Source organism: Colius striatus, chromosome 8 (genome assembly GCF_028858725.1).
Source record: "Colius striatus isolate bColStr4 chromosome 8, bColStr4.1.hap1, whole genome shotgun sequence".
Classification (NCBI taxonomy): domain Eukaryota; kingdom Metazoa; phylum Chordata; class Aves; order Coliiformes; family Coliidae; genus Colius; species Colius striatus.
In genome coordinates this window covers 6,124,346-6,196,434 of record NC_084766.1, presented here as the reverse complement: position 1 = coordinate 6,196,434, position 72,089 = coordinate 6,124,346, and the positions used below count along the sequence as shown (strand labels likewise).

The window sequence follows — 72,089 nt, the reverse complement described above, 5'->3', positions numbered from 1 at the left end:
CCTCAATGGCATTTCTTATCTTTCCCTGCTCTGAAACTTTTTATACTCCCTGTTCTGCAACATCTTTTCTGATGTTTTTCTGTTCTGCACTTCTTTTCACAGAGCAGCTGTGACTGAAAGATAGCTCTGCAACCTGTCCTCCCTTACAACAGCCAAAAGCCTATAGGGAAAAAAGCAAATCAACAAGAAGTTGATGCTTATTTCAAGTGCTCAAACTAAGCATAGTCCTATAGGATTAACTTAGTACTGGATATTTGCACAATCATGTTCATCTCAAGTTGTATTTCTGAGTGACTATGGGAATACAGTAGTTATTGCACCCCAGGCTTTTATCCATCTGTATTGAGATCACGGTCAGCATTTCACATGTAACAACCACTAAAGTACAATTAATTAATACAAGGGAGATTCAAGTCGATATCCATTCAATTTTAACAAAACCAACTAGACTAACACCAATCACACAGTAATGCATTGTCCCTATTCAATGGCCTGGTCAAACTCTAGTTAAATAGTAAAGCTGAAATCAAGATAATACTAGCTGATGGTATGTGAATGGAGATACTACTTGTTATCACAGCACTCTATCAGTTAAGATAAACTAACCACTTTTGTATTATTTTGGATAAACCTAATATCCCAGTTCAGAGAAGTATATGCCTAAACTCAATGGACACCAATGCTTTAGAAGAGTTTGTGAACTGAGACCTAAGTGAGAGAATGAATGTGTTCATGTCATCTGCTGTTTTCAAAAGTACAATTTCAGCAATTACTTCTTTCCTTTTGATTTCTTCAGAAGGTCATGACCACCATGCAAAAGCAACAAAATTACTGGAAGTGACCAAGAAAAATACTATTATGCACATGTCAAAAAAAAAAACCAACCTAAAACTAAAATCAAACCTGTCTTGGTGGGCCAAAATAGTTAAATCTAAAAATCAATTAAACACCTGTTTGAGCTAATCACTTTTATCTTTAAAGATATCATTACTACAGCACAGAGAAAGTAAGGTTTACAGATGATTTAGCAAACTGAAAACTCGGAACTATCGAATAAACTTTTCTGAAAGAAAATACAGAGGCAATTTCCCGCAAGAATAACATTGAAATGGAGGCAAAAAGAGATTGCAAGCATCTACAAACAAAGAAGGCTTCTTTTTCCAAGCTGACAAAAAAGAGAAGGGACATTTAACTACCTAACTACAAAAAAACCACTCCTTTATCACACAAAGAAATAAATCTAGGTGGGAACATATGGAAAGGTATATTCTGAATCGATGAAGTGTCAATTAAAGCAACTCTCCAAAAGGTCAGAGAACATGAATTTATATTTGAAAAGACAAAAGCTTATTTTTAACATCAGCACAGAATTTTTCCCTTTACACACAGTAAAAGGGCCTTGGACATTTAGTGAAAGATCCTACCATAAACATGGTACGGTAGTATTTTTGGTTCCTAGCACACTCAGTATTGTTTTTATAGCAGTCTGATTAATCACAGAATCTTGAGGGTTGGAAGGGACTTTGAATAATATATAGTTTTTCTGTTAACACTGGAAAAAAAAAATTATGCCTTACTAAGCTTCCTTAATTGTGATCCTCTGCTCTCTAGAAGTTGAAATGGCGTTATAAAATCTCTGCACACAAGACATCACACATGTTATTAATGGTTCTAGTCATTATCCTTGTCTAGGAAAATGCTCATCAACAGAACAAAGATGGTCTGTGATCAAATCACACTAGCAGACCCATTTATAGTGGGCTATTTATACACCCACTTAAGTGATCTTTGGACCAGAACAATCCTGCTAAATTTGTGACATCTAACAGGATCTGTTCATAAAAGATCAGGTCAAGTTTCACTTGATGTCCACAGAAATCCTCTCACTAACTTCTAAAAGAGATTAAATCCAGGAAAGCCAAATCCAAACCCAAGAGATAAAAGCTCCAAATAATTTGCCAATATTCCTGAATGAGATGCTTCCTTGTGTGCTTTGCTATATTCAGCTCTGGAAACAAGAGACCTTGTGTCCTTGGCTGAGAGACTCCTTAAAAATACAGGTTCTAAATGGTGAATTGTACTTGTGACTATCTGCAAGTTCAATTCTAAAATAGACATTAAAAGACTCAGAGGAATTCTTTCTACAAAAGTAATCCACATAGTTTGCATTCAAAGAATCTCTTAATGTTTTTACTAGAGCTAATGCAGTCAGGAGGTTATTTGTCATAACCTGTAGTCATAAAATAAATGAACATTGGTATTTTTTCAGGTTAAAGAGTATAGGTGAGAGTTACAGGAGGCAAGAAAACCTACCAGTTCACAAAAGAGGACACCATGAATGGGTGCAAAAAAGACTCAAAGGGTTTTGCTCCTTCAAATGCCACAAGTTGAATTTTTGCTAGTGCTCACAAGATATGCAACAAATTTCCTGGAAGAATATTCCTGTAACTTCTTGCAAGTATGTTTACTGCTAAGCTTGGGAAGAAACTCTTCAACTTGAATGAAATAATGACAAAGTTTAAATGGCTATATGCATTCTTTATATATATAAGACCAGAGAAAGGATGTGGCACACAGCAACACAGGCTTTGCACAGATGATGCAAACATAAAAAAGGAATGAGCTCCTGGATTCTGACATTTTACACCCCTTTTGCTCTGTTTTTTTGTACATCTTTATGTCTGAGAAATGGGAATAGATCCACATCAGTTTTTGTTATTAAACATTTTTGTCAAAGAAACTTGAACATATTGGAGCAATGGCTGTTAAGGTGAATTGCAGACATCCTTCTTTCAGGAGCTGTTGAACAGGCTGAAGTGTATATTTGCAACAGGGCTGGAAAGGGGAAACTTAGTATGGCAGTTAGCATGTTGGTGCAAAACCAGGAAAAGTTGTCCTGGAAAATAACTCCATTGTACCATGGATTTGTTGAAGTTTGTGTGCAAAAATCACATCAAATTTACCATAATAGCATTGTGCATGATGTAAAGATGAAAAATCAGTCAGCTGTAAACATTTGATGTTTGTTCAAGCTAATTAATCCTCTAATAGCTGCAGTATTCAGATGAGAAGCTCATGAGAATAGATTTGTAATTAGTTTTCTAATACTCTATTTGTGCCAGTTCCATAACATTCTGTTTGGTAACCAGCAAAGAGCACAGGAGGGGAGATGTATCATTACTGGAAGAAAGATAAATTCATTTTAAATGGTGGAAGCAGGATGGTCTGGCTGTATTACATATGAGGATGCTGACTAATGCTCAGGAAGACCCAGGAAGAAAAACAATCAATTTGTAAGCTCCTGGAGCACAACAAAGTGATAAAAAACAGCTGACATGAACTTTATCAAGAACAGGTCATGTCAAACCAGTCTAACTTCCTTCTTTAACAGGATAACTGGCCTAGCAACCAGGATACTGCAGTAGGAGTGACATATCTTAACTATGCTCAAGCTATTTGATCTGTCACAGAGGGCATTCTCAAATGGAACCTAAGAAACTTTCTTCCACAGGGAACCAGCAAGCAGTATACACAATTAGCTGGACAATCATAATGGAGCTATAGTTATCAGTGGCCTGCTACTACCTATATTAGCAAGCTGTCTCCAGTGGGATTACAAGAGGATCTACACTGTATTTTTCCCAGTCTATTCAGTATTTTATTAACATCATCAACAATCATTACATACATAAATTACACATGAGAAACTTAAGAATGTTATCAAAGTGAGACGAGATGTACTTGGGAAGCCAGCATTTAAATTCAAAATGTTCCTGTCAAACTAGAAATTAAAAATAACAGGATGAAGTTCAAGTTAGACACATGCACAATGAGCCCAGAGAAGTGCTAGCAAATGCACTCAGAGGAACTCAGTAAGCAGGAGGGGTAGCAGATGACAATATGAGCCAATAATATACCTCAGTGTGAATGCTAAAAAATCATTTTAAGAGGTGAGAGGAATGTTATATGAAAGGAGTAGTGGTAAGTGTTCCACTCTTGTCAATGCAGTTGTGTTTCCAGCTGGAATACAGTGTCCAAATTTGATCACCAAACTGAAAAAAAAACCAAAGCAAAACAGGAAGCATCCAAAGAAAAGCAAGAGATATGAAAAATATTGGAAAATATCCTACAAGGAAAGACTGCAATTGTTTTGTTCACAACACACAAACAAATCTTTCATTAAAATCTTTTAAGAATCATTTCAAAGCCATGAGCAATGCATACTGTGTACCTTATCTTGGGTGTACTTTAAGTGATATCTCAGGTCACTTCCAGGCCCCATTTCTATGATGCTCTTCCTGAAATATTTCCAACAAGACAAAACAAACCCCACCACTGAAACTCTTCATTGTATAAGACAGATGTAAAAGGAGAAAGCTTTACACAATAGCCTTGAAAATGATACCAACTTCATGAGATAATCCATATAATTCAAGAGTAAAAAATGAAAAACCTACTTCAAGTTTACCTAATCTGACATAAAACTATACTACATTCTTATCATGAAAAGATAATACAGAAAGAAATTAAAATCAAAGAACTTCCTCTCTTGATATGAAGAGAGTATTAATGGTTCCTAGTGTCTCTATATGCTACAGTCACCAGAGAAATGAAAGAAGTGAGAAAAGAATTCTATTCTTAGTTTTAACATCCAGTAATTGCTGAAAAACTCCACTTTCAGGATAATACTTGTCTTTTAAAGCAGCTAAGATGGATTTAGTATCACATAAAGATGACAAGGAAGGACTTAAGATTCAGGAAAACAAAAAAGGTAAAATATTTTAGCACTCTGGTACTGAGCTTAGTGGATGGAATTGCATTAGGCTTGTTAAATGCAGACTAATCAGGCATTTCACAGCAGATAGTACATCTACCTGAACTATAAGAACTGGATCTATGCACCTCACTTTCATAGGGCTACGATTAACTGTGAATAAGCTTTACAAAACTTATTTGCAGTTCAGTGAAAGCTAAGAGGTGCTTGAAATGACTTCACTTGCAAAAGCTATTCAGTATCTCTACTAGAAATCTGCATAAAAAAAGAAGAGTTCTCCCACGTGTACCTATAAAGGAGTGATTAAAGGTCAAACAAAAAGAGACTGTATATGCTTTGAGCTTCTCTGTGAGTTTTGTACCAACAAACCAATTGAGTTGTTCACGGGACTGGATGTCCCTGGCTTTGCCATTAACTCAGAACGGCATGAGATAAAAATCACTGAACAGAGAAGCCACTGTCTTATTTAAAACATAAAGTTAGTGGTACTGTTCATGTTTTTTGAATGCTTCATAGTCTATGAAGGAAGAGCACTAAATTATTGTTATCCTGAAGACAAAGAGCACCTGGAGTCTTTGCATCCTATTTTAAGTAACTCATTCAACATCCTGTAGCCAGTAAACCTAGCTCATCAAAAATAATCTAATAAAGTCCAGCTCCCCACAATAAAGATTAACTGGTTGTTTGTAACATGCTTTAGAGTCCTCCAACAAAAGATGCTGCACGAATGGTTAACACTGATTTCAGAAACAAAAGGCTTTACAGAAAGCCTTTGTTTTGACACATTAAGAAAAAAAAAGTGAATGTACACAAACAGAAACATTACTGAAGTCCCTGAAGATGACAGAGGAGTGGGACAAAAGTAGTCTATGTTTCTCCAAGTGAAGTGTCCCAGTCAGTTGGGTATATGGAATCTGCAAAGCAAAATGTTAGAACATGATGTTTGGCCTGAGTGATCTGTCACTCAGTAAGCACAAGAGTAGATCAGAATTCTTCTAGAGCTTTCAGATGGACTTTCCATGAATTACTAAGCCAGACTGCTGCCAGAGAACAAATTTCACTGTGTCCCTCCATGGAGACACATTCCCCAGTGGCCTGTGTTAGAATCAGATGGCAGGTAAGAACATGGGACATGGCTCTGACATTATCTATTTACATACATTGCCTTGTATGCTGCTGAGCCTCATTTTCAGCTGATGTAATGATTTTAATGGATTAAAAAATAATTCAGCTGAGAATCTTGCACATTGTCACTTTCTTAGACCTGAAAGTTAAAATAAAATGTCATTTCTGATGGTGAGTTTCAAGTTTACTTACGTGAAAGCTGTCATTTAGATATGCTTTAGGTCCTGACAACTTTCCAAGGACTACAGCAGTGGCCAGAACTCCATCATACATCTGGTACATCAGCTCATGTATTAATAATTCAATTGGGTGATGCATTTTTGGTTGTCAGATCACTGGGGCCACCAAAATTATCTGATCAAGTTAAATTTCTGCTGAATACTAATGCTGGCTTTCAAAGCAGTGATCAGAATACACCACTGTCCTAAACCTCATGCTAAAATACCCAGCGTAAACCACAGGGATGTATGAAAACAGATATCTAAAATAATGAGGTGGGAGAGAAACTGCGTTTCTCACCTTTATTTGAGTTCAGCTTCTATTTGCACATGCCACATTTATGCTTGGCTCTCTCCTGAAGTGGAGATGAACATATGACAAGAAGCAGATTTTGTGCTCTGCTAAACAAGTTCAGTGACAGCTAAGGGAGTGTCTGTTCACCTCTGAACTTCACCCTGTTACTAACAGATTAAGGAAAGTACAGGATGGAAGGGCAAGAGGGGTGTATCTGCATGGAGGTGGCACACACTGCTGCAGTGGGCACATCAGTACCTGGCCCAGCGCTAGGCAGACTTTTCCATGTGCTGCTGCAATCGGAAAGACCAATTCTGGGTATTCAAGTGCTCACCATGTCTAACACTTGCATGTCCCACATCATCAATGGAAAGAAAAATACAGTTGAAACGAAGATAAGATAAAAAGAAACAAAGCAAAACAAAATACAAACAAAAAACCCCAAGAAGGTATTACCTTGCTCAGTGAGAAACCCTAAATGCAAAGCACTGCCAACAGGTGTGGCAACTAATGCACAAATTAATTGCTACAACAGAGGAGTGATTTGGAAGTACAAGTCTTAATAATAATCTTCAGCACTCTCTACTGATTTTTTTCTTTTTTTTTCCCCCTTCTGTGTGTTTCTGTGGTGATAACTGTCTCATTTCTGTAATTATCAAGGGTGTCTTTCTTGGTCATGTTTTCCCTATTACAGCAAGCGTGTAGTGCTAATTAGAAGGTTTTCCAATAAATAGAAATACACACTGACAGTTTTTTAAACTGTAAACTAGAATGGAGACAATTCCTCAGCACCAAATCATACACTACCCTGTCACTTACAGACTGTGAGGAAAGGAGGGTAAAGAGACACAGACTTGCTTGAAGAAAAGGCAACTGATGGGATTTTTTTGGGTTTTTTTAAAGATCATATTTCTATATTATTACTTACAACTTGTCCATAAGAACCTTGATCTGTTTATACTTGCCTGTGACAGTATCTATTATAAACATCAAAAAGCCTTTCATTGCGCTAGTTTAAAGGCAAGGTGTTGATTCAAACATTGTCAGATGAGTAGGAATGGGGAACTTCTCAATACCCTGAATCACCTGCACATTATCAATGATCTTACACTACATGATGTTGTTTTCAGAAGCTGGAGACTGTTAAGCACAGCATCAGTTTCCAATGCTTTTCCCATACTTTTAGACAGCCTACAGAGAGGTGTAGTATGCTTATACTTAATATGAGGCTGAAAAGCTTAGTTAGTGGTTGGACTTGATGATCTTAAAGGTCTTTTCCAACCAAACAATTCTATGATTCTATAAACTGTAAGAACCAGGGCTTGCTTCTACCATAATTTTGTGACAAAGGAACACCAAAGCATGCATATGAAAAGTATGCTGAAGCAAATGCTCAAAAAAGCAAGAATGCAGCCAACCAAATGAACTCTGTTGTGTTTTGAAGCCAAGTGCTTTACATTTTCTCTTACCACCTTATCCTGATATATGAGAATCATGCTCTCTGCTCTCTGTCCTGTACATGGCACAGAGCCATAAGATAATAATCTGCCAGCTGAGGCTTTTATAGTGCGTTTTCTGTACAATGCTGTGGAACAGTGACCAAGTTGTGGCTATTTTCTTCTTTTTTTTGGTCTCATTTGTCACAGCAAGCTTTTGTTTTTTCATTCAAGTCAATCTTCCATGGAGTGGCCTTTTGCATCTAGCAGGAAAACAGCATGTCACTGAGAAAAACAACAACTTCGTGATTCATGCTAGAAGCAGAGTTCACTGTCTGCTGGCCTTCAGCCCAGATCCTAAAAATGCCCAGGCTTATTTGTAATGCACCATAATAGCAATATTTTATTAGCAGATAATTTCAAAATCTGAATGACTGTCTGGGTTTTCATGGCTACAAAATGTGTGCAAAGTCCAAGTTTTCTTCACTTTCTTTTCACTGATCTAATGAAGCACATCCTGGCTGCCACACCAGCACCCTTCTCTCCAGGAGTATTCTGACCCCCTCTTTTCTTATTGCCTTTCTTCTTGGAATAAAGCCTGCTTCTCAGACCTTTCACTTTCTTCCAAATTATTGCTTTCAAACATCTTCTATTACAGTTCTCATACTGTGACAAACTATTTTGAGATGAAAAATTCGAGTTGCCTGTAAACAAGAAAAATGCTGAAGAGTCATGTGAGAAATTGTTTGGTGCTTTCCAGGTTGCTGGGTTTTTCCTTTCAGAATTAGGGAGAGCTGTTTTTTTTCCACAGCTTCTGCTTTGGTCACATGTGGTGACTGCCGGAGGCCTCACGGTCTTTGGGGGATCCTCATTCTATTCTGGGACACGTGCTGGTGGACATCAGAAAACCGAAGACTGAAGCAACAAGTAGCTGAAAGCATCAGCTCATACATTGATGGCTCTTGTTGAACAGTCAAGCTACAGAGAACCACCTGAACTTAAAGCACAACATCACCCCTACAATGAGACAAAACAAAACTCCTACCTTTTAATGCAACATTTCAAACAGAGACAAAGGATAGTTCATCATTAATACAAAGTGATTCTCCAGTAATGAAACTTGTTTGATTTTTAGAGTAAATCAATGTGCCAGTGCCAGTATAAATATTTGTGCTAAGAAGAACGATCGAAAATGGAGAGAGGATCCATGAATGGAGATAGGCCACTGAAAATCTGGCTCAAAACTTGAGAATTTGAGCCCATGCCAAGCAAGTTATTTTACCAAGGAAATACCCACTGAACCTACAGCAGAGACAGAAAATGTGCTTGGTCTTAACACCTATCTTCAGACACTTCCAAGGTTACATTGTTTTAATCAGATATATAGCACTAGTATACAGCTAAACTGTCAGTATGCATATATGCCTTACTGTAGGGTAGCAAAACATTGCATTGTTTTGTAAAGGACCAACATTCTGCTATGATCTGTTATAACACTTGGGGAACAAGAGATTGTAGTCTTTGGACCATGGGGCAAACTCTGCCATTGATAGCACACAGCTGTTCCTTACTCAGGTGGCCAAAACATTTACCACCACCCTGAAAGCTCTTCACAAACAGTCTGTCTAGTTATTATTTTTAGCATGGATGTGCTCATATCTGACAGGTCTCACAGAGATGGGATTGTGCAGATTGTGGCCTAAAGTCCATATCTTTTTCACATGATGCACTTCTGAGAAGTATTCTCATTTTGATAAAGACATTTAATACCACCTACATCAGTACAAGAATACCTTCAACGAATTACAGAAGAAACTATGGGAACTATTTAATCCACAGTGTCTTTCCTTAACAACAAAAGAAGAGAGTTCACTGTGAAATCAGTACGGAAAAAAACATTTAATTTCAGTCTGTCTCTTCACACTTTTGAAAAAATTGTATATGTAACTGAACAAGTGTCACACAGGGAGGAACAAGCGATAGCTAAAGCCTTAGGTTAAAATGAACTGCTGAAGAGCAGCTCAGCAGAGAGAGACCTGGGTATCTAAGCTAAATACAAGCCAGCAATGTGCCCTCGTGGCCAAGAAGGCCAATGGCAGCCTGGGATCCATCAAGAAGAGTGCAGCCAGCAGACCAAGAGAGGTTCTTCTCCCGCTCTACTCTGCCCTGGTGAGGCCTCATCTGGAGTACTGTGTCCAGTTCTGGGCTCTTCAGCTCAAGAGGGACAGGGAAGTGCTGGAGAGAGGCCAGTGCAGGGCCACCAAGATGATCAGGTGACTGGAACATCTTTCATATGAGGAAAGGCTGCGGGAACTGGGGCTGTTTAGTCTGGAGAAGAGGAGATTGAGGGGTGATCTTATTAACATTTATAAATATCTAAAGGGTGGGTGTCAGGAGATTGGGACATCCCTTTTTTCTATAGTAGATAGTAACAGGACAAGGGGTGATGGGGTGAAGCTGGAACACAAAAAGTTCCACTTAAATATAAGAAAAAACTATTTCACTGTTGAGGTGAGGGAGCCCTGGCACAGGCTGCCCAGAGGGGTTGTGGAGTCTCCTTCCTTGGAGGTCTTCAAGACCCACCTGGACGTGTTCCTATGTGACCTTATCTAGGTGACCCTGCTTCTGCAGGTGGGTTGGACTAGATGATCTGTAAAGGTCCCTTCCAACCCCTACCATTCTATGATTCTATGAAAATACAGCACCCCAGGGTCACTTTCCAAAGCATCATCAAAAGAAGCAGGATTGCTCCATCTTCTACATGCATAGAAAATAACAGGTGAAGTGAATTTTGTCCAGTACATTTGTCCATTTTCTAAGGGTCTAAATGGTGCAATAATCTCTAAGTCCCACACTCTGGTGTACAGCCTTGGCACACCATTGGGCTAATTCTGCAGTACTACTTCCACACGTAACAAGCACTTCTGACATTGATCTGCACCGCATGCAGGCAGCGACCCAAAGTGGCACAGCCTGAGGTATCTGCATGATTCTCCACTGCACAGTGAGTATGTGCTCTTGAAGACTTGTAAGGAATTATGAATTTTCACTTCCTTTGCTAGCAAGTAACCCACGAACAGTGTGCCAGGAACAGCTAAAGGGAAAATCATCTCTATTTTAAAGGAAAAACTTAAGATTGTATCAGTCATAGTGTCTGTATTTTCCTGATAGATTAAGTCTGTAAATGTATTTTCAAAGTTGAACAACCAAATCTATTTTCCCTACTGTTGTCATGACTATCAAAACTCAAGAAAAGGCAAATACAGAAGCTGGTTTCAAGCATGTTTCCCTTTCTCACTAATCTTCACTACTTGAATAATGTATAGAAATTTAAAATGTAAAGATTCCTGCACATTGAAAACTCATGACTATTCTTTCTCACTTATTTTAACTATTTCAAGTTTACCTTCAAAATAAAAGTTTCTACATTAAAAAAAAAAAAAAAGCTTAGTTGCTGCAATCCCTGCAAATCCTTTCCTAGAGTAATAGAAAAATGGATTGATAACCACTTTTTCCAGGACAAGTTACTACTCATTTCAGACCAAACTGCTTGGCATTTCCTCTCTCATGACTAGCAACTTCTCCCTTTTGGTAAAAAGCAAAGAAAATCAAGTAACAGCTCCCTGTTCTAGGTCACTACTTCCTCAAAGCAGCCACCACACATGGTTCTGCCAGAGAGTTCTGTAACAGTCACTGCAGCAGTCTCCAGTATCTTGGAAATACTGCAGATGCAGCAGGTTGCCAGACAAGACTAACTTCTCCATCAGCACCAGAGACACTGCTGAGGTGACTCTGTAGCCCAGGACTAAGACATGGCAAGTAGCCCCAAAAGGCAGACAACTGAAAAGGTCTCAGCACTATTTTCCATGACTACTCCATCTCTCAGATGCTAGTCAACCTAATGGACTTCCAGGGATCCATGCTATGACAGCTTCCTCCCTGGCAAACAATGTATCTTTTGCAATCCAAGTAGTCCCGGTCCTCAACTGTTTAGAAATAAAAAACTTCTGGATTTACCATCCTCCTCTTCTAAATCTCCATTCTGCTAACAGCAGAATCAATGGCACTGATGAATGATAATAACAAACTAGTACTACACAAGAGGAGACACCAAGATAACTTTTAGCATCAAAATAAAGGGCAAGTCAAAACAAAGGCTCCATGTAGATACAAAAAAATAAAAGCTAAATCCATATTCATATGTTGCAGCAGTCTTGGCATTGCTTAGAGATAATATTTCATCAAAACTAAACTGCAGTAGTGACATTCAGAAATGCACTCTATTGCCAAACACTTGCTGTCAATCTTCACATATCAAAACTGGATGAAAAAAGCATCCCCTTCCCTGCTCTGTGACTCGTAATGACAAAAGAAGAGTACATCTGTGTTCAGAAATAGAAATATTAATTACAGTCTATCCACATAAAATACACCTTTGTTCAATAGTCCTCTTACAGCTTTCTTGAGAAGTACAGTGTTTCTAATTTTAAGCCTGTAGCATCTATGAGGTTTTTACGTTAGGAAAAAACACAACTGTTTGTGTTCAACAGTAAACAGAACTTAGATATTTTAAAACTACACTTGAGGCATTATTTTAATACTATCATAATATCTCAAGAAGAAAGATGCAGCAGAAGACACATCATTGCTGTATTTTCTAATACCAAGTATACATTCTCTAACACAAAGTTCTGCAAAAGTATTCCCCAATATTCAGTTACTTCTTTTACTAGGGTGGTTTATTTGGTCTTTTCGTCCAAACCACTGCATACAAGTAACGAGTGAATGGTGAAAAAAAACCCGAGAACTTTTTACTGTCGCAGTAATTTCCTACTTCTCCAAAAATAAACACACTGTTATGTTTTTAGAATTACCATAGATTCCACTACACAAAATTTTGGGGGGGGTTTCCATTTTATATTGCAGTATCAGTGCTAACAGGAAGCCAATCTCTTTACGAAAAAAGGGAAGCTGTCTGCCAGTAGTTTTTAAGTCACAGACGGGTTTAACCCTATATGGGCACATCCACCTTCCGCCAACATCAAGCCCATTTAGTCTTTTCAAGTGTGATATGTAGTTGTGAGAAGTAGAATAAGAAGTGACAAGAGTGTTGACTGCACCCATGCACATGTCTAACTCATAATGCAGCAACTACAAAAGGTCACATCTTGCTAATGCTGAAGGTCAAGACAAATTCTGCCTGGTAACTGCACACAGATCACATTTAGGCTATGGCATTAAGAGGCTTTCTCTGATTCTCAGGCAAGAATTTTGTCCTCACAAGTAGACAGGAAGAGCAAAATGCAACACCTATGAGTAAGTAGTACTTTTGGTATTAGAGTATTTTAGGCTTTACTAAAACAATTAATCTTTACAAGGAAGCTGCATAAACATAGCTGACTTCCTGATAACCATGTTTACCAATAACACAATCCAAACACAACTGTATGCTCCTGCCATGTTAAGTTCTGATGGCATCTGCAGCTGAGCTTGGAAGGCCTGACAGTGGTCTTTCAATTATTTATACATAAGTAATCTTCATCCTCAAAGTCATTGGGTAAGTTCTCCTGAATCAGGAACATATTTATTGATTTAAAAGAAAATAAACAAAAACCATTTTCACTTCAGTTCCAGGCAAAACCTGCAGCTGTTAGCATGGAAGTGAAGTAGCATTTCTTTGATGTTGTTAACACACAAAACCCTTGTATCATATGAAAGTAACGGAACAATGTACATCCAACTCAAAATCATGTTTTCTGTGGTTCTTGCTTACTTCCTAGACTTCCTTCTGTTTGTATAATGAAAATCAAAGAAATTGGATTTTGCTTTGAAAACAGACAGTTACTTTGATTTAAAATAACCTATAGATTAATTGAGACCATAGGATCCCTTGAATGTTTTTAAAGGTTGGCTTAAACTAAGAGATTGATCAAGCACTAACTGAAAACAAAATTCATTGATGACATTAAACCATTTTGGAAAATTCAGACTTGAACATACAAGCATGTGAAGATTGAATTCTTAATTCCTTACAGCCACTAAGTCATTGGCCCTCTCATAACTAACTGATGTAAAATATTATAAAGTACTTATACACTTAGTCACATAGGGAAATTAGTTTCATGTACTTATTCCACTTGCCTGCCAGGTTCTCCCAATATTTAATTCCAGTGAGTGATTTGAATTTGATAAAGGTATCAGTGTTAAAGAAAAACCATTTCAGAGAACAACAACTAAGGTTACTGCCACCACCGAGGGCAAAACGAGCTTCAGCTGTAACAGACCCTTGTGGCTTGTGCCAATCAGTACATTCACCACTCTATTTTAATTTCATTTAGGTAGGGAAAAAAAATTTTAAAGCTTTGAAACTACAAACACCTGAACCCAGCAAGTTCAGCTTAGTAATGCAGGAAGAGTGAATTTTATCTCTTGAAAAAACAAAAAACAAACAAAAGAACCACCCAAGATCTACTAAGAACATACAAGAGTCAGTTTTGAAGTTGCTCTGCAGTGGATTAGCTCTGCATTTATCATAACTACAATGTGTCTGGGAACAGGTCAAACCTGGATTGTCTTCAGCCTATCTTACTTTAGGTGTCAACAGAATGGTTGCCAGTTTCTCTGTATGCTTTATTTTTATGTCACACATAAGAATTTTGTAGATATTAAACATTTATAGGTAACGATTTCTCCATCATTCTGATGAGATATGATTGTGCTGTCACTTTCCTTTATGGTGCTGTAGTACTTCAAGAAGAAATGAAGATTGATTATCCTTCTTATCACTGTAACTGCTTCTAAGGAATAAAATCCTAAATTCCAAGGCTTTTGTTAAAGAGTTTTCAGCACAGAGTTTAATAAACAGACGGTTTAGCAAGGTACAATTTCTTGATATTTTACTAGATATTGCTTCTTAAAGACTACTGTAAAACTGTTATCGCTGAGGGTTTGGAGTGGTGCGGTTAACGCTTCCAACTCCTTTCCTATTGCCCTTCTCTTGGCACTTAGTATTTAAAATCCTGCCTTTTCTCATTACTTGTTACACCATAATTTGTGCTGTTTTCTCCTTATGACACTCTTCTCTCTAAAACTATCAATGTCAGATTTTATTCTGATACTACAATGGAAAATAACAGTGTGTTCTGAATAGTAATTCACTGCATCCCTCATTTTAAGGGGAAGGAGGCAAGACACATGACAAAAATCATAGAGTGAAATAGCTGGAAGTCCACCCACTGGGAAAGGCTGGATGGCAGAACCACTGTGCAATGCTGCTGTAAAGAAATGCAAAGTAAGTATTATTTAACTTTTTATAATTCTCAACTAAAAGTTTGGGGTTTTTTTTTAATTTGAAAGCACTGGTGTAGGATAATTTGTAGTTAGAGTTTTACATTGTTCACAAATCGGACAGGGCTGCCTTAGACTTGAATAAAAATTAGTTCTGGCATTGGAAGACTCTTTAAGCAGGTGCAAAAGAAAGAATCTTGGAACTATTTGAAGCACAGCTATATTCTAGGAAATGCAAGCAAAGACACTGAACAGTGTCAACAGTTCATTGCAAAATTAAATATCGTTGGTATTTGCTTTCAAAACCCCCTTAACTTGCCACTAACACACCCCATCCTTTTCTTCCAACATTCAGATTAATCTCCGATTAAGGGACTCATTATGTACTCCTCAGTCATCCTCTTCTCAGATCTCATCTAAACACATGCAACATCGCTTGTAAAAACCAAATGCTTCTTATGCATTACTATTGTTTATCTCAGATACTGCACCCCAACCTCTTCCAGATATATTCTGCCAGCATATAATCACGTACCTATCTTGTTACCTTCACTTTCTAAGCTATTTCTCCACATTTCCTCTATGGAAATGCCAGCTCCATTTACATAAAGGTATGTCATAGTCTTTTGTAATTGCCTTTGTGTTTTCTTCCTCTTTGTACTTTCTTCCTCATTTCCCCTGCCAAGTTCTTATTATTTTACTTATCAAGGATATAAATACCATTTGGAAAATCAATTCAAGTTTCCAACCAGAATACATCAGTTATTTTTTCTATATCATTTAACGGAGCTTCTGAAGAACACTTGGTACACTGTGGATGCTAATGTGCAAAAATCAAGTGCAAAGAATAGCCAAATGAAAATCCATCTTTAAAAAAGTCAACAAGTTTAATTCCAGAGTGTTGGTTCCAACCTGTCAGATTTCCATAGAAAACACTGTAAAAAATTTCTAGCTGGATTTGCATTAATTTTATCATGAAAAAAAATAGATAATGAAATGAAGACATCCAAGAGATGTTGCCCTAAAAATCATACCAAACAAAACCCAGAATTTTGGAGACATTTTAGCAGTAATGATGTAAGAAAGCAGTCAGTTAGAAATGCCTACACAAAACCTGCTTCCTTTCCTTTGCAACATCTGAACGCTGCTCTTAACTGGTATGGCAATTCCTATAACCTGTTGTGTAGAGAAACCAGCCATGGTTTTGCTATAAGAGGGACAGGAATGGAAGTTCCCAGTCACTACCCACCACGCAGCACATGACACTTATGAAGTGGAAAGCTGACGCTCATCATTTCCTCTTGTGTACTACCTTTCATAGTACTTTCAGTTTCTCTGGGCTATAATTGTAATGGAAAACATAGGGCTCATCACAGCCTCCAGCACTCATTGCCTGAAGGTAGAAACGAAAGAGAAGTGGTTAAGCAGTTCTCTGCTTGTGTAGCAGCTTATGCAGGGACAAACTCCAGCGTGCAGGGTGCCCCAGCTGTGAGAAGACATGGTCCTGGAGAGCTCGGTAAGTTTTGCACAGCGCTGTGCTCTGTACTATTTGTTCCAATGTGCTGATGGTGTTTTAAGAGTCATATACACCTCTGGGCAAACTACAGTGAGAAAGGCTCTGTGCTAGGTATTGCTACTTTAGTGCCAGCAGAGTTCAGCGATCAGGAGGCACCTAGGCATACATAATAGAGTCAAAGTTAATACTATGTTACAGAGGCAGAGCATTCAAAATTGTGAGGCAGTTTGTAAGTTCACTTGCTATTCTGTGTATTATATCATACTTGGATCACATCTAATTGATCCCATACACAAGGTGGTGGCTTTATCCAATGTTGATGTGGAGAAATGGAAAAGGAGGTTGATATTTCATGTTACTATAGTATATGATTTTTTTTTCCCTTGCATGGAATACCAGAAGAGACAGGAAAAATCTATTTAAACAAATATTCACCAAGAGATGTTTTCAGTACTGTGCAGGCAGGCTTAAAGTTCAGCTTTCCACAGAAATTTGCCACAGAATTTTCCTTTTAGCATCAGCCCATCTCAAACTCAGCTGGTGTTCCCCAGAACATTATTAATAACCTTTCAGATTTTTTGAGTCAAAGATAGGCATTGTATGTCAAAGATTTCAATCTCAGTCCCTTGTTTTTTTTCTAATTAATTTGTTGATTAAACAAACAATGCTGAAATTTCAAGAGTAACAGGGCACATGAATCGCAACAACATACACCTTTGGTTAGCTTATGAACAGTCTAAAAAACCTTTTTTTGTATGATCAAAAAAAGAGGAGGTTTTGATATATTAAAAAGAAAAACCATTAGAAAGTGAGAACTCTTATTTTCAGACATGTGAGAGATACCATCTCCAGAAAATGTGGTTCAGGGGTTTTTCAGTGTAACTTCTGCTAGATCAAAAATACTATTTTGGTACTTTACAAAGAAATTAGTGTTTCTTCTGCAGCAAATAGGATCCAATCTGCACGGAGTTTCTCAGTCTGGTGAACTGAAGCTTTAAGTGGATTGGTGGGGACCTGATGCACATAAGCTGTGCAATCCCTTGAGAAACGATTTTCAAATTAACTAATAAGATATTGCGCTGCTTACAGCTTATGAGAAAGAAACAGTGAGCAGCAACAGCACATAACTACTATGCTGGGGATTTAAAAGCTGGATTTAGCTGTCATGTCCATAATTCTTAGTGCATGGGTTATGTAAAGGAGTAGGTGAGACGAGGGTTTAGTTTCATATTAAGTAAAAAGGCTTGTAATGTAATTGTAGGATTAGTAAAAAGTGAGGCAGCTTTGCTCTGCTATTTACATATCAAGGCAGTTTATGGAAATCCTCACATGCAAAACTTCAATAATTGAAAATGAGATTCAGAAACAACTTACTCTTAAAGGACAAGCATCATAATTTTTGACATTAAAATATTATGCATAGATAAGAAACTGGTAAATTTTCACAAGATACTTTAAAGGTTACATCCCCATGGAAAAAGAATAAAATACAAGAGCTTCTTAACCAGCATTCAGAGTTTTGCCAGTAGTATACTTGCAAGTTTCCAGATATGTGAACATGTAGACTGTCATTTACAAGACTTGTATGCCCAACAATATTTTGACAGTAATTACCATTCACCTTGAGGTGAAAAGTTAAGGATAGACAGAGCAACCAAATTACCTTGAGAATAACCTGGTAGAGGTAGCATTACAGTATGTGGGAGACACTTAAGAACAGAGAAACTATTAAGACAATAAAAATTAACATGGAGGGTCTTGATGAACTTATCTGGGAAGAGAAACTAGAATGATTAGAATTAAGGACAGAAAAATCACAAATTTAGCAATGATATCTACAATCAGAAAATGAGATTATTATCAAAGCAATCTTTAGAAAGGACAGCACTTCAAAAATAGAATGGTACAAAACCTTTAGACTTCACACCAGAATGCATCAGTGAAGACTACTAAGGTGGCAGCTCTGTTTAGCATAAAGAAGTAAGAGTCATAGATTTCAGACTCATAGAAATGTCATGTACTAGTGGAACAAGTGATCTACTTGTATGCAGCTGCAAAAAGGGGCAATTCCAAATAAAAAAACAGAGGACTGAAGTGAAAGTGCTTTGCTTGGAATACATATCAAGCCACTGAGTACTGCTCTCTAATCTGTGAAACCAATTTCAGAACTTCCCCACTGAAACAGAAAAACATATAATCTCTTTCAATACAGATGACATGTTAGGGGAGATGAAAATTTAATGAATACATAAACAGTTCTGTTGAAAATTAAGGTTATTAAAGAGAACTCTTTTATGCTTGGTGTGTAAGTAAGGACCTCTAGTTTCAACCTTTAGCTATGATCACCATGAAGTTGGATTACTGTTTGTCACACAGCCATCCATGCACAAGCCCTTGCAACTTCTGTCCTAAGGAGACAGGGATCAACCTCACTGTCACATTCCATTAGGAGAGAAAAGCTGATAAAATGTACAGGGATTCCAAGGTGACATAGCTTCTTTCATTACATTTGTCACAATATTGATTAGATTAGGTCTGAAGTCCTCCTTTGGCCTGCTACTGACCCACCACATCTCCTGGGAAATTCTGCAGAGTAGGAGACAAAATTGAAAATGACTCGAACAATAGATGTGTGTAGCTCATGGGACTCATAGATGTGACAAGTGCTGGTTCTTACTAACTATGCATCCTAAGCTATTAATCCCAAACTTGAAGACTGAATATTACATTAACTTCTTCACAGTAGTTAGGCTTTAAGAGCTTAAAAGCAGGAAAGTGACACATCAAATATTTTTATTTCTTTCACTGGAGTAAATAAAATGGGCAAAGTGCTGCCTAGTTCATTTCACCCACCAAAAATGTAAAGAGAAAATAAAGAGCAGACAGATTTTATCTCTGTGAAGCCTTATATCAACTGTCTTCTGCAGTATATTTAGTTTTAGATATTATGTTCATGCAGGACAGCTGATGATGTTCCAGCTCAAGAGAACTGAGCAGCTGAGCCATATGGCATTCAGGTAATTGTAGCAGTCAATAGCTAAAGACCCCTATACCTGTTCTTAGGTTTTCAATAGGCTTTACTTATTGGCATTAAACACTGCTAATATAACACATGCCTTTCATTGGCATGGCCTTCGTATGTGACAGATTTGACAGTTCTGAAGGCACAAAGGACTACTCTGAATTGCTAAATATGTTTTTTGATTTAGGCAGAATGGAGACTAGACATTTTTTTCCTTTTTAAGAATAAGGTCATTTTTATCCTCTTTCACACATGGCTACTCTACAAATACCATCAGCAGGCACATCTGAATTACAAGGAGCCTGAGCAATAAGTTCAATAAATGTCACTCCTCTACACCTTCATCTCCTCCCACATATAACACCCACTTCTCTGACAGTACTAAAAAGATGGCTTGATTTTTGCATTCTTCCTCCTACTCCTTATCTTCACACAGCTTTACAAAATACAACAGCAAAGCAATTAGCATCCTACAAGTAAAACAAACATGCCTATTTGTGGTAGAGAAATTGTAGTCACACTCAGTGACCCCACCTGAGACAAGATGACATACACTATGGTAGCCTGGGAACCACAAGCTCTTATGAAACGTTAGCTTCTGAATTTGCTTCTTGTACACTATGAAAGATAAAGCAACCTGAAGCTAAACAAGAATTGTATATTTAATTCCAGTTTAGCATGACAGAACATTGCCATCTAGATCCTGTACTTATTTCTATGTGAGGAGAAAAAAAAAACATATCAAGAGAAATAAAAACCTGGGATTTTCTTCACATAAAATGTTATTACCTACATGTACCTATGAAAATACACATTCCAGGTTGCTACTTTGATCTTTTTCTCATTGGCTCAACTGTCTTCAAAATTTAGTTTGAGAAATTAGAATCAAAGAATCATAGAATGGTAGGGGTTGGAAGGGACCTTTAGAGATCACCTAGTTCAACCCACCTGCAGAAGCAGGGTCACCTAGATCAGGTCACATAGGAACATGTCCAGGTGGATCTTGAAGACCTCCAAGGAAGGAGATGCCACAACCCCTCTGTGCAGCCTGTGCCAGGGCTCCCTCACCCTCACAGTGAAATTCACAGTGAAATTCTTTCACTCTCTTCTTAAACACTTATTTTTTGCTCAGAAAAACAGGAGTTTCTCTTAATATAATCCCAGCATTTTTACAATAGAAACTTTTTGTATATTACAGAAAGATTTGACAGGGTAATTAATGTTCCATTGAAAAAGACTTTAAAATTAAGGGAAAGAACAATAATTGATTGTGGATTCAGTTTAATTAAAATTGCTTTAAATATGCTACAGGATACTTAAATTGAGAGGGATTCATCTATCTATAGCCATAAAGATTGCTCCAACTCAAACAAAGTACCTTAATGTTTTGCCTGTAGGTTATTACTGTGCAAACTTCAATTAAGATCCAATAACAGCTTTTACATCCAAAATGGCTTGTACTTTGAGAACATCGAAGAACCAACCTTCAGAGTATTGCCTGGGAACAGTGAATTGATTTTTTTTTCCTATGCTTTAAGGGCTGAAAATTTGGGAGGGAGTTCAGCCAGGATTAGATTTTTCCTTGGAAGGGTCCAAGTCATCTCACAAAGAAAAATATTTAAAAGATCCTTTCCTGAATTGTTAAACAATATTCTCTAATTACATTACGCCTATGCCCTTGCTCATACTGTTAAAAGTGGTACCCCTCACACATAATAAAATACAGAAAACCTGAGCACAGACTGAAAGAAAAAAGTGACTATTCCTCAATGTTATAATATACAATTTATAAAATGAAATAGATATTTTTGTTGCACCCAGCCATTTTTATTTTAAGCACAGCCATTTATTTTTAACCAGAATAGATCACACAAATCTACTAAGAGGACATTTCTCTTGAAACTCTTCATTCAAACTAAAATGAGAAGTGCCTTTCCTTCCTCTAAGAAAGAATAAGCAGTATGAACCCGTGGAGAAAATAACTTTTGACAAATTGTAAATGGTTTTAATTCTTTAAGGTCAAAGAATATTGCATACTCTATTTGGTCTTGCCCCACTTGCCTTGTCCCTATCTCTTCATCCTCTTTTGTGCATTCTTTTCTTACACATACACTGCTTTACCAGCTCATCCACATTCCCCCCAGCATGTACCTGCTTTGTTCCCTTCTCCATACTAATCTGGCCATGTAGCCCAGCTGTCTTTTGTAGCATACTTAATTACATTCCTCTCCTATCAATTGCTGACCTCTTCATTACCACTGCTAGGTTTGGTTACAAGGAATAGGATTTATTCCTATCCATTCCCTGCTCCTCTTTACAGCTCCACACCCCACCCCCCCCCCCCAAAAAAAAAAAATCTTCTGGTCTAAACAGAGAGATATGCTAGACCTGCACACACAAGCCTTTACAAACCTCCATCTCTGTCAACTGGTAGTCTGTAGCCCAGAAAAAAGAAACATTAGCTGAAAGCTGAGAGTTTGTGAAGAGTGTAGATCGCAGACTTGACATAGGTGGTTTTGTTTGACATTTTCTAATGTCTCTTTCCACTGTAAGAACAGAAAGCTAAGACATCCTAAAGCTGGTTCTCAGATGCATGACTTTGCTACTTTGCAAACTTCAGAAGGAGGCCACAAAAAGAGGGTGGAGATGTAAAAAGCAATGTCATTCTTTTGGACTATGCACAGCTTGCTTGTGCTGGGATGCTCTCCTCTCCCTGGTGACTGTTTCAGCTGAGAGTCTAAGGTATAAATATGTCCCTTGCCCATATTCCGTTCGCACCTGCAGAGAATGAGCTTGCAAGTCAAGTCTGAAGAGTACTGTAGAGCACATAAAAAAGAAGCACACAGGAACCCACTTCTTTGAAATTGCTGACATTTTAAAGGATGAAAGAAGCTTGAAATCTCCAGGGCTCCAGCCTCACAGGCACATAAAAAAAAATCCCCAAAACTCTTAAAAGAGAAAAGAGATAGAAGAAGGAGAAAAGCTGCCTATGTCTGTATTTAGAAGTTCATATATTTAAGTCTGTTGAGGAAGGAAATAGGTTAGAAAACTGACAGCAAAACTGACTTTCTGGTACAAGTTTGATTTTTTTTTTTTTTTTTTTTTAGATGAGAAATAGGTCTCAAATTGAAGTTAAAATAATCTGCTAAAGCAGTATCAACATAATTTAGCCACTAAAGGGCAAGGAGTTAGGAAAACACAGGCTAGGAATAGGCTGGCCAAAATATCATTTGCTTTCAGGGAGTGTACATGTGTATCACCAGCAACAGGCTTCCCATTACAGTTTTTGCCAACAAGCAATAACGGAAATGAACGTTATTGCTTATTTTAATATGCAAGTAAAACTATCTTACAACACAGAGTAACTGAATACTAAAACTGGTTCTGCAAGTCTCTGATACACACAAGCATTTTAGCCAAACTGTATTTTTGAGAGTAAACTAGAATAGCCATAATGCATCAAGGGTAGCATTATTTCTCTCATATGCTGATGATGTCTGCAGACTGGATATGTAATACTGGATAATACTGGATAATACTGGATAATATCTATCACTAACTTTGATACTCATTTGGAATGAGAAGAGTAAGTCTGCATGAGTTGCAAAGAAGGAAGATGGGCAAGTTAGGATAGCAGAACAGCAGCTAAACACAGTAAGCTGAGGTGGGGTACAACCAGACTCCAGTTGTCTCTGCATTGTGTGCAGGACCCTGGGACCTTGCAGAAACTATAGACAAATTAGAGTAATTTCCAGGTTTCTTTGACTTCTGCTATGGGGCATCCATATGTGTTTCATGACTACAAAAGCAGGCAGCAGTACTGAATGCTTCCAAATTATAACCAAAATTAGTTTGGAAATATTATTTTATATTGTCTTCTGCCACATCTTTTGACCTTGCTTTTGTCATGGAAAAAAAACCTCTGAAAACATTTTTTGCATAGTTTGCATAAATAAATGAGAGAAGGAACTGATATCCCCTATATCTTTCATTTCTGGAGGTCCTAAGGGAGGAGTGAGAATGCACAATAAATAAATAGTCTTAAGTTTAAAGAACATACTGTAAGCAACTAAAGCTCTACCTCTTGCAAAGCTATAGGCAGTGTGATGAATAGCTTAGGAATTATATCAAATTGCAATAGCTTTCCCTGTAGGCCAGTGATACCCAGGAGAAAAAGGTCTCTGCTTTGAATGAGAACATTAAATTTGATTTGACTACTCTAAAAAAAACCCAACTCCATTTAGATAGATCTCTTTGCAAAAGCATCATCTTCCCATTTTGATCACAAATTAAACAAGAAAAAAGTAAATAAAGAAGTCAGGCTGAGTGCATGCAAGAAAGGGAGCACCTGCATTAAGCATTCATCTCTTGTAATGAATAACAATAAATGATGAGCATTGTTCCAACCCTACCATTCTATGATTCTGTGATTATATCTGATCAGCACCTTCCAGTATCCTGACTCAGGACTGCACAGTAACAGCTGTACACTGTACTAACAGCTCCTTTCTTAAAAGGTTGTTTCTGTTAAATGAAACTTGTCAATAGATTGAGTAAAGGATTTAGAGCTCCAGTTACTGACGGGCAGAGATAACATCTCAGAATTGTGGAATTCACCCTAACTACTTGGTACTTTCTTACATTCACACCAACCAACAATAATCAGATGTTTTATGACTGACTTGAATTTTACAGAATAGGCTCTAGCTGGCTACTGACTGGTCAAAGAACACAGGAAAAGTCATAAAGATTAAATGCAGAGTACACACATGCACAGATGCAAATCAGCACTAAGCTAGTGCTTCAGGCAGAGGTGCCCTTACCAGGCGATGGCCCACAACAGTGGTTTGGTGAGGCTGGCTCTTCCCAAAGGCTGCTGTTCCCATGACAGCAAGCTCCTATTTCACCACAAGTTTAGCAACTCTTTTCTGCACCATCGTCACTGATTAATGCTCTGACCCCTGACTCGTTAACCTCAGCAGTAACAAAACAGAAGGCAAAGGCTCACAGACACAAGTTTTAGATTGGTTTAAAGACTGATTTTCCTGGGTGGCAATGACAGGACTTGCAGACTTGTTTGCTTGAATAAACACAGGCCTTTTTTACCTCCCTTAGCCTTTTCTGAAATTTAGTAGCAGTAGAAAAGTGAATAGGTAACTGTTCCAATACAACCTTAAATAATTCAAAGGATCACATTCTTTGCCTACTTGAAAAATCAAGAGCAGCCAATGTAACATAAACAAGCTCTTAATCCATTCTAAAATAAGAAGAACATAGAAGACAGATGATAGTAAGATTTAATTCAGTTTCTGTTGTGCAGAATGTAAAAAAAAACCCTGAAAGCCCCTCTCTTGGAAACTTAAATAGGAACACAAGTTTTAAATAAACTTCTTCAGGGCACAGCTGCAGGGAACAGTTCATGATGGAGCAGTCCTTGAAATGCTCTTGTGCCATTTCCTGCAGGCACAGTGCAGATTTAATCACTGCAAAGAGCTTCAGCTATGCTTAGGAACTTTGGTCTTCATGGTGAACCTAACTAGAAAAACCTTGGAGAAAAACAGCTCATTGCACCTAAGGTCCTCAAACAACCCCTATGCTCCCAGACAGGGGAAGCCAAACAAGGCTCCAAAGTCAAATGTTCAGATGACACCAGGGGCTTGGGATGAAGTGGGCAACTGGTGAAAGGTCCAGGCCACCCAGCCTGGAAGCACCACAATTCACCACTAGGCCAGCTACTTCCACTTCTGCCTTCCTCAGTTTCCTCCCATGTAACACAGCAAGGCTGGGGACTGTGTCCAGGATGTCTCCCTGCTACTCAGTTTTGGCACAGCTGCACAATAGGGCCTCAAGGCACTGCCACATGTGCAGACACTCAAAGTGGTGATAGGCAAGCTGTGAGAATTAACCCAGAGTTTCTGTGGCTTGTTTGAAGTACAACAGAATACTGTCTACATTTCAAAGCAATGCTAGAGCCAAGCAATGAGAGAGGAGTTTTATACTTTCAAAGCTTTGATTTCCTATTTTTCAATGGGCACTGTGAAGCAGCACAGCCGGCTGGGAAGCGTTGGGGCACAAGGCTTGGCAGGGAGGCTGAGCTCCCCAGGCAGGCCAGAGGAGCACAGCAGTGACTGGGGAGCCTGAGTGCAGGAGCAGTCAGAGGTCACAGCCCAAGTGCAATATTGGCAAGCAGCTGCTCCCTTCCCTGATTTGAAATGATGGCAAGGAGACAAACGCTTGCCAGGACAAAAACAAGCCTGGAGAGCAAAAGTGAACACTTCTGCTCTGCTGTGTAGGCTGCTAGGGAGCATGCCAGTAGGCACTTCCAGCTGAACAGCTGGAGGAGTAGGTACAAGCAAGAGCACAAATTTGAAGCCTTAGGATATTCACCACTGATAGTAGGAACAACCCATCAGCTGTTCATGTGCCAGTGACTGAGTCACAACAAACGGGCACTCTGGCAGATTTTACAGTTGCTTGCTGCAGCGATGTGCTTTGTAATAATACACCAGCATCTTAACTAACTGCTACAGTACTACCGACCCCTTGGGATACCTTCATCCTTATGTGCTGATCCAGTTATTTTCAGTGCTCAATTAAGTTACTTTAGGCAAAAAAATACCCCAAAACCTGGGAGAAGGAAACACAGTTGGTCATGCCTATAATCTTACATCTGTATCTGTAATTCCAATCACAAATTATTCTTTTACGTGATTGTCAGGCAGAGAAAGCTACTGCCAGCACTTCATACCCTGGTTTTGAGCACTCACAATTTCTATTTAAATTACCAAGCAATTAGCACCCACGGCAATTAACATCACATACGCAGTACTCCAGTTGTACATCCTCTAGTAATTCTTTCCTGCCATGGCAAAGGACTTGTTTTGACAAGTTACTTCTTTTTTAATTCAAGATTGCTAGGTACTTTTCACTCAGATTTTCAGTTTTGGTTAGTCACTGTATCCTCAAGGTGTATGTGCTATCAAACAAAGTAACAGAATTCAACAGTCAAAGATTTATTTCCTCTCTCTTATATATTATGACTTTTTCCTCCCAATTTCACTGGGGAAGTTAACAGAAAATTTTCACTATCAGTTATGCAGTAACAGATAAAGATAACTTTTGAAGTAGAATGGATCTAAAGACCAAGAAAATTCTGAATTTTGTCCATAAACGTTTGCAAGTCGTAATGAGAATGGAAACTGCCTAACGTCAAACACGCTATCAAAACCTAAACCAACGCTTGACTACACTGAATCTATAAAGCATGCCTTTCTTATCAATTTTCATTCCTTTTCAATTCACATTCCTACACACAAAGCATCTATCACTGTATTTGTCATAAGCAAAGTCACTTATATTTACATATGTGACCATGGCAGGAGCGCATTGGTCCCCAGACCAAATCATAGAATAGTAGGGGTTGGAAGAGACCTTTAGAGATCATCTAGTCCAACCCACCAGCAGAAGCAGGGTCACCTAGATCAGATCGCATAGGAACATGTCCAGGCGGGTCTTGAAGACCTCCAAGGAAGGAGACTCCACAACCCCTCTGGGCAGCCTGTGCCAGGGCTCCCTCACCTCAACAGTGAAATAGTTTTTTCTTATATTTAAGTGGAACTTTTTGTGTTCCAGCTTCATCTCACTACCACTTGTCCTGTTACTATCTACTATAGAAGAAAGGGATGTCCCAACCTCCTGACACCCACCCTTTAGATATTTATAAATGTTAATAAGATCACCCCTCAGTCTCCTCTTCTCCAAACTAAACAGCCCCAGTTCCCACAGCCTTTCCTTGTATGGAAGATATTCCATACCCCTGATCAACTTGGTGGCCCTGGACTGGATATGAGACCATCAATGGAATAACAACTGGATACTTGTTCTGTGCAAGCTTGAGACCCATCTGATAGAAGTCAAATGTGATGTCTTTCCTCACTGGTTTATTCTCATTGACAATATTCCTTTAACATTGTAGCATTGATACAGAGTAAAAAAAAAAAAATCATTTTTGAAATGATGACAAAGATTGCCTTTCTATATCTGACAGCACGTGGAATAAAGTTACACAATTCCTGACGTGCTGGGGTGTTGATGTCATATTAATATTTATGATCTAGCAGGTATCATGCTAGGTTAATCAAATTTTCACCAAACCTGGGCTAAGTTTCAGGAGTTAAGGACAACTTTAGCATTTTAGGTGTAATGTATTTTGGACAAAAAGAGAGAACAGCAGCTGTTCTGGTAGAGCTTTGAGTTTGCATTTCCAGGGCTCGTTCTAACCGCTATAAACTCAAAAGAAAAGTCGGTTGGTGTGAACTGTAACAAAAGGTTTGAGTGAAAAAATGAGTGGAAATCACTGAGCTGAGAGTCAAAACCAATGTTTGGACATACACTGTGCACATGCCTGTCAAGAAGGACACAAATGTTAGTTTCCCTTGCCCAACTAATGTTTTCACTGAAACCAAGGGTTTGGGGGGCAAGAAGAGGGAATTAATTTGAAATGGCATTTCTTAATGAGCAAATAAAGGTCAGAAGCCTCAGGATTTACTTTGCGAGAGCAGGGAAATAACCTTTGCATATTTTGTTTTCAAGAGATGAAGGAGAGAAAGCAATGAAGGAGAGAAAGTGAGAAATGGAACTGCGGCCACAGTGGGAAAATTTATGGGAAATGCAAGTTGTGTGGTTCAGGCAACTTCAGGGAGGGCTGAAAGATCTCAGAAGGTGAACAGATTCCTTTCTCATTAACGAAGGGGCCCTGACTCTAGATCCGCTGAACTCTGAGTGCAAGGCTATTCAGCTCTCTTCTTTGATTGAAAGCATGAGCCTGTTGCTTATGAGCTTTCCTTTTAATAGAAAGTTGGGGGAAGGGGGAAAGAAGATGGCTGGAGGAGGGAAAGGAAAAGATGGGTAGCAAAAAACACTGACAGCTGAACATGGGACTTCAAGGAATTTACAGGACAGGCCTTTGGGGAAAGGTTAAAAGTTTACAAGGTAAGTGGTGCCTTTCCTGGGCTGATTTCTCTTTCCTTATCTTTAATCAACACATTAAGAAGAAAACTTCCCTGTATCTTCGATTCACCCTTGCCATCCTTATTTCTCATAGTCTTACCAATCTGTTTGATCTGCTGGCATAGAACTAAAAATTGCTGATGGTCTTTTTTTTTTCCTGGCGGAGATCAGCTGTATTTGACTAATGCTTAAAAAAAACCCCAACACAAATAAAATCCCGACTATCTTCACTGCTGCAATAGGGAACATGCAGCTTGCTGTTCTAAATTGTACACAGCCACAAGCTCTCATCAGACTTCCTGTAGGCTTGAAGTGTTCTAGTCCTTTGCAGCTAAAAGCTGAAGACAGATTATCACTAAAAGGATATGAAAGATGATGTTGGGACATATCCCATAACTACAGAGGAGCTCTTCTCAAAGCTATCAGAAACATGATCAGATTATTTAGCTAGCTCAGTTTTAAGGACTGTATTGCCAGTTAGTTATTTCTGTTCAAGGTTAACTTCTCACATGAAAAACAAAAAAGACACTTGAAAGAAATCCACATATATTGCAAATGTCCATGATAGGTACTTGCTTGTAGGTAAAGCCCAACACAGCATCAGTGTGTCTAAGCCTTGACACGTACTTTAAAGGGTCAGAATCTGAACTCCTGTTTAAATAATTTGAGCATAAGTGCCTTCAGTGAATTTTAAGACATGTAAGCATTTAAAAAGCTTAAATGAAAACACGTGAAACATCATTAACACTGCTGCTGTAATAATGATAAGTGCACTTCGTTTGTAATGTGAACTGTAAAATACCAAATTGTAAAGACCTGAGAATATTATTAGTAGTAGAATTGGTATTTAAATTTTTCAAAAGCAATGTAGTTACAAAAAATGCTTTAAACTCACTCGGAGCCAAATCTGTTGAAGCAAGGCGGCTTCGGCTGTTTTAGGGTTTGGAGGTCCCTTCCAGCCCATACCATTCTATGATTCTCTGACCTATCCACAGCTGTAACTTCTGGCAATGGCTGTTGTTTTTTCTTCAAAGGCAAACTTCAGATTATTTAGTCCTACCACAACATTCTAGACCACTTCTAGGCTCAGAGTTCACACACCCAACTGCAGGTACAATTTCATTGGTGTTCAAAGGGTACCTAATTTATACACAGGAAAACAATATCACAGAGAAATTACAGCTATCACCTTCAAAAACTATACTTGGGAGCATTTGAGCATACCGGACTTGTTAAACAGCTTTCCTTTTAAATTACTTCATTATTTCAAAGATCAGCTGTGAAAGAATTGATTTTAGTCAAAATATGAAACCAAAGTACTAAAGAGGAATAAACAAACACACCTAATAACTACATTCTAAAAACTCACCGGTGACTGGTAAGTAAACTACCTGGCTGCCCAACAGGCATGGTATAAATAATTTTTTGGTAGGGAGAACTTTTATTCTCTTTAATCAACTTCTTCTACTATTTATTCATCAACAATATGAAAAAAAGAAAAGGTATAGAAAAGAAGTGCAATCTATTCATAAAGCAGGGGAATAGATTTCCAGGTACTAATCTTGCTGGTGTCTATGGATGTCTGAGTCCAGTTCAAACTGTACTTTGCTAGGTTTGTTCTGTTGCCAAGGAAGATACAGCAACCATTTGCAGTGTGTGATAACTTTGGTTATCTTCTAAACTGGGCACAGAAACTTGGTCGGAAATTGAATTGGCAACTTCAAGATAAATCTAAGTACTACCTGTGCATATTGATATGGTGTTTAACTTTAGTGCTGTAACATCTGCAGTACTACAGTCTTGATATGGTGGGGTTCCTGGTTGTGTAGAACACTAATAGGCAGAGGCAGTATAACCAGACTTAAAGAAAAAAAAAAGCAAAATCTTTGTATTTTGGCTTTTAAACAGAGAGAGATGCAGAATCTGACTTTGAAAGTGAAGTCACAATATAGTCACAATATATCATCACAATATAGAGAAAGAGATAAGGAAAAGCTAATAAAAAAAGATGAGGGCATTTAGCTCAGTAATGAAAATAGTGACTTGTGACTGTATAAAAAGTAATATGGCTTATTGCAAATTATACAGTGAAGCACTTTGTTTTGAGGATATTATCATAAGCAATAGTTTTCATAATTTCATACAGGACACGAATACTAGTGAAAGACTGTAGCTGCATCTAACATGAAGAGAGAAAAAAGCACTGTAACATTTGTGAGGTTGCATGAAGGTTTAAACAACTGCAGGTATTACGAGATATTCACCAAATCTCAAAAAGGAATTAGGCACCTAATGTACTTGAGCCTTTGTAAGCTTCCTTCATTTGAAGTGATCAAATTCCAACCAGCTGCAGTGCAAAGCAGTTCTAGCAGCACTCTTTAGCCCAGATCTAAATTCTGCTCTCTCCATACTCAAAACCTCAGATAATCACATCTCCTGTTCCCACAGGAGAATCCATGTGTTCTCCTACATTCTCAGTTTCTTAGGAGACAGGTGTCATTTCAAGTCATAACCTTGCTATGCATCAAAGGCTAATTAAGCAAAGCAGGATATTGCTCACTGCATCCTCCCAACCAGTACTCAATAAAATGACCCAGCAAATGACACAATTCAAACAGCAAGCATCTTCTGATTCTTGCTGCACTCCTTACCAGTTTCACCTGAATTTGTGTTAAGTTTAGAGGGGAAAAGGAAGAAACAGGCATGAGCAGAAGATAAGCAAATAAAAGATACCTGGGATACCTGGAACTGTTGATTTCTGCATTAATGGTCTTGCAGTACCAAAGGAAAAGGAGTGATTAAGTAACATCGAAAAGCAACCTTTACTTGGTGCTTTATCTAGAACCCACTGAAATCACTTAGATGGCTTCAGTTGCCTCTGGAGAGTTTTGTACTAAGACACAGCTTTGCAATGTTGGACATGATAACCTATAGCACTCCTTCTGTAAGATTATTATAAATGTATTGTCACTTATTTTTGAAATGAGAATGAGGCATGTCAGTATCACTAGGAAAATGGTATTTCCTCATTGTCTAAAACTCATACGTACATATACCACAAGAACAGTGCTGACAGCTGCTCTTTGATGTGTGAACATATAAGACAATTGGAAACATTCCAATTACCTCCAGTTCAAAGTTAGGCCAAAATTAGAAATAGTTATGAATAATGTATTAGGTTTTAGTAGAAACAGCAATGCTGAGCAGAATAAAGATGAAAGTTTAGCTTAGCTGTGAATATGTGAAAAAGGTAAGCAATGCTGCTTCCTTAAACAGACACGTTGGAATTGCACATTCTCAGAAGTTCAATTAACAAAACACATGTCAAAACAGAGTTTTGTGATAGATTATAAGTTGCTTCCAGATGCAATTCCGATGTTTTCCAGATATTAGAAGGCAAAGGTTTTTGTGAAACTTCCTCTAATTTCTTTATGAAGCTTTTTAGAAGAAATCACATCAAAACCCTCGTCATTCACCATAATAGCCTAGGAGTTGGTTCCAGGTCAAAAGATGCATTTTGGAGGATTGATTAGCCAGCACATAGGTCAAGATGCTAGCCTAGATCCTCAAAAGGTCGTTCCATTCATTTCAGAAAGCTTATCAACTTCCTGAAAATCTAGCATTTCATCTGAGGAATGAATGACTTCCAAGTAGTAATGCTTCCAGTTGAATAAGTTGAATAAGTTGGATGTCTATGTTATGTTCCAGACAAAGATGTTAAGAGGGTGGCCTACCATAGCCTTACGTTCCTGGAATTCTACTTTCCTTTGTGGATTTTGTGAAAAAGATTGGCTCTCCAAAGATGATTATAACAGTGCAGATTGTAAGAATGAGAAAGTACATATGATTACTTCTCTGGTTTTTGCACTCTTACCAGACACTTGTTTTTGATTATTTACCTGGTATTTTCATAGTTCACTATAACTGTGAACAACCTGAAATAAGCCTTTCCTGTTTGGCAATGGCTGGCACTTGGACTCGGTGCCTTGTTACTGACAGTTTTGACAAGTGTAACTGACAACAGGCCAAAGATGACTTTTCATGGTTTATGTTTAAAGTTATCTGTACTGTTATTTACAGTCCTTGTTGAAATCCTATGTTACCTTCCTTCCGTAGCTTCAGTTTGAGTTTGGTAGTATTTTGCAAATTGTAAAAATTGACTACATAAAACAATCCAATATTCTCCAGATTTTCAGCATCTGTAAACATGCTTTAGCAACAACAGCAAATCGTACCACTCAATAGACTCACTAGGAACCATAAAGCAACAGAGAACAGACTTCAACAAATTCATAGAACCTCTGTTACAAAGGAATTAATTAATGTACTGGCTATTATGAATTCTTTTCTTTTATCTCATGCCATGCTAGGGCAATTCTCTTTATTTTAGAAAATAACTACCAATAAAAAGCAGTAGCATGTGCAGTGCTTTTCATCTTTTGTTTTAAAATTAAAATTCAATTTCCTAGAACCAACTGCTCCACTTGAACAAACCCTTCTTTGCTTCAATAGATGTAGGTGTGGGGTGGGGTAAGCATTTGACTTCATCTACCAAGGACATACAGCAGGATTGTACTCAACTTAAACCACAGATATTTAATATGCCAACACTTGAGTGCCTCTAGAGTCTCGAATTTCTCTTGCATTACCCAATTTTTATGCTAGTGAAAAAGCAGATCCAATAAGAAACATAGAAGTAGGAACAAGGTGTTTTTTCCCCTTTTCTGGACTGATCTTGCGCAAAGTAGACTATGACAAGAAATTCCTCAGCTTACTTATCTCAGCACATGATGCAGACTTTGCGCAATCATGGGAGAATTTTGTCTATAATGTTTAATATTATGCTTATAACAATTCTTGGAACAATGTAAAATGACAGAATACAGAACCTCCAGTTAGGTTGAGAACATCCCTGATTAATTTACACCTATAAAATATTTACATTGAAAACACCCAATAAAACATTTTAAAATCTGATTAAAATTAGGCTAGACTTAATTAATGAATTTGAAAAGATAGTTATTTAAGTAACTTAATATATTTACAACACTATGTGAACCAAGCTGTATTTTTTACCTCAAGATTAGGCTGCCTGATTTCCTTTTACTTAAATCTACAGCACAAATAACTCCCAGTGGGATGTCTTGTAAGCTTAAGATTTCTAGCTCATTTTTGCCATGCACATGTTCTGTGGGAGCCACTAATGAGAGAAGAGGAAATTCTGAAATGCTTATGAGGAATTAGTTTCCTGCACAAGTAAAAAAAACCCTGATCTTATGTGAAGACTTTCAAATTTTCAATCAGCAATGCAACACTGTTAAGTCATTACTATTACATGGGGCTACACTTGAAGGTGAAGCTCTTGGAAGTTATTTTCCTGAGTACAGATATCACTGAAATAGAAGAGAACTATCTGATCATAATTCCCATATAATTAGGAAAGTTAAGGGCACTCTGAGTACACTGCTCAGGAAATCTGCCAGGACATGGAAAGCTTTTATTTATAAACCACCAGCTCAAATCTTACTCAGACAGTAGGTAACTGTGTATCAGTTCAGGATTAATATGAACACTGAGGACTGACAGGAAAGGGGAGGAAAAAAACCCCAAATGACCTCGCCTTCACTCTAGCTATCCAAAGTAATTTAAATCATCTTTTTTTGTGCTACATATTTGAATTATTATGAATTATATGTGTAAATATATACAAGCATGAGCTTTACATAACATGTTTCACTCTGCATGTACAGTGATGCTGGTTTCTTCTGAAGGTTTACAGAGAGAAAACTAAATAATAGACTATATTTTCCTGAACAAGTAGAGGCCACTCTTCTGAACACCACTTCATGACTCTTCATTATCATTTTTTTCTTTTGCAGCCATTTCTTTCAGATGGCTATCCATTTCACAAAACAAGACTATAGCTCTATATAGCTTCTCTCCTCAGATACACCTGTGATCCAGACCCGTTTCTATCTTGTCTAGCTCTGGAGGTAAAAAGTAGTTAGGAAAGCTGGATATACAGTGAAAAACACATCAACCGTGGGAGCACTCTGAATTCTACTGAGATTACAGACTTCTGAGCACTAATTAGTTTCACTAACGTTGACTATTTATTTTAGGAAGTTTTGACATCCTTGAACAAATGAAAATAATAATAATTTTAAAATTAGACACAAGTAAGACTTTTTTTAAAGTCTCCAAACCTGAGCTAAGAGTAAAGATAGGTTCTGCCCATTGTATGCACAGCTTTTGCACACCCAAGTCAAAGGATGAACACAAGTGAGTACCAGACAGAACAAGCTTCTCCTGGGAAACAATAACAGCTTTTAGAGTTTCCCACATGTTTCTGCCTGGCAAATCCCCTTTGAAGTTGCTAGCTGACATGACATCTGTTTCGTGCCACTGGAGCAAGGCAAAATGCAGCAGTAAAGTTGAAACCCAGACACATCAGAATACACGGGGCTCTTGAATTCACTGTTTTATACCATTTGATTCATTCTTCTTCCTGTGAGAAGGCAGAGAAAAATCTAAATTGTAACATTTAAATAAAGTTAAAGATAGCCTCCCTAAATGATCTTTAATATTGACAGAATTAACTTTAAAAAAGCAGTAAAAAGGATGACAAAATTCAGTAATTAGTAGCCTCCTGACATTAAAATAACTAAGTGTTCAAATGAGACCTCAAACTGAAATTATTGGTATCCTGTGATACAGCTTTCAGATGATTGCCAGTCCTAAATGGCAAAGCCAAATAGGTTTAAAGTACATATTGTTTTTCCATTAGCAGCTGTTTGAATTACGATTTGATCAATACAGAGTCCAGGGAAAAATAAAAGCTCCAGGAAGACACTAAATCTTTTTTATTTGTAGTTCACTTAAATTTCTTTTATTATACAGACATATAAATGTCAAAGTAGCTCAGTCACGTTAATTCTTTGACTGATTTATGTTAAGAGTCTTTAGCAAATCAGAAGACTAAGTAATTGTTCACTTAATGTCTTTAACATATAGGTAGCACATTGAATTCTTATTTTCAACACACACATGTGTAGCAGGGTTTTTTTCACCTGCAGTTTAGTCTTCAGCTTAATCTAATCTAATTAACAGAGTCAGTGTGTTTTAGTGTTTCATGTTCAATAGTTTATGCTTGGATAGTCTGATGCTGTGTCCTAGGATATAAGATAGGATAAATATACATATATATGAGACAATGTTATATTCTGTGCTACTCAGCATCAACTCAATACCCATTTATTTATTGTGTTTGAGATATGATAGTGCAAGTCCTTCCCAAGTAGCTCAAGCTATGCTGAAACACACTGTAGCTGATAGTCTCGTCTTTACGCACGTTTTTAAGTAGGCTTGGGGGCTCATCCATCTGTTCACTAGCTCCTGTTATTCATCAGAATGCTTTCTTAAATTGATTTTTGAATACTTAATTTGGTGACAGCTTCTTGCTAAAATTAAACCATATTTAACATTGTTTTCTCCATACTTCTCCATATCTTTTGCTCAAGATATTGGTAAATCATCCTACCTTGATTCTATTCCAAATAAGGTCATTAGAATTAAACTGTGAGCAGTTAACTGCCCTGTAAACCAAGTAGGTTTTAGCCCACTCTAAAACTTCCCTCAATTGTTGATGAACCTCTTGGCTGCGTCAGCAAAAGGCAACTGAGCAATACATGTGCACAGGAACTGAATTACTTGCAGTAATTCAGGTAAGACAGATGCATCACATGTTTAATAGAAATTTGTTTGTATACTAGTACAGCTGCAAATGAGTTATTGTAAATGTGCTCGTCAGCCCAGTATTTCTCATCATCAGCTGCAAAAGAAAACTTGTAAAGCCAAAGACATTGAAAACAGAGCAGGGGATGGGGGAAGGAAATTGATCTCATCACTGACTGTAATGAATCTTCAAAGATACCTGTGGGAACGCTAACAATTGTTACTGTCATAGTATCTGCTAAAGCAAACAGAAGGTTGACTAGTCAGAGTGGCAATTTTGATCTAGTAATTGTGATGCCCTGAAGCTTACAACACTAAAAATAAACTACTTTTTTGTTGAGCTGGTTAAAAGAAATAGCAACCCACATGCATTTACAAAAATACCATATCAAGAAGATTGACATCAGCAGGCATGCAGATTTTTTCTTCCCCTGGGCATCAAATTGCTGATGTCTATGCATGCTCCCTTCTTGGCATAATTGATTTTCACTTTCTGCACGGTGGCACATTCTTGGAATAGCTGGTGTAGCAGCAAGCATGAATATGCAAGTGGAGGACACACTAGCTAGGATAAGACCAGAACTCCTTCATCTTGAACCCAAGCTTGAACCCAATTTGAAACAGAATATCAGTTGCTTTAAATATTCAGCTTAAAAAGCCCCTAAATAAATGAATAAAAAGAATGCATATTACATTAACATACTTCTGTTCTTCCCCATTGTAGTAAAAAAATAAGACTGAATCACAAACACTAAACCCATCTTTTTTTATGCTTTTTCTGCCCTTTCTTCAAAAACATAAGAAACAGTGAGCATACTCCATCTCCAGAACATATATCACGTGAATAAGAACAGAACAAATCTACAACTATAGTACAAGCAGCTGTTCCACTACACCCTACCTAAATTGTCATTATGCTTGAGAAGTTGCAAGGCAGGCTAAACCAACTATAATTCTGACATCTTTTCCTTTCATTCCTCTGACTATCTCTCATAAGCAGTTAAATGACCTGAAGTCCGGAGGACCCTGTAAGATGTTTCTCTTGCTACACCACTGATACAAAGGAGAAATATCACCCCTATTTATTATTTAGGACTGATATTATTTTTAACCAAAGCTGTTTCATCTGTAGTGATCAAAAATATAACGTGAACATCCACTGTGTATTACAGTGGTGCTTCCCAACTGGATGTACCTTAAAATCTCAATTAGTAGGCAAGACAATGACTAAAAACTACAGAATTTTATGACCAGAGCACCTATGAGAATCATAAACCAAACTGACTATTGGTGAACTTCTACAGGCAGCTGTGCCAAAATAACCATTAAAATCTCAGTCACTATTTAACAGTCTCACACCAGTATCATAGGCAACTTGTGTCAGATTATGATAAATCTCCTATTTTGGCAGAGGCATGAACAACTAGGGATTAGCACCATGTCTCCTCTAAATCCTGGGAACAAGCTTTCCTTTCAGTCCAAAGGAGAGCTACAGTACTAAGTATCAGTGAAAAAATCCGTACCACGCTGCTCAGCAAACAGGCTTGATCTTAACGTCAGTGAAAACATAGTTTGCTCCACAGATGTATAACTGAATTTTCACAACTAGTTTTTCCTTTCAGGTAGAACTGAAAACACATATAGCAATGAACCACATCTTAAGTTTTCTTATATTTTCAGCTGGGTTTGCTCTGAAAATTGCTAGATATCTCAGGGGTAGAACTGGTCAAGACCTCCACAAAATATTTTAAAGATGGAAAATGCCATTTTCAAACATAACATTCGTCGTGTTTGAACAAAACTACAATGAGGAAAGATTCATTGTGTCCCAGGTCAGAGTAAGAGAAAGTCACAGTCAATAACAACCACAGATTGATAGTTAGAACGTTCAACCTTGCTTCAAGTTTCAAGCTGAAAAAGCTTTGCTCAGTTCAGAACCATGACTGGAAACACTTTTCTCCCACTCCCATCTGCTAACAAGTTATTAATGTGCCACCAAGTTATTCTGCAGCATGAATCTCTGAAATATAGAAATCTTGAAATTCATCTAAAAATGGTTTGAGAACAGTTATCAAATCTTAACATTTGTATGCAGCAGGGAAATCTTGAACATCTGAGCAGCCCTACAAATAAATCCCAAACCCTAATGTTCCCTAAAGACATTTGCCCAAGCCTTTGAAGCTCTACCTACATTCTACTCAACTGAGAAATTCTTACAAATGGTCCACACTAGCTTGTGTCCATGCAGAAGCCCCATCTGAGGCCACTGTTGTTACTGCTTGTGGACTCAAGTAGCATTTCCCAAATTCCTCAAATAAAAAGGTTCAGTCCATAACCAAGGCCATCAGTCAATAAAAACCATTAATATAACACGAATTTTTAATTCACCATCATTTTTCATATTCCAGTGGCTGTATTCAAACACAAAAAGTTCCACTTAAATAAGAAAAACCTATTTCACTGTGAGGATGAGGGAGCAGTGGAACAGGCTGCCCAGAGGGGTTATGGATTCTCCTTCCTTGGAGGTCTTCGACACCTACGTGACCTGATCTAGGTGAATCTGCTTCTTCAGGGGGGTTGGACTAGATGATCTCTAAAGGTCCTTTCCAACCCCTACCATTCTATGATATTAAGCTACATGCCTTCAAGATTTCCTAAATGCAAGAACCAGAATATACTGCTACAACTATACTTGTAAAGGTGATGAGCATACAAATCTGGAATGATTACTGCTCTGTGGGTATAATGTACTACCAGAACAGAATATAATATGCAAATACAGTGATGCTCTATATCCTGGTTACTTTCAAGGCCCGGAGATCTCTGGGTAACAACTGAGACTCAACCTTAGAGTAAGAGACAAGGTTATGCACTAAACCCAGTTGTGCTTTGAAGACCCAAGTAATGTGCTGTATTCATCCTGCTGTGTACATAAAAGGAGGGGAATGGACAGATGAAGACTTAATCTCATTTTATCAACACTATGAAGAATGTCACAGGCAATTAAGTTCATTTTCCAGTCCCTCTGTTTCCTTCACTGCAGATGTTTGGGCTTCAAATCATGTTGGCATACTCTGTTAAATGAACCTAAATGTTAATAATCACCAGATCTGTGTGGAAGGTGACCCACATGTGACTTGAGTAGCTTGACAGTGAAAGCTCCAAAGACAGCATTTCTAGGAGAGTCGTTTTATGCTTAGAGGTTATAGCCATTATCAGCATTAATGACAGTTGTTACTTGCCAGTTTTCAGTACAATTATGGTTTAAATATATACATAGATACATTTGAGTAAGTTGTTTCCAAAATGCTGTTTTCTAAGACCAGTGGGAAAATGACAAGTTCCATCTTCCCTCACACATCTAACTTCATAATCTTCTCCCTAAAATCTATTTCTCCTTCACTTTCACTCATTTTTCTTTGCTAATATACCTTAATTTTACCAGCAACTTTCCACTTAAGAAGAAATTGTATTCAAACACAGTACAGAAAAAACTTACTGTCCAAATATAAAAACATTCAAAATAGGCAAAATGGTGTGAAAACATCCTTTTCAACATCTCACAGATGAATACTGAGCGAGTCCAGCGAGTTTGTAGCACAAATAGGAATAGAACTCAAATACTGCAAATGCCAAACCAGTTCATTAATCATAACAGAACATGTTATACTGGTGTTAGACAGTATAAGAGAGCCCGAAGCAACCTTCACAGTTTAGACAGTCATGATGTGACTGCTGCTGACTCACTCTGTAGGGAGATACTCCTCTGACCAGCTGGATTAATCTATAGCAGTGTTGCCTTAAAAGCAAGCTACAGAACGAGTACAGGCTCTGCTGATTAAACTTGCTCTAGGTTCCACCCACCAGTAACATGAGGCAATGCCTAATGAAAACATCTTCAAAATGCAAGCAATTTGTTGAGGAAGAGAGCTTACATAACTGCAAAAACAATTACAGGGTTTCTGTATCGACAGATTTCAACATTCAGAATATAGATAGCTAAAGGTCATCATCCACATTTTACAGGAAGAGAAATGGAAATAAGAGGATAACATGATTCGTCTGTTACATGCTATATGAGCTGAATTTAGGTCCTCTGCTTCTCTGATTTATAAAAATTACCTTTCCAACAACATTGCAAGACTACACAATACAGTGCCCCTAAAACTAAGCATCATGTATAGAGAAAAGGAAAACATTTCCCTGAACTTGCATTCTCTAACACACCCCCAATGTTTATATATACATATATGGGTATGTATATAAATGTGAAACATACACATGTACACAGACACCTTTACATATACATACAAAAATATCTAAACAGAATCTGCAGGACTGCAGAATGGAGGAGTATGGAAAAACACTTTGATATGGTGCCAAAAGGCACAACATAAGGAACTGCAGGGAACAGGATAAGTCTCGGTCATTTGTCTCTACATGCATTACTTTGGATTTTATCCAGTTATGGCAAGAGTCAGCTTCTATGCAATCTGTACTCTGGGGAAGAAGTACAGTCTGCCAGCTAATCCAAACCTTGGTAGAAACCCTAGGTGCTCCTCATGGTGGTCACTGTGCCATGCTAGAACAAGCCTTTGCTGATAGACCAAGGTATGGATACATGACTCTCAGAGAAGAGAGGACATGCCTAGACAGTACAGTTTTCCTCAGTTCTATTACCATGTTTCTAAATTCCTACATTTCTTAGTTCCAATGACAGGAAAGGTCTAATTTCTGTTGTCAAAAAAAAAAAAACCCAAAAAAAAAAAGCTCAGGGATTGCTTTTATGACAGATTGATTCTGTGACTAGAGCTCAATTAACCATGTATGCTAAGATTAATGGACCTATACTTCTAAAAGTCTCAGCAAATGTTTGAGTAAGGTGGGAAAACACATTAGCACAGAAACAAAATGAGATACGATACTAGTTTTTCATGCATAGTTATTTGCAAGCTTTCTGGTTCTTAGCTGTAAGTATTAGATGAGTTATTCAAAGTTGTTCATAGCCTTCAGAAAGAAATACTATAGTATTTATTACACAGACTTAGCCTATGAAGTCTTGCCTCTTGCTTTTGATAAACTTTTAGAAAGATCTTAAAGATATTTGAAGAAGACTTGACAAAACTTGTTCCTCACCCTCCCCTACTATTACACACCAACACCCTAATGTGGTCCTGCAGCAGATCAGACCGCTGAATTCAAAGCTCATGTTGTCTGGGACTTCCTTGGTGCGCAAGGCGAGCAGCATGCTATAACTGAGGAAAGCCTCAGAGTAAACAGGTAGCAGATCTGCTACAGCATCTGCATGCTGTAAAGGCTGTAGAGTACAGCTGAGATACAGCAGTGAGAGTAAGAGCAAAGCAGACTTGAAAGGAAAAAGGCAGAAAGGGACCAACTTCTCAAGCTGTTATTTCACAGAAAAAGCTCATTTTAAATAAGGAAAATAACCTCTATAGCAGATCTGTTAAGATTTAGAAACCAAGAAGGAATTTAGTAAGCAAGCAGTAAACATGATGAGTAGCTACAAATCTTTTTAAAATTATTGTGTTTACAGTGGATGACAGTGCTCAAATGGTGAGCAAGGGGAAATACATTCTTCATACTTGAGTACCTGCTTGTTCCTAGATTCATTTGCCCTGCCCACTTACCTAGACTGGCATGCTTGCTTATTCCAAAAAGGCTTTTGCTGTATTAATCACCATGGAAACCACTGAAGCCTCTGCTACATATTCAGAGCCATTAACTAAATAAGTTTAATAACAAAAATAAAATTAACAAATGCCTAGAGACAATAAAGCAAACACTAAAACATCTCAGTTGAGGTAGAATGAGAAACAGGATGTGAAAAAACACATTTTTGCTGCAAACATGGCAAACCTCCTTGGGTATGGGCAACAGTTTGTAGAGTGGCTGGATGTACTCGCCATGGGAGAAAAGATTCTAGATATGTACCTAACCCTAGGTGTGAAACAATAGGGGCTGGTCCAGCAGCAGCCCTACAGCTGCTGGCCAGCTCAGAACTATCAGACGAGTGGCTCATGCAATTTGAAAAGCGAAACAGCTCTAGCAGAAAGAATACAAACAATTATTAGCAGGGAGGGTTGGGCGGTGGCATCCCTCAATGCTGCAGTAATTACAGCGGGTGCTACCACGTGTGCCAGTGTAAACAGCTTAACAGGGAGAACCACATCCCGAGTCTCTCGGGCCCTCACACGAGGCCGTGGCATGTGAGGAGCACAGACCTCACCCATTTCACACACGGTGGGAGGATAGGGCCTGGGCAGCTCCTTGCCCTGCTGATAAGGATTCCCCCACCTTTGGTGGGAAAGCACAGGCAGGTGAGTGACTTACAGAAACCCATACGGTGTTTGCGGTATAGAAACCACGCGGCGTGGTCACTTATGAATGTTTTTCTAGGGGGAGTGGAGAAAGAAAAAAAAAAAAGGAGCAAACCCAAAACCAGAGGAAAAAACCCCAAAACTGTCAAAGGCAATGCAACAGAAAGACCAAACGCTTCCCCCAGAAATTACCTTAGAGCCTGACACTAGCGTCATGAGCTGCACAAGCCCAATCTCTGCTGAGAAGGGCGACGCGCAGCCCCTCGCGGTGCCGCAGGCGGGCCCGGCGCACACACACGCCCCCCACACCGTTGCCTCGGCTCCGTTTGAACCGGCCACGGCCGCGCTCAGCCAACAGGCGCCGCGCTGGGCCCTGACGTCACGGGCGGCGGGAGCGGGGCCGGGCCGGGCCGGCCGCGCCGGGCGGGCGGCAGCTCCGCCGCGGGCGGGCGGGCAGAGCTGTCAGCCGCGGGGCCGCCGGCACCGCCGCCCCTACCCACGCGTATGTACACGGCGCCTAGGAAAATGAGGGTAAGCGCGTCGGATCGGTCGCTGCCGTCGTGTGACATCCCCCCTTCCCCCTCCACTTTCCCTTTCCCTGCCAGCCGTGTGCGGACACCGAGGGGTCACAGCGCGCGGCAGGGCAGAGCCGCAGCACGGTGACTCGGTATTAGAGAGTAGAAAAACACCGTAATGGTCAAAGGGACGGGGAGGTTCGCCTCGGAACTTGCCCTGCGGCTGAGCCAGCGCTCCGCATGCCGCAGCCCCCCCGCCCCTAGGATGACAGCGAGTGTCAGCTGCCAGCCGCGGAGCGGAGAGGCGGGCGGGGATGGTCCAGGGCCCCGGGCACGGTCCAGGGCCCCGGGCACAGATAGTCCCCGCCGCCGGGAGAGCGCAGGGACGGCAGGTGCAGCCCGAGGGCACCGACGGCGGCCGTCGCCGGCCGCCCCCGCGCAGCCGGGGGTTTTGTGCCGCGCGTTCCCGAGAAGCCCCAGAGTGTGTGGGGACAGCACTGCGAGTTTCAGAGAAACGGCTGCGTTGCCGGGGTTGGGAGCACGGTGGTATGAACTGCCCCCGCAGCGGGAGGGCACGGCCGAGAGGGTCTCGGGGCTGTTCGGGGGAGGCAGGAGCTGTCACCGCAGGCCCGGGGTACGAGGGACAGCAGCCAGCCGGGCGGAGGAGACAGGACTCCGCTCCTGGCCTTTGCCAGCCAGCCAAAAGGGTAGGGACTGCGCCTGCACAAGGTCTTTAAAAACAAAACTGATGCAATGCTAAACGTCTTAAAGGAGTTGAGGACCAAAAGAGGATATGTTTCGTCCTAAAGTATCTTCGCAGTAGGTGCTTAGTTGGTGGTTAACTTCCCTCAAAACCCTGTGCAACTTCCTATTGTTAGCCAGAAGTGCCTATCAGTGCCTGACCAGCCTGAGAGGTTGCTTCCAGTTCTATCCCTGTGGACCTTAAAAGGGAAAGAAAAAATCAAATCACTGGCAAGTTGTATAGCGCGCATAGCAAAGCTGGCTTCTTCATCATATGCTCCAGTGATTTGTCAAAGCCTTGTGTACTGCACAGCTTAGGCCTAACCAATAAAGCTTTGAAACACTGAGTAACCTTAGCTTGTTTGTGCAGAATTTCCATTTCCCATTTCTTTTGATATGCATTTTCTGACTTATTTGACATTATGTCTTGAAGTTCTGAAACTGAGCTCCACTCCTCAACTGCAGCCTTCCTGCTAAACAGCTGCTGTATTTTTATTTACAGGGAGTGACACTTCCCTTGCACCTATGTCACATGACTATATAAACATTGTCTGGTTAAAGCCTCCAAACAGTTCTACTTGACAGCCTGATAGATAAGTCAATGTCATCTTGATGAACAAATGCTGTTAATATTGGTATTTTTTTTCCCTACCAAGGCACTAGTGTTCATCTGAGCTTAAAAACTGAAAGCCCGGTTTTGTATCCAAGGTTGTAAACATGAATGATCACTTTAAAGAGTTTGAGAGAAATAACATGCCTTGTACTAGAGGAATACAAAGTACAATTTTGGTCTGCAGTTGTTTCAAGAGCTACCTAGAAAAAAAACCAAAAAAACCCCCAAAAAACCTCAAAACCCTTATATCATGTAAGATTTTCGATTCTTAAACTAGTTTTTGAAAGACTGCTAGAGACAAAGAGGGGACTTATGTCTAAGCCAGGAGTGCAGTTAGAAACAGCTGTCAGTTTAAAAGTACTGCTAATGGCTTGATCCTTTTTATCTACAGAAGTGCTTTTCAGAGTGTGACAAAGTCATGTTTGTTTCTAGATGGTGAGACAGCAGCTAAAGAGTTAATGTTGCCTTCTCTTCAGGTTACCTTCTAAACAGTCTTAACTATTTCAGCAGCTAGGGGGAACTGTTTTGATAACAGGATTTTCAACCTTTACATACAGGAGCAGGATGTTTTGTTTAGCCTTCTGCATATATTTAAGCTGTAGGCAGCTTAAAACAAACAAACAGAACAACCCCACAGTTTACACACAGTTGGTAACTACGGTATACTGATATAGCTTGTGGCCGAGGGGGAGGGAGGTGGAAACCCCAAACGTTCGTGTGGTTTTTGTATTGCGACAGCAGGTTTGTTTCCTAAGCAAAAAAAATCTCCAACGAGACTGCTATTAGAGCTGTGTATTACAGTATATGACACAGCATTCAGTTCCACCCTGTTCATGGTTTCATGCACCAAAAAAAGAGGCAATTTTGTTCCTACAGTGTGTCCCCCACTGTTTCCAGTGCTACCTATATGCAGAAGATGCACTTCTTTTGAGACCTGGATTACATTTAGCTACTGAAGTAGTGAAGGATTTATCATCACAAGTTTTTGGGCCAGAGATCTGACTTCAAAAAGGGTAAATAAGAAGAGGGACATTAAAGCATAAAGGTACTTTTTGTTTGTTTGTTCAGTGAGGCACTGCTTCAGTGTCTTTGAAATTCAGAAAGCATTTTGCAGTTTCATCCTTGTATATTTTTTTGCATAAAGAGCCAGGGGAAAACTAGGATGGAAAGGAGAAATCAAGCACAATGAAGAAAATTCTTACAGCTTCTGCATCTACAGCCTTAGTAAACATAGTTTAAAATGTGTTTCAGACAGCAAAGCCAGCTTACAGATGTATGACTGTTTGGATTCAAAATTGAGGCTGTGTTTGGTGAGATATGTAATTGTGTTTAGTGTATGCCTCTCTAAAAGCCACACATGGACATCCTGACACAAAGTTTAACCCTCACTGCTTCTTTTCTTTTCTGATGCTTCTGCAGGAAACTATGCCCCAGACACCGATATTTTCCAGCATGCTTGGTTCCAGTTGTAGTGGACAAGTACAGCCAGATATGGGAGAGAGGTGTGTGGACCCTGTTTATCAGGATGGGAACCTTGTTTCTGGATCACTGGAGGCCTTGATTGAGCGCCTGGTGCCTACCATGGACTATTATCCAGATGTAAGTAGTAACTGAAGAGGTTTTGTCTTTCCATGGTTTTCCTGCATTAGTATCTGGATTAGTGCTTCCTCAAGAAAGTCTACCTCCATGTGATTCAGGATTAAGGCGTAGACTAAAGATGCATTTATTTTGCTTGCAATATTCATTCACTAAAGATGTTGCTCAACGGGGATACTCTCCTTTCTGTTTTTATATGAGAACACTTGTTCGAAAGATAAAGCCATGCTGAACTCAAATGGGTGCCTTAAGAACCAATTAAAAGCAGCATTAGCCACAGAATTTTCAATCCCTCTAAGCTGCTTTAGCTCTAATGCATCGAAGATTAACTACTGACCAGGTCCTACCTAGGGAAGCAGACCTGAAATTGGCTCTGGTAGGTGTTTTTTTTCCCTTAATTTTCTATGCATTTCCTAGTTAGGCCATTTGAAAAATAAACAAAAATGTATTTTAATTAAAATGCTCTCTTTCTCAAGACATTTTAATGGGCCAATGCTGGAATAATGCATGTTCCTGAGCCTGAAAATGATTTTGCAGCTGATTAAATATCCTCAGTGCGGTGCCCTAAAGTAAATACTACTTATAACTCTGGGGCATGCAGTAAGATTCTAAACCTAGGGTATTATTAAGAGTTTACTTTATTACTTAAAATTACCTCTTGTACCCATTAGTGAAAGATGTTATTTAAGCAAATTGCCAGAGAACAGAGTCTATATAGGATATATTCCGTTTGAGCTCTGACAAAGGGGTAGCTTTGGCAGAAGCATCCCAACTATTTGTACAGACTTGTATACTGAACTTAACACTTCTGTAGTGGGCTGTGCCATATCTTGTTGTGTGTTTCTGTTTGATTCATGTAGAACTGTGGTTTTGTATCAGTCACCATAAAGTCCCTCCAAGATCCCAAGAATACATCTTTCTTGACAGTCACCATGCTCAAAAAAGGGACTCCTCCTGTGATGAGAGTTCAGCAAGTGTGACCTTATCTAGGTGAACCTGCTTTAACAAGGGTGTTGGACTAGATAATCTCTCCCTTCCAACCCCCACAATTCTGTGATTCTGTATGTAAGCAGTAGAATTGTCAGCAATCATCAGAAGATGAAAAAGCTAACTCAGGGTGTTTTAATACTCTAGTTCAAAAGTAATCCCTAACTTTGCACTTCAACATGGCCAACATACAATTGCACTACCTGCAACAGATACTGACTTGGTACTAAATCCTTTATAGGACACAAAGAGTAGACAATGTTAGACATGAAATCTCTGCTCCCTTCCCCCAAATACACATTGTAGAACAGATGCAGAGCAGAAAGCAGCAAGTAGAGCTGGTATGGTATACCAATGGAATAGCTTTAGACTCTTGTCATTAAGGCTTATAAGGAGTTAATTTCTTGTCTTTTGTGTGATACTAAAATATAGTTACTTCCTGCTTGGATTTCTGGACTATAGGTGAGTTTTTAAGTAGCTGCTAATGCACATCTCTTATTGTAGCTTGTAACATAAGAGCTACTTCTAACACAGCTACTCTGAAAACAGTTCCATAAAGTGAGCATTTCTGAAGGGGTCTACAACTAATTTTGGAATGCTGCTGGTTTCCATGGTGCTATCCCAAACCCCATGCAGGGGAGCATTGCAAACCAAACAGTTGTAAACCCCACCCTGGGAGGCTACAGTTAAAATAGACAACAAGCTGACAGCTGAGAGAGATACAACAGAAGCAATCAAGGGGACTCTAGGAAAAGAGAGATGGAAAACAGCATTAAACCAAATTAATTTCCTCTAGAACAGGACACATTCTTTTAGTTGAATCAGGTCACCTATTTGAGCTGAAAGGATTAATTATAAAATGAGTAGCTAAATAAGCTTCAAACAACATAAAGAGGGAGCTGTGTTTGAGTCACCTTCAAATCCAAGTTGTCTATTTCAGTTCAGTTGTATATTTATACTTGATCTCAAGCTCATTTCTACTTTAGGGAAGTTGCCACAGAGGGTTAGAGTGATGGCCATCTGTTTTCTGTCAGAAGAGTAGCCAATACTGGGTGTTCAAAACAAAAGTATAAACACCTCTCAGTCTCACATCTCTGGCTAAACATGCAAAGAAAGGCAGCAAGGCATTACCAGTTCATTTGCACAAAGAGAAGCTGTTGGTAACATTAGCAGAAATTACCTTAGTTTCAGTTTCTGTAAGTTGCAATGCTCATCCAAGTTTTTGGACTAGTGTATCTGAGCACAGTGTTTAGAAGGCATTCTCACCTGTGTGGACATAAAGCTAAAGATCACAGTAACCTTCCAGGCAGGAAAAAAACATCCAAATGGGTGAGGGAGAAAGCAAACACAGATTATCCTCCTGTGCTGGTTGCAGAGGCAAAACAAAACTGTTATTTGCCATGTTGGCAGAACACGAGACAGGCAAGGGAGGACAGGAAAGATAAAGGCCTACATTTGTGTACTCCTCTTTTAGGGCTTGTTTGTGTACAGGGACTTGTTCAACACATAGGAAAATGTATACTCATGAGATGGAGGAGTGCGGGAGGTTAGGAATGGAATGTACCAGTCTGCAACCCTTGTGCCCAAGCAAGAAAATGTTTCAAGAAAACATTTCACAAACAAGAAGTTCCAGAATGAGCAGTGAGTGCACAAAGAAAATATTTTTCTTTCTTTTCTTCCTCCTCAAGAAGACATCAGTGCATTCTTGGGTCAGAGAGTTACAATTCCTTCTTTAGTCTTGTGCACTCGCACTCTCTCTTTTTTTTTTTTTTTTGTAATATAATTCAGCCCATCTCTTAGCAACAACTTTAGGCACTAAAGGAATCTGGCTTCTTATTCTCTTGTAAAGCACAAGCCCCTTTTGTGTCAGCTTATGTTGTTCCAAGCACAGAAAGGATTTTTTTTTTTTGCCTCTCTTCCCAAATACCTGTCACTTTTGTAGGATAAATGGAGCTTAACTTTCAATCTCCTAGCTTATGGAAGCTTTTTTTAATCATTCTTTGTCAAACCAGCTAGCTTCCTAGCTAAATTACCTTCTCCAACCTATCATCCTCATGATTAGGGGACTGCCTATGAGAGAGGCCTAAATGTGTATAGTAGTACAGGTGCAACAAATCACAGAAGTTCCTGATCTAGATAGGGCATATAACATTAGTATGAAATATTTCCTGCCCAAAACAACTGTGTTCCTAACCACCGAGACCTCCTGCTAAGCTGAAATGTATGTCTTAGTTCAGTCTGATTTTTCTTTATTGGATAGGCAGTGGTTATTAGCAGAGAGGCAAGGAGATGAGGATCAATACTATCAGACCTGTCACTTTTAATTTCATTCTTAATTGCAGTTACTCCTTGTCTCTGCCAGCATAAGCAATAAAATATACACACCTACCCTTCACCCTCATCCCCCTTCGATTAGATACCTGTATAGCATAAACCAGACACTTATATATCGTAAACCAGCATATCTTGACTGACCATAAAGGGACAATCTTGTTTTCCAAAGTATTAAACCTAGTTCCAGTGACTTGAAATGAATAAAAGTACAGTAGATAGAAAGAAATTAACATTCTTTCTGGAACCTAAAATCTAGTAGTTTAGTGTTGCCTGGAAGAGCATGGTGTGAGTCCAGTACAGATATTACTGATTACAGAGAGACATAAGCAAGCCTAAAATGGAAAATATGTACTTCTATGGCTATATATCTTCCTGCATCTTTCCAGTTTGACACTTTTTTTGAACATCATCTAAAACATTATCAAAAAAAACCCAACTGAATAAAAACCCAGATGATCTGGGTCACACTTTTCTCGCAGTACGGCTGTAGGGTAATGATACTCTTGAGTGGGCCTTTCTCAGAGTCACTCTAAATAAACACTGTTCCACATCACACAAGCTTCTACCAAGACCAACACTAGAATTAGTATGAGAAGCAAAATTATATCTTTCCTTAAAGCAATGTGTTCTAGCTTATCAGAGTGGAGGTCAGTAACAGGGCAGCATGGTTCCCTGCTCCTTACACATACAGGCGTCTCAGACAGACTTCTAAACTCCCCAGACAAGAATGTGGGAAAGGGATGAATGTGTCTAAGTCCATAATTTTTTTTTTTATTCCCCATATCTCTCAAATGCAAAATGCAGTAGCAGTGAAGACTGCTTCATGTTTCCAGAAGAAAAATTTTCACATAACCCAGTGACAGCTGACACACCCAACAGCTAAATTCCTTTCCCAGATAGTCCAGACTCATAGTTACAAGTTCAGGGACAATGCTGATAGAAATCACCACAGAAGTTGGCTACAAAAAAAACCCAACAAACCAGAGGATAAACAGGTGTAGTTTAAAACATATCACACACTCCACCCTACCTCCCCCCAAAAATCTCACAACCCAACACTCTTCTTTCTCTTGTTTTCATTATGACTGGGGAGTGTATCAGTTTAGAGATCACTCTCACAGAAGAATGAATAAAAGATCTGATATGTTGTCCCATAACACAGCCAAGTCCCTTTTTGTGAATCAAGTTAGCTGTTAGAGCGTAATTTTAGTGCCCATAACGGGCCACATACACTAGTGTAGATTTTATAAAGCTTCTCCAAAGCTGACACAACGGCATAAACTGTTTCCAGGTGCAGGCATAAGAGCTACATTGAATTTCTCTTTAAAAATAATGAACTTGAATGTTTTGTCATTTCAAATGTAAAAATAAACTCTGAAATTCTGGATAGAGAAAAAGTATCAAACACAAGCCCAGTTTCCTAAATTTTCCCCAATGTATACTTGTGTGGGATGTTTGCAACCATGCTATCAAGAAGGGAGGCCACGCTGTCAGTGTCTTGTCACTGCCCTGGCCACCTGGCTCAAAGTCACTGAGAGCCCAGTTGTTAGGTGGCTGCAGTTACCCATCTTCTGTAAGCATTACTGGAAGCACTATTCGAGAACCTGACCCAAACTGTCCATCCAGTTAACCCTTCTCCTCCCTTCCTCTGTTCATAAATAATAGACAAGGCAAGGACTACAGATTAACTCCAGTTTTGATTGTACAGAACTAATGCTATTCCCAATCTAATACATGAACCCCAGTGCCAGTAAGGTCTTCAAAGCAAAGTAAGCATTTTAAATGCCTCTGCTGTATTACACTCTGTTCTTTCAGTAGCTTCCTCCACAAGCTCAGATGTTTAATAGATATGTGCTTAATCTATTATACTGTTCACTCACTCCCAGAACACTATGACTTCTAGTTAAATTTATTTAGTTTGTTAAAGAAACCCATTCCTTTTTCTCCTTCTGATATTTGTAGGTTTTTAGTGCTAAATTTATATTATAGGGCACACTAAGTACTAAAGAAGTGGAAACATATTTCATTAATAGCATGTGTTATTCTGATTAATGAAATAAACCCCATAACCTTTTTGGAGTCCTAAAGGTACCATTGTTATTTAGTTAGAAATATGTTTTAGGGACTGCAGACAACAAAATCCAGTGGCTAATAGTAGAGATGCCATATTTTATAGAACTCATCGTAAGTTTTTAGATGTCTCAATTTACTTGCCCATTCCAAGATGGCAAATGCACACACTGACTATTTATTTACATGCACACTTGCCTGAGGCCTGCCAAATCACACTTCTAAAATCACAGTGCAAAGTAACAGTACACACTGCAAATGTAACAAAGGTTAATTGAAGTCTGTTGTCAAGGAGATCCCCTTCAACTTCCTAACTCCAAATTTTGTTAAAAAGCCTAAAGGAAAAGCAGAAGTGCTTATGAGATGCTGTTGACATTATTCAGGGAATTACATTCAATTACAGAAGCCAAGTTTCAAATACTGAAGCAAGACTGAATGCACGAAGGCATTCTCACTTCAACTTAACTGTCCACAGTATGATTCAGAGTGCAGTGTGTTACAGCTTAAAATACAAATGGAGAGGCTATTTCTAGAGAGAAATAATAATAGTTAGCAATTATCAGCAGCATTTGTACTCAGAAGTCTCTGAACAGTAAGTAAACTCAAGCTTAAAACTGAAATATTGTCATGTGGCTACAGTCTAAGCCAAACCTTGTGTCAGTAATTGTGGGAAAAAGGAACAAAAAAAATCCCCATATGTGAAGAAATTACAGCTGTGGTTTGGAATACACATGAAGCAGTTTTCTGCAGCTCAGTGAAAGACAGTAGTTCTTAAAGAAACAAAGCAGCAGAAATAGCGGTGTCCAAGAAGCATAACACACTACCTTTCATTTGTCTTCATGGTGAGCAATGACTAGTTAGGTATATTAAGTTTGGCATTTTAAAGAGAAATAATTTAACAATCTGGAACACAAAAAGTTCCACTTAAACGTAAGAAAAAACTATTTTACTGTGAGGGTGATGGAGCAGTGGAACAGGCTGCCCAGAGGGGTTGTAGAGTCTCCTTCCTTGGAGGTCTTCAAGACCCACCTGGACATGTTCCTATGTGACCTGATCTAGGTAACCCTGCTTCTGCAGGGGGTTTGGACTAGATGATCTCTAAAGTTCCCTTCCAACCCCTACCATTCTATGATTCTATGATCTGAAAACACCACAGTTAGAGCCTTGAAGCCAACAGCATTTCCTCTTACCACGGCTAGAAAAGACCACCACATCTCTGGAAGCAGGAAAAATTATAGAAGTTGAAATGAGGGAAAGTTATACTTATGGTTTATGGAATAGTTTTTTTGCTAAAGTTATTCAACTTGTGTCTTTTTTCTGTCTGCTTTCACAGAGGACTTACATCTTCACTTTCTTATTGAGCTCACGAGTCTTCATTCACCCACACGAGCTCCTAGCTAAAGTGGGGCAGATCTGCATTAAACAGAAGCAGCAGCTAGAAACCGGGACTGAGGCAGAAAAGGTAAAAGAAACAGTCTTACTGTCCTTCTGTAATCTGTGCTACTGTTGCTTATTTCCCACTCTCTCCTTCTCATTGTAAAGCTGAACACATGGGTAAAGAAACTGAAATTGTAGCTGGTATGTGTTACTGGATACACTTTTATTTGGGTCTTTTTTCTTGAAGTACTCTTGCTTCTTTGCTAGCCACAAACATAGCTTATGTACTGCCTTACCAGTCAGATACTGTGGCTGTAAACAGAAGTTTACTGATGAGCTACAAGTCAATGCTGTGCACTGGTGCAGTGTGTATCTGCCATGAAGTCTGCTCAACAAATCATTTGTCACTTTTGGGTTTCACCAAGTTAATTCTTGAATCTAATTCCCCTTTCTTCAGTCACCCTCGCCATCCTCACTGTTCAAGTTGAGTGCTCTGCTGGAGTTTATTGGTGAGGTGTTTTAAGTTGGTGTAACGGTAAATTGGAAAGTTACCTCTCAGGAAAACAAAAGGATGCCCTACTTTAAATGGTAGCCAGTGCTGACACATGTGACTATGCAGCTTTACTACAACTGGTTGAACTAAACTGGGATTGTGATATGAACTTAAATCCATCTAAATCCCACCATTATGGAACATAGATATTGAAAGGCTTTTGGCTGGAATTGAAGTACCAGAACAGTTCAAGATGGGATGCAAATAAGAATGACAAAACAAGAATGAAATCAGGAAATATTCAAAGACTTGAATTTTTCAAATCCTGGGCATGTTTTGGATCCATTCTCCTATGGTGAGAAATTACATGACTGCATTCCTAATCTTCAGCATGTTAATAGTTCCATTTTGTTTTCTCCTTGACGTACTTTTGAGTGGGGTGCACAAGAGGTAACAGTGTGGCTTGGCAATCCTGACCTAAGGGCTTCTTTCTCCTTTTCTCTTCCTGCGGTGCAGTCTCATTGTATGTCACAAAATTACTCCACAGGAAAAACTAACCACTTAGTGCAAAATTACTTTCATCCAGGTCAGTCCCTGACCTACTTGCCAAACAGCTGTGTAACTTGTCATGTAAGGGCTGGGGAATGAACCTGCAAGAACCACTGCACCCAGTTTTGTGTACAGAGATGGTAACTATTCCCATTGCCACCGACAAACTCATTCATGACTAAGCAACCTCGAAGTGATGCTCTGTAAACTGTAGTGGTTCCCCAGCCACACAGAGGTAGGGACTTGTAACAGATGCCGGGACTATCTGAAACATGAGTAAAGTTGATCTATAGACACAGAAAGAAGACGATTGCTGTCAGTAGCCAGTGTCAAAATAGGTATTTGAAATACTTGGCTTTAAACCTAGTGGGATACAAGTTGAACTTTAGTGAACATCAATACACTAGGAAGAAGTGTTTTTAAATGAAAAACATATCTGGGGACTAAGACACCTGGCCATTTAAAGGTAAGATCTTAGTAGTATTATTCTAGCTTTTCATCAGATGTTAAAAACATCATGTCTTCCCCATTGAAATTAAATACATCCTAACAACAGGATGTAAAATAGAGCAGCTCATATTCCAAACACCCACACTCTTGCACCTTCTACTGACAATTTGGAAATGGGCCTACAGGAAAACCAACAAACAGCAGGGTGACGATAAGACATAAGTGCTTAGGAGGCTGCTTTCATTTATGTGTTTTGTTAGTTGCTTTTCCTACTATGTCCTTGATCCCTTTCTACCCCCTTAATATAAACTGTAATTTTTCCTTCCCACTAAACACATTTCTTGGAAAACATTGCATAAACTTCTGACATCCCTCTCAAATGATTACTTTACTGTTCTGTACTGCAAGCACCTGTACGTTTCACGGAATAGTTTGGCCACTAGCATTTGCAAACATTTGTTTTCCCATCTGGCAACAAATAAATAAAAGTTGACTTCACCTGCAGCAGGAGATATTCTTGAGTCAAGACACTTCACTTATTCACAGTCATAACCCATTAAGGTATCATCAGCTACTAGCACCTTCTAATTAAGTGTCTCTGTAGCAGGAAATAGCTGCCAAATGTGGTTAAAGCAGCTCTGATCATTTCTGATAAAATTTGCTTATGCAAATCTCTTAAGATGAGAAGCTGAAGCTGCTTGGATAGTGTGTGAGCTGAAAAAGTGGCAAGAAGCCAAGTTTTGAGGTTACAGACAACAAAACTTATTCCTTTGTTTTTGACATTACTGGCTAGCCAAAGAGTCCTATAAAAAACAACACAGAGAAAAATGCATTAAAAAGAAAAGCACTCTGAGAGGTCTTGGAGCCCTTGCAGAGTCCTTCTGGCCACTCAAAGAGAAGAGTGTCACTGTTTAAGACATATACACTGTTTTATCATATACAAGTCTGTAGTTAAGCTTGACCATAAAGGAAAAAAATTAACTCTCTCTAAGCACATTAGGAGACTGGAAAGACCCAAACAAGATTGTATTATTCAGTGGAAAAGCCTGTTGTTAAAACTGTGGGGCATTGTTTCTGCAGCTTGAGGGCATTTTTTAAATCAAAAGTTAAGGTAGTAAGAAATAAGAAGAGAAAGTTAGTTTCTATTAAGCTTATCTTGCCTGGCTTGGAATATTGAAGTCCCTTCAAAATTCATGATTTCCCTCATTTTTTTGCTGCCGGTAAATTGCCTTTTTTCAAACCAAAAATCAAAATAATACTCATAACTGGGTCATTGTCATTAAACCTCCCTTTACAAGCACGTTCCTTTCTAATTGGTAGCTGTTTCTCAGTCCTGTCTGTCTTGTGTCATGCAGAACAGGGCTTATCCATGGCACTTAAATTAAATACAAGTATTTTTCCTCTTAAAGAAATATTTATGGGAGAAGTATTCCTGTAGACTCCAGAGAACTGTGTCAGACCTCAGAAGGGCAGTCTCACATCTGAAGTAGGACTGCAGAAAAAGTAGGTTGGTAGGTTTACTGCAACCATGACAAAAAGGAAAAATGCGTGCTGCTACCTACAGATCTGTGTGATTTCTATCTAGGTTACCACAAATTATGTGCACCAAGCCTGTCAAGCTGCTTTGGGCTTCGAAGTGTGTGTGAAATGAGAATCTCATGTCTTGCCATAGTCACGGGGTTTATTATTGTTCTCAGAAAGAATACCTTATTTTAATGAGCATCAAAAGCATCTGATGAAACATACTTTTTTATACCTGAAAATAACTTCTTGAAGAGTAATATGATTTGCAGGTTGTCTTGCAACAGATGCCTAACTTTCCATCATGAAGGAAGCAAACCCTAGCAACTCATGAGTAGATACATGACATGGGAGGTCAGCATTCATATGGAATACTTGCTGTGGCCTAAGGGAGGATTTTGGAACCTTCCTGCTCCCATCCCTCCTTTTTCAGGTTCAAAAGTTAAAAAGAAAGGATAGTCAGGATAATTAATACAAAACCCCCACATTCTTGTAGCAGCTTTTGGTAAACAGAAGCAAATTAGGCTCATATCTGTTAACTTTAATTGAATGAAAGCTCACCAGCTGGCTAATTAATTATCTATCACCACCTACAGATTATTCTTTTAATAATGTCAGGCTCCATACATTTCCTAGCCAAGAGGTATAAATTGTCTTTACCTCAAGGCAGACAACTATAACCTGAAACACTGTCCAACACTGTTTAGAAAATTCCCTTCACCATTCCAAGCACTGGCTCATTTTCAGATGAAGGATTCAAGGGTGCATGGTTTAACTTCAAAGTTCTTATTAGTCATTATTAATATTCCCACTGACCATATCCCAGTGAGACAAAAAAATGCAAAAAGATATCTCAGTTTGGGTTGACTTTTGGTTTTGATTAAATAAACTGGGACATACTATGATCAGATGATGTTTTGGCAGGAGTTCCTACCAGTTCTTGGAAGACGTTCTCTATTTGTCTTAAAAGAAAATACACTGATTTCCTGTAGTGACACTCCCATGCTAAGTCACCTTGTGTAAGCACACTGTGCATGGGGAGAAGGAACTACTGTATGGTGGGACAAACTTTTCCTCAGTGCATCACAAGTTGCGTGGGAGGATCAATATAATCCAAATGAAGTTCTGATTCTTCCTGTTTGTTAAAAGTGTTCTTAGCACTCCCTGTTTCACAGAAGCATCCCCTTGGATTTACTGGTGTTGCTCTCTATTGCTAGAGCAGTGGAGCAATTAGCATCCAATTCAGGTTTAATTGATGAAAAGCCTCCGAAGATTCACAAGTAATAGAAGAAATAGAAAGTGGTTCTCCCTCCCCTTTCTATAGAGTTCATAGTTTTTTGAGTAAGAGCCAATACTTTTAATTTTCAAAGTCTAATTTAAGTTAGATGTCATGGACACACACTTGTTTCCTGTCATTCATTTATTTTAATATACAGCTCAATCTGGAGGGTCTGATAAATTCTATAGAACAAAAATGCCTTTGTGAATGTGTCTTGTGAAAGATACTTGATAAAGTGCTGCACTTTGTATGCCATTGAATCCAAATGCTAAGGTACTGCTGCCTCACGTGGCATAAGTCAGCTTCTGAGTCCTATTGACTTCGATCAAATAAGTCATCTGAACTATTCTGTCATCTTCCTGGCTTTCCTCAACTAACCTTCAAAAATTTCCTCAAAATGTTTTGTAAGAGATATTAACAAGCTACCATGAAAGAAGACTGTACCATACTTTTTAGCAACCTGGAGCACAGTCAGTCCCTTCACCTACTACTAACACAGAGTTAGTTTTCAAGGGTGTCTTGAGTTTTATGTGAACCTTCATCAGCTAATTTACTCCACAGTCAGAAAGGTCTGTGGTCAGAAATCAACTCGTTGTTTCTTTCCAGGCAAAGCTAAAGTCCTTCGCTGCCAAAATCATTCAGCTCCTGAAAGAATGGACCGAAACTTTCCCCTATGACTTCCAAGATGAAAAATCCATGAAAGAGTTGAAGGAGATTGCTCACAGGATCACACAATGTGATGAGGTAGGGGTGGGGGAGAGGAAACCTATTTAGTGGTAACACAATATTTGTCAGCCTTTCTCTGTGGTTTGTCATATTATATACAAGCCCTTTCTCCTGTGTGCAGTATTTTCTAAATGGACTACAGCAGCAGTTGCTAAGCTGTCAGTGTAACTGCAGGACAGGGGCTGAGTGATGAACTTAATGGTCCATTAGCAGAAACTTTCTATGTATAGTCACCAAGTGTAAGAGAAAGGGACAAAATAGTCATGATATGAAAAATACATGTAGTCGAGAAGAAGAAAGGAAAGAACAGTGACTATCATGGCACAATATAGTTAACTTTCATAATGAATCATGTACCATCCTTTTTACCTCATAAACGTACAAGCTCTTGACATACAAGTCCCACAAGACATGGCAACTCAAACGTACCCTTGCTCAAGGTTGAGATAATTTAGTAGTTAGTTCCTATCTATCTCCTAACAAGAATCAGAAACAGTTTTGCTGTGTTTCAGGTGACATGCACAGTATTTCCATAAAGGAAGTTACAGTTGAGCACTCCTAGCTAGTCAATCATCAATCTTCACAGCCCTGAGTTTGTAACCTATGAAGAAAACTAGACCTCACAAAAGACTTCTCTAAAGTAAACAGATACAACAAGATCAAATAAAACAAGGACTGGTAGTTTTCTGTTTGCTTTTTCTTTTGTTGGTTATTGGTTTGGGGTTTTCACTCATAAAGCCAATACTTTTTTCTCATTGAGAAAATCCCTGTAACTACCAATGGACAGAATATAATCAAGAACTGCAAGAGAATTAATTGTAAAGTGTTTGTATGAGCCTGGAGGCTTACTTCTATAGAAGTAGAAGCTTCTCCTTGTTTTTTAAATGCACAACTTCCAAATATTGTTGAGGACAATTAGCAGGAAATAGGAAGACAATTGTATTACGTGTTTTTGTTGATTCAAGTACAGAGAAAATGAAGAACAACAGGTTTCACAGCGCTGCATGAATCAGCGATAGGACACAATACAATTAGGTGTTACCACGTTGTCAAAAGGAAATATGTCAGTTTTGTTGCATCAGCAAAGCTGTTTACCTGGATGCTGCTATGAAAGCGTCAGTGCCTTAGGAGGAGGGAAAAAGGAAATAGAATCAAAACAAGCCTTCCATTCCCTTTGTAGACAAGGGCAAAAGTGTGCATTGGCAGAGATACTGCTGTGAAAGGGGACTTGATTTAGTATCTGTATCTTATTATTTAATTGGTCTGTTACTTTGAACTAGAAAGAAGTTGTGGCCTTTCTTTCTCTTTCTCTTCCCTCCCACTCTGTTATTTATGAATAAATTGTCATTTGAGAAAAACACATCTTCACGGAGTGACTCCAGTAGCTGAGGCATCTGATGACATCCATTAATTACAGCATCACCAAATTTATCCTCTTAACAAGGCCACAAGTCAAGGTTGATCAGCAAAGAGCTATGCCACATTTGACCCCTAGGAACTATAACTTGATGCTGACAAAAAAAGCAGCTCTTGCTCTCACAGTATTTGTTACCATAAGAAATTACCCATACAGTGCTTCAGCAAGGGATTATGGTATTGGTTTGGGGTTTTATTTTATATTTTAAACCTTTTCCAAGTCCCCTTAGGACAATATTCTCCATATACAGGATAGAAAGTCAACTGAACTCGCACAAAGCAGTCAAGTGCTTGTCCTACTGCTCTCAGATAGCATACCAAATAGCTATAGCTACAGCCAAGGGCACATCCCAAATGAAGTAGAAGTGATTTTTTTGAACTCAAACAAGGACACTTAGTGGTCAGGAAATTGTACACTTAGTGGTCAGAAAATGTAGGGTAAGACTAGTAAATGAAGGGAGGCTGTAAAAACTCTAAGGGCATCTGTCTACTTAGTAGCTAAGTATTAAAATGCTAATAAAGTCACAATATCATAATAAGATGTAGTTCCTTGCATTACTGCAGCTTGTGTTGACTTTCACATAGTATCTGTGATACTCACACCTGCCTTTCAGTTTTATTCTCTGTGATCCATGTCTAGAAGGTCTGCTTCCTCCCAGACACAGGGATAAGTCAGGCAACCAAAATCAAATGATGTACGATAGAGAGCTCGGCACACCAGAGAGCAGGATTAGAGCTTTAGTTTAGTGCTCTCCCTACCTCTATGCTCCCTTGGCATTTCTTAACACTTGTAGCACAATATTAGAAATGGCTCCAGGCAGCTGCTGTTCAGTGGCATTCCAGTTGCCTCAAGATGAGCTACACTGCCTTTAGCTTTTCGTTTGATTTCATTTGGGAGTCAGGTTATTGCCTTGTAAAGCAACATTCTGACACTATTACTGCTTAATTGTAGCATGCAATATACAAGTCTTTGGTAGTTGTGGGCTCTCACATCTGCTACATAATTTCAGTCATCATTGCACATTAGTGGCTTCTTTGAGCAATCCCAGGCTCATTGGAGCTCTGCTGAGTGTATCCAGTTGACTGGCAGAAACCATCACAGCAGGCTGTAAACTAACGGTTAACCTCGCGGCTAACTTCAAGAGAAATAATTTGCATGAAGGCAAGACAACAATTGTGTAGGAAAGAGAAAGATTGTCTGTGGTAGAATTTGCTGGTTTTGCCAGCAGCAGGAAGAATGGAGTTGGAGAACCCGGGTCATTTAAAGCAGTAACAAAGCACAGAAAAGTAGGAAGGTGATCCAGTTAACTCTTCAGGGTTCATCTCTGAGATATATCTATAGGACACAAACAATCCATGTCAGAAAGAATTCAGCTTGCCTTAGTTGTCAAAACACTAAGGGGATGGATTATATTTCTGTAGTTTCACCAGTATGAATCCTTATAGATGCTATATTTAAAATCTGCACCTGATAACCAAAAAGGATGTCCAAGAACATAATGTGTCTTGTGCTTTTACCTAAATCTTTGGATGCTATAGTTGTTCAAAGCCAAGCCAGGGTATTTTAGGGATATATTCCTTGACTCAATGTGAATTCCCTGGATTCTGCCTGGGCTGGATACTTTGTCATCAGTGGGTCTGAGAATGAGAAGGAGCTTTTTGGCACTCAGTACATAGAGGATCCAAGAAGCCTTGCACTTGCAACTAGACTGCCTTTCTCACTGTACTCCTTTCTAAGGTGTTTACATAGATGCCCTTGATGTTTTTTTTTTTTAATGGCAAAATCTGTCACAAGGAGCAGACCAGCCCAGCAAGTGAAACAGAGCTGGGAAGGCAGGCAGGCATAACAATGTCATTATGAAGTCATGTGGGCAGTTAGGATGAGTTCATTTAACATGGGATAATCATCTCAGATAAAACGAAAGAAAATGGATACTAAGCATTTCTTTTTCCCAGTCAGAAGTTCTTTGTCTGTCTGTATCTGCAAGTGCTAAAGGTTTTAGCAGTCATTGTTTCTGCCATTTGCTTAGGAAAATGGAACAGTGAAAAAGATCATTAGCCAGATGACACAGAACCTCCTGATGGCCCTCTCTGCACGGAGCCAATACCAGGAAATCAGAGAGAAATTCCGGCAACCTGTTACCGACAAAGGCACCATCCTCAAAACCAAGCCACAGTCAACTCAGAAGGACATCCTGAGTGTCTGCTGTGACCCTCTGATCTTGGCACAGCAGCTGACATACATTGAACTGGTGAGGCGATGATTTGTATGAGTTACTTCATTTTTCCATTTACTGAATATCAATATAGTTATCAATGAGAATTTTGCAATGACTTCATTGAAAGTCTTCAATGTTTTAATCAGAAATACTAAGTTGTAATCAAGACCATTCTTGTCACCATTGATGTGGCTTTTTTTTCACTGAACTCCCTTTTTGTCTGTACAGTGACATCTCTTATCTCTCCAAACACAGGAAAGGGTGAGCAACATTTACCCAGAGGATCTGATGCAGATTGTCAGCCACATGGACTCCCTGGATAATCACAAGGTAGAGGAAGGGGTACAGAGGGGAAAAAGAAACAGAATAATCAGAGCAGAGAACCTCCACAATTCAAATATACCCTGTGCAACAAGGGCTGACATGTTCTAACCTTCTTTAAGCTCAGATGTTAAACACCCAACAAGATTTTAATCGAGACATGGAAAATAAGTTTCTCCTTCTGTATGTTGACTTCATCACGATACAGAATAGGATTAACAGGAGACCTTTTATTTTACAGTGCCGAGGCGATGTGACCAAAACCTATAATTTGGAGGCCTATGACAATTGGTTCAATTGTCTCAGCATGCTGGTGGCTACAGAGATTTGTCGGGTAGGTATTTGTAGAAAACAAGATTGCAAAGTGATCGTGGCCCTTAAGGACAAAAGACAGGCAGTGGTCTAAGAGATTTAAACATTAGCAGTGCAATTAAAGATAATAGCATTACTCAAGTATTAAATGATATGCATGCTTATATGATTAAGAGTTCACGGCTATGTTTGGCTTTGCATTTATTCTCTAGCTTTGTGTAGCTTCTGTAGCATTAGTCATGCAGTGAAATGGAACTTGAGCTTGAGTTAGAAGCCCTTTTGGCTTTACACTCAAATTCTCATTCTCTAAATGCAGATTTACCAATAAACAGCTGTCCTTCCACTGCATTTAGGTACGGTTGGCACTGCCATATATCCATTTCTGTTGTAGAAAAGTCACAAATAAACTTTCTGCACAAGTCCAGAAAGAAAGTGGACTACTGGAAAGGTTAAAATAAAGGAGAACAGGCTTATTAGCTGTTAAAGTAACTTCTATCATAATAAGCAAAGAATGTATGGTATACTGCCCCAGAATACGCCCTTTTTTTCCCCTTAATGTGTATTCTCTTACCAGATTCTTATTAATATGCACCAATTCTAGCAATGGGAAATTTTCTCTCTATTCCTGCTTTGTCAGTAGCCCTCCTGTGGAAATCCAGATGCCTCCTGCAGTTTCATAAGGTCTGATATGTTGATCCTCACCTCCTAAGATTTTCTGCTCTCCCAGAAACTTATTTCAAAAAGACCACACTAAGATGTCTTCCAGAGCTGGCTGCTGTGGCTAATACATTTAGTAAATCAGTCAAACAAAGGGCTGAGCTAAGGCACTGATCACTGAACCGTTTTTCTTTTGATATGACACAAAAACTGAAGTATTTAGGGAGAGTGAGTTGTTTTTCTTTTAAATAGAAAAAAGGGAATTCCCTGGTGAAGTAGTCTGGAGTCACTGCTCAGGAGCCATTTTTATATAAACTACACCAAGCTCTAGATCTAAATATGGGAAAGATTTTGATGAATGACTGTAAACTAGGCAATACTACTAGCTTAAAAGAAAGGAAAAGACTGATGGCTTTTAGAAAAAAAGCTTGGAGACAATGCAATGTATTCATTTTGATTTGCCATTTATAAAACAATCCACAAAGCAGATGTTCAACATCACTTGCTAGGTCCTTTGCATGTTTGTGTGAGTGGGAACTATCAGCATCACTGGCTGCTCTCAAAAGGTCATTTGGGAGTATATACAGTAAAACAAGAAAATGGAGACACAGCAATTGTTCTCCCTCACACTTTGATTACATGCCACTGGGCTTAAGTCTGCCCACTGCTTTCACCCTTCTTCAGAGGTTTAAATTTTTGGCATGTACCCTGATAGCAGCTTCATGTTATTCCCCTTTTCTAGTAACAGGAAATTGCTGAAAGTTGCTGAAATTCCTGAAAGCCTGTTTATACAAGATTCTTCAAGACATGGAACTTTGTACATAAACATAAGTTTACACTCCCTCACAACTGGACAAGCACTTGTTAGTAGCCCCAAATATTTATTTATTAAGAATTGATCTTAACGTATTCTTCCAGGCCTGTGTCATCATAAGATTTAGCTGGATAAAGTCTTGAAATTGCCTATTCAACCAACCTGTTACAATGCCTCTTACTGAACATCCCATCCAAAATTCATCCCTTCCGTCTTAACAGATTGTGGTTTTGTTTTCAGGTTGTGAAGAAAAAGCAGCGTACAAGAATGGTGGAATTTTTCATTGATGTGGCAAGAGAATGCTTCAATATTGGAAACTTCAACTCAATGATGGCCATTATCTGTGAGTATCCTTAACACAGGTGACAAAAGGCACTCCATTTTACAACCTGACTCGTGACACTATGCTCATATTTGCCCTAAGCTGGCTGACCACATCTGCGTGCATAATCCTACAGGGGCAGGATGTACCCATGGCAGGTTGATGTGTGGCAGGGTGTAGCTACAATTTTTTTTATCAAGCTGAAATGCCTTCCAAAATGTGTGAGGCTGCTGCATACACACATGGTTATTTTAGTCCTGTATTTTTTTGACTCAGTTGTTTCCTTCTTTGTCTCATCTCTCTCCATTCAGCTGGCATGAACTTGAGTCCTGTGGCACGGCTAAAGAAAACTTGGTCCAAAGTCAAAACAGCCAAATTTGATGTCTTAGAGGTATGTATGAAGTTTACTCTTTATATAGAAATCCACCAAATCAGAGTTCCACAGGAGGGGCTTGGATGAAACTAAATCAGGGATCACTGAGGCACTTCTATCAGTGGTCAGCATCAGGGAGATATCAATATCAGGGAGAGCATTTCCTGAATTTCAAACTCCCTACTTGCCCGTGAAGAAAAGTGGATGCAAGTTTCCTTTAAGTTATTTCTTCCTAGCATATTTTTTTCCCGGTTCTACTCAAGTGAATGCTAATCTGCTGCCCTTAAAACTAATTGGAGTACTCCATCTGGTGGAGATCTACGGAAAAACAAAACTCAAGTGAAGTCCTCAGCAGAAAGATTGGTGACACCAAGTTGGAGTTTTCTCTCAGTAGTCACTTATCATTTCCTTTCAGTCTTGAAACATAATTTCAAGCAACAAAGGTGAAGCAGATGAAAAGCCAGAACAGAACCCTTCTTTCCAACAACATCGTTAGAAAGACCCAAATCCAGACCTGATCAGTATGAGCTCTGTCTTGAAGTGTAAAAGGGGGCCCAACAAATTCATAAAGACTGAGCTCTTTGATGGTTAAAACATGCCTTTTGATGTTTCTTAGAAAGTCATTTGATTGCCTTTTCTTCCCTTATAAAACCAGCATCACATGGATCCATCCAGCAACTTCTGTAATTACCGCACAGCCCTGCAAGGAGCAGCACAGCGATCTCAGACTGCCAACAGCAACCGAGAGAAAATAGTCATCCCGGTTTTCAACCTCTTTATTAAAGATATCTACTTCCTGCACAAAATACACACAAACCGCTTGCCCAACGGGCAGATAAACTTCAAGGTAGAACTTTGCTGTTATAGAAACTGTAGTGCCTAAAACTAAACATCATACAGTACAAATATTGGCCAGTTTTGAACTTGAAGCTCATTATGTTACCAATTCCTTCAGCATTGCTGTGATATGGACATAAAGTGAAATCTTCATCTAGGGGAAAGGATTTCATCAAGTTTGTGTGACAGCTAGCAGTTGCCAGGTTTATATTACATATCCAGCAGACCTACAGTCACACATACAAAAGAAAACCTCTAGAACTGCTGGAATGTAATTGCCTTCACTTAAAATATTTCTTTTTAAATGTCCTGAAATAGAGATTGTTTTTGTTAAGTTTTACATGACATGGGGCAGATGTACTGCAAAACAAAATTCACATAAGCAGAACCAATTCGTTAATTTGTTACCAGAAGTGATGCATGAAACTATTCAGAAGAAAATAAGAAGTTTAGTAGCCCATGCCCAGCATTAGAAATTAGTCAAGTAGTACTAAAATAGTCCAATGTGAGCAAATTAGAAAGGGACATGTCTTGAAGGAATGCTGTACTCATGCAGCATTTAAAATAAAGGAAAGAACTTGAAATCAAGAAGTGTAGGAATTTTAAGGTACCACATGTGATGACAAAAAAAATAACCACTCCTCAGCCATGTACTTTGCCTTATGTTCAAAAGGATTGGGGGATGCAAAAGGCAGTAAAGAATGAAAAGTGAGCTTTTCTGTGGCAGCAAGTGATCACACCTGATCACGTTGTAATGGGTAACATCACCCTAAATCATGAGCATTAGCTGATTTAACCTCATTAGGTTAGCTAGCTACAAATGCTATACACAGAGAGCAAGTAGTATGTAGCAGATCTTCAAGGGTGTTCTGCATTCTCTCTCCCCAGCTAATAATGCTGTTTCATAGATCCAACCACTAACCTCGTACTGTCAAGCCCATCACTAACCCATGTCCTTCAGTACCTCAGCTACACAGCTTTGCAGTACCTCTCCAGGGATGGGGACTCCACCATCTCCCCAGGACAGTGTCTATCAACCCTTGCAGGGAAAAACTTTTCCTAACATCCAATCTAAACCTCTTCAGCTGCCACTTGAGCCCATTTCCTCTTGTCCTGTCATTCATTACTGAGGAGAAGAGACTGACCCCCACCTTACTACAGCTTCCTGTCAGGTAGTTACAGAGAGTGATGATGTCTCCCCTCAGCCTCCTCCAGACTGAACACTCCCAGCTCCCTCAGCTGCTCCCCATCAGGCTTGTGCTCCAGACCCTTCCCCACCTCTGGTGCCTGGTTCTGGATACGCACCAGCCCCTCAATGTCTTTCTTGCAGTGAGGGTACCAACACTGAACACAGCACTCAAAGTGTAGCCTCACCAGTGCTGAGTACAGAGAATCACTGCCCTGGTCCTGCTGGCCACACCAGTGCTGATACAAACCAGGATACCGCTGGCCTTTTTGGCCACCTGGACATGCTGTTGGCTGATGTTCAGACACTGTCACCAACATCCCCCAGGTTGTTTCCCTTCAGACAGCTTTCCAGCCCCTCTGCCCCAGCCTGGAGGATTATCTGGGGTTGTTATGGCCCAAGCACAGGACCTGGCACTTGACCTTGTTAAAAATACACATCCAAAACTCCACAGCATTTCAAAAGTGCTTTTGAAGTTTTTTGCCATTATCAAAGCTGGGTAAGGAAGGGGGACACAGAGAACAGACAAGACAAATTCTAAGTAATTACATACTTATTAAAATTCTAGGAAGGAAAGGATATCTATAGAAACTACATGTTATTTTGATTATTTCTTAAATTTAAGAAGTGCTTTCTGAAGAAGTCAGATATGTCACATCTCATTTAAGTTGAAGGTTGGAATTGTAATAAGTATGTAAAAGCTATTTGCTGACCGGTTCCACTCCCAGGCTCATTTAGAGATATGACCCAGAAAGCAGGGCAGTAACACCATTGTTTATCAAGAAAAGGTTGATGCTGAAAAGAATTGAATGAAAAGATCAGGCAGTTGAGTAGGGATATGCTATTCTAAACACAGATGAAGAACTAGGAGCAAGAGGGGGAGATGAAGGGAGCAATGAGAAGTCAGGGTAACAAGGAAGAACACCAAGTGATAACAAGAGAGGAAACATGAATAAGAACAGGACTGAGAGGCTCTGAGATTGCAACAAAATAACTAATATTTGAAGGAAAACAAATATGTTTTTAATAATATTCTTTTAATTATGTCATGCAGAAGTTCTGGGAGATTTCAAGACAGATTCATGATTTCCTGACATGGAAGCAAGTTGAATGCCCTTTTGAAAAGGACAAGAAGATTCAGAGCTACCTGCTGACAGCACCCATTTACAGTGAAGAAGGTAAAATCCTTTACTGAACATTATAGTGACTCTTCCTACTTGTTGAAATGCATTTAGAATAAGTAGATGAATAAAATTTACATTACAAAAAATGATAGGTATGTATTATCACTTCCATATCAGCTTCTGATGAGCACAGACTTCATCATGAACTCTGCTAAGTTATACCTGCTACAGTTTAACTTCTGATTTTATTTTTTCCTTCAGTTAAAGAACCCATATATCTGATTGTTATTCTTTTAATTACTAGCTCTGTTCATTGCATCCTTTGAAAGTGAAGGTCCAGAAAACCACATGGAAAAAGACAGCTGGAAAACACTCAGGTATGAAGCTTCCTCAGAAAGTGAATCTTTTTGCAGACATACACAGGCACATGTTCATCACTTTCCTCCTATTTGCATACCCAACTGAAAACCATCTTGGCCCAAATATAGTTGTTTTTTTCTTCAGCATACAAACCTAAAGAATTATTTTCTCAGGGGAACACATGTGTAGAGATACTGAGAAGGTGCTTTCATTTACCATAGCTGCATTCTTACAAGTCTTATCAAAGGATGGAATTTTCAATGAATACTCTAATTTTCAGCCTACTCCGAAGGGAGAAAGTGTCAAGGACTCCTCCTCTCTCCCAAGAAGGGGAAGCAGCCCTTCCATATAAATTATGAAATCAATTAATTTGAATGAGATTTTTTCTATTACTAAGGCAGACAGAGATTTAGACCTTTGTAAATCACGTTAAACATTTAGATTTGACATACCTGTACCAGATCAAGAATGAAGAACCCTGTATGTCATGAGCTGCAGTTGAGCTACATGATTCCTGTATTATCCTAGGTGAGACACTGTTTCCTAGCGATCCCAATGTTTCTTAGGAGGTCCACATAAGCTTTGTCCTTGTAACACCTATGTAAGGTACCTTGCTTTAAATCCAATGCTGTTTGGCAAGCAATAGATAAGAGGAATAGATAAGAGGAATGTACATTATTTGCCTGAGCACATCTGAAAGACCTGAAGTAATGTTATGGAAGTTAACTCCTCATTTAATTTAAAGTCAGCATCCTTATTGGAATTCATTGATGTAGTCCAGTTTATAGCACTTGAAAAAGATTTGTGCCTTGAAGGCTTCCAGCTAATGATGCAAGATAGAACTCTGTTGCCAACCTTTACCAAAACTGCAAAACTTCATTGTGACAGAAAAGACGATTTTATTTTTTTATTACTTCCAGGACAACTCTGCTTAACAGAGCCTGAGACTTTGTGGATCCGATCTGCAGACTTTGAAGCACATGGAATGAACGTGTTTTTACAGCCTGAAAGACTTGGACTGAGCTAAGAAAGGCCTCACTGGCTGAGGTCTGTTTTGTATATACAGTATCTTTTATGAAATCAAACGTGGTAAATATTTCACATGTCAACCTTAAGGCACTTAAGTGAAGGGTTTTGGGTTTTTTTTTTATTTTCAATAAGGGCAGGGCCCTGTTCTCAGAGATGAAATGTATCATGGGAGACAGTATCCCTGGGGAGATCTTATTCTATCAGCATCCAAATTTTTATTTTTTATTACTTCCACCAAAATCAACACAAATTAAAAACACACATCCCAACTAAAGACAGCGTTCAGGCTAAATACTCCATTGGACCGGTATCCTGCAGAACACTCAGCGTGTCTCTCTAGCTTTGGAGTGAAGGGTTTCCTTCAAATCAGCGGTACTCTTCACATCTGTCAGTCAGTGTTTATAGAGTCGAGGCCTCAGACATCTGCAGTAAGCATGTTCCTCTCCTACATCAGAATATAGTGCCTTACAAGGTACTGACATCCTTTAGTGTACCTTCTGTTACGCTGGACTGGAAGTAAAGAAAATAAAGATATGGATGTCTCGAAACCAGCTACAATGTACTTTTTAAATGAAACGGAGAATATGGCACATGAAGTAGAGTATACCTGCCTGTAACATTGATGGTGCAGCAAACATATTTTTGTTACATGATTTAAAGAGATGAGATGGGGTAACTGCTGGGGGATGTGTGTTTGTGTGCGAGTATGTGTGTGTGCATGTGTGAAGATGCACACCTGTCTACGTTTTAATACTTCTGGGAACTATCCTTTAAATTCTGGCTGTCAGAATAGTTTGTGTTTTCCTTTTGAAAAAAAAACAATCAGGGATTTTTTTCTTTTGTTGAGGAGAAGGATGTCTAACCTAGATTATCTCTGCAAAACAGGCTTAATACTTTCTTTGAAAACAGTTTTTGGAAAATAATAATCATACATGAGCTCGAGAGAGGGAAGTGAACTCAGATGTCCACTTTGAACTTAAGGCTAAAGTTTCCAAAGAAGCTTAAGAAGAGTTCATCACCACTGAACTGGTCATTTCATTCCCTTGGTTCCTTTGAATAGTCTGCACTTAACAGACAATTGAAGCAACGACCAACTACTGCTATAAAGCCTTTTGTAGTATTTTGCAAGCCATGATTAACTGGGATCTAAGGGAAAACACCAAGAGGAATTGGTCAGACCTTTGGACCCAGGTCAGCACCAAAATTGGAGGCAATCTGTGAACAGGTTGATGCCAGTTCTCTCTAATTTACCCTTTTAGTCTTGAGTTTACATCTAATTTGGCTATCCAAGTGAGCACCTGAGGAGCTGATGTTATGCTAAGACTCAAGGTATTCATTTCCAGGAAGAAATACACAGTTCGGGATTTAATTTCTCACCTGACCTCTGAATTAAAGAGAAAAACCTCAGATTAAAAACTATTTTGTGTAATGAACAAAACTACCCATGAATATCTACTGTCCTTTCCACTAATTGTTCTCTCGAGGCTTGAGAGCTGGATATAATAACTCATAACAACTTGACCCAGACATATATAAAAGAATATTTTTGTTATTTCTTATTTAAACAAGGCACTCTAGAGTCTTTAGTGGTTACAGCCTCCCAGGACCTTGCAGGGGACCTCTGCACAAGCTTCTTTAAAAATGATCCATTCTAAGCAGATGGGATTTATCTTGTTCCGCCTTCTGTTGCAGAAGGGGCAAGACTTGCTGGACTGAGGGTCTGGTTTATTGCAGTCCAGTAGACTCTTCTTGCTGAGTGCCTACAGCTATTTCATGTAGCATCTGCGATCACTCAGTAGAAGTTATTTGCTGTGTTGGCGCTGTACTACGGTAAAAAATTAAGCCTTCCCTCTCTCCCTGTTCAGCTCCCCTCTTGACAAATACTTCGAGGAATAAGTTGAGGTAAGGAAGGGAGATAAATCAACATTTTGCTATTCCCATAGCATTGACAAAGAGAAAACAAAAGCAAGTAATGTCATGAAGGAGGAAGAAGTGGAATACCAACTGTTAACAAGAACAGCCCAGAAAATGGGAAGGGATAATTCTTATGATCTGCTGCTATTTTTCCTGTGCTGAGGTACTGACCTTCAGCTCTGGATTAGAGTAAGAATATTTATACTGTATTATTACAGTGTTTTGCACTTTCAGAGATGTTCTAGCTAGTAACATTGCCGGACACTATAAGAGGGATTGTATATCAGCTTGTTTATGTAACTGAAGTTTAAAAGGGATGCTTAAGATTTAAGGAAAAAAATATATATATTTGAAATGCAATTTTAGAACACTTTCTGTAAATGTATAACGAAAAGCTTTCACATGAATGTGCACTTCACTGGTCAATCAGTCCTAGTATATACTTGAAATCAATGCAGTATCGACATTGGTTCCTTTTTATTTCTCCTCCCTCGGTTTGATACGTTTCTTCAATGCCGTGGTTTGCGATTCTGAGCTGAAACGCTAACTATAAAGCTGTACCATAAAGCAGGATATTCCGTGTTTGACTGGATGTGCTTGCATTAATAAAATACAACTTGCTTCAACCAGGCTTCACTTTTGCCATGGTTATTTTGTCACTTGCAAACTGGTCAAGCTATGAGGCCGCAGCAGAATCAGGGGAATCAACTGTGCACAGCAACATAGTCACAACGAACCAACCGGTTACTTTCTGACTAAAGCTTTTCATTATGTAAGAGGAACACTAAGCCAACAATATGCTGTCAGTTCTAATGCGCTCTCTAAAACAATGTTTTATATACTTGATATCAGACTTGGTACATAGCACCAGTCTGTGCTATGGAATATTTTCACTTCATGAAATGGATTAACAGTTCCACTGTGTGAAAACATTTTATATGTCCTAAGAGTTGAATTTAGGTTTTTTTCCTTCCTTTTAACAGGAAAACACAAATGTTTGCAGCTGCAGCATGCTGCAGGGTTTCCTGTAGCAAAAGTGTTGATGTTTCAACGCTCCAGGACCTATGGTTGCAACCACTACCCTTTTTCATGCTCTGCTTTACAGAAGGAAAGCCATTAATGCAAGATCATGCATGGACTAGACATGCACACAACTGTGAGGAGAATGCAGCTTTCCTGACACACTGCCCCTGTGCTGCC

At 39.0% G+C, this 72,089-nt stretch overlaps 1 protein-coding gene across 3 annotated transcripts; it reads left to right on the top strand.

The window, feature by feature from the left end:
- Nucleotides 1-16,551: 16,551 nt before the first annotated feature.
- RASGEF1A (RasGEF domain family member 1A) lies at nt 16,552-71,520 on the top strand. 3 transcript variants are annotated; one of them, XM_062001721.1, is made up of 13 exons: nt 16,552-16,651; nt 46,043-46,222; nt 52,944-53,072; nt 57,886-58,023; nt 61,452-61,673; nt 61,896-61,970; nt 62,203-62,295; nt 63,985-64,087; nt 64,378-64,457; nt 65,095-65,286; nt 67,517-67,640; nt 67,891-67,963; nt 68,867-71,520. In XM_062001721.1, the coding sequence occupies exons 1-13, from the start codon at nt 16,634-16,636 to the stop codon at nt 68,889-68,891; spliced, it is 1,452 nt and encodes a 483-aa protein (XP_061857705.1). In that variant the 5' UTR covers nt 16,552-16,633; the 3' UTR covers nt 68,892-71,520. The 3 variants fall into 3 exon arrangements, with proteins under 3 accessions (XP_061857705.1, XP_061857704.1, XP_061857706.1); XM_062001720.1 differs by lacking the exon at nt 16,552-16,651 and adding an exon at nt 43,181-43,285; XM_062001722.1 differs by lacking the exon at nt 16,552-16,651 and adding an exon at nt 45,580-45,668.
- The last annotated feature ends 569 nt before the right edge of the window (nt 71,521-72,089 follow it).

Bases quoted from the DNA above. Each gene is read 5' to 3' on its own strand.
- RASGEF1A (XM_062001720.1), top strand. From the start codon at position 43,259: ATGTACACGGCGCCTAGGAAAATGAGG. The intron at 61,674-61,895 runs GTGAGGCGATGA...CTCCAAACACAG, and splicing joins AGCTGACATACATTGAACTG to GAAAGGGTGAGCAACATTTA. The intron at 67,964-68,866 runs GTATGAAGCTTC...TATTACTTCCAG, and splicing joins GACAGCTGGAAAACACTCAG to GACAACTCTGCTTAACAGAG.